The sequence below is a fragment of the Elgaria multicarinata genome, chromosome 8 (genome assembly GCF_023053635.1).
Source record: "Elgaria multicarinata webbii isolate HBS135686 ecotype San Diego chromosome 8, rElgMul1.1.pri, whole genome shotgun sequence".
NCBI lineage: Eukaryota > Metazoa > Chordata > Lepidosauria > Squamata > Anguidae > Elgaria > Elgaria multicarinata.
The window spans coordinates 5,797,720-5,869,471 of NC_086178.1; the positions used below are offsets into that span (position 1 = coordinate 5,797,720).

The 71,752-nt window shown below is 48.1% G+C and overlaps 1 protein-coding gene across 1 annotated transcript; it reads right to left on the minus strand.

Moving 5' to 3' along the window:
* Positions 1 to 4,244: 4,244 nt before the first annotated feature.
* On the minus strand, positions 4,245 to 56,081 carry NMUR1 (neuromedin U receptor 1). Its single transcript, XM_063131757.1, has 5 exons — positions 56,011 to 56,081; positions 53,191 to 53,444; positions 51,728 to 51,837; positions 21,305 to 22,220; positions 4,245 to 4,645 (listed from the first exon to the last, which is right to left on the minus strand). The coding sequence occupies exons 1-5, from the start codon at positions 56,079 to 56,081 to the stop codon at positions 4,245 to 4,247; spliced, it is 1,752 nt and encodes a 583-aa protein (XP_062987827.1).
* Between the last annotated feature and the right edge of the window lie 15,671 nt (positions 56,082 to 71,752).

Sequence of the window (71,752 nt, forward strand, 5' to 3'; positions counted from 1 at the left end):
GTGGGGGCAGGGGTATCAATAATAGGGCTGTGCTCCGCTCTGATTCGGATCGTGAATCCGGAGTGGAGCGACCCGATCCGCCTCCACCAAAGGCGGATCCGAATCAGGTCAGGGGAGCTGCGGATCAAGGCGAAGCGGTTCGTCTCCATCCAGAGCTCTGAATGCAGGTAAGTGGGTCGGGTCGGGGAGCTTACCTGGCTCCACCATGAGTCCGTGCGGTGATGGTGGCGGAGCCAGGTAAGGGAGCAGGGGGGTCTTATTCAGTCCCCATTTTGCCCCCCCTTCCCCACTTACCTCCCTCCACTGTCTGCCATGGAGGCAAGGAAGTAGGGAAGGGGGGGCAAAATCTCAATCCGCCCCTCTGGATCTCACTCCGTAGAGCAGAGTGGGGCAAGGTCGGATCGACCTGAAGTGGATCGGCCCAATCCAAAAGTTGTGGATCGGGCCACGAAGCGGTTCGGGGGGGTCCATGCACAGCCCAAATCAATAAACCATTGCTAGGGATGTATAAAAATATATATTTCAGTTTGTTTCTCATCAGGATTTATCCAGTTCGCCCATTCCAGACTGAAGACAGACTTGGATGTCATATGCAATGCGCTTTCAGTGTGTTTTGTGGAACCCCCCCCCCCAAATGTGTTTCACAGCACACATACATTTATTTGACCGCAGGTGGTGTCATAAACGTTGTTTATTCGTTCAGTCACTTCCGACTCTTCGAGACTTCATGGACCAGCCCACGCCAGAGCTTTCTGTCAGCCGTCGCCACCCCCAGCTCCCCCAAGGTTGAGTCCGTCACCTCCAGAATATCATCCATCCATCTTGCCCTTGGTCGGTCCCTCTTCCTTTTGCCTTCCACTTTCCCTAGCATATCATCAAGATATGGAGGAGTAATTGATATGGTTGAAAACCCATCCCAAACTCTCTGTTACCAACCAGCAAAGTTCCTGCTTCCCAGTCTATCATTCAGACACCAGCAGGGATTGTCACAGCCCCCACAAGGCTTGGGGATAACGTGCACCCAGAATCTGTCACTCAAAAGGTGTCCTGAGAGAGCCAGAAGATCACAGGGAGGACCTGAGCTCATACCCAACCTGTGCCCTGGTCTGGATTCATAACTCAGCTTTGAGTTGGTTTCATAACTCAGCCATGAAACAACAAGAAACAGCTTCTGTGAGCAACCGACTCCAGAGTGGGTTCCACTTGCCTGCCATCAAACTTCATGAGGTCTAGAGTACTGCACCAGCACCTGGGAGAATTCAGATTCTCATTTCAGCTCTGAACTAACCAGGTGGCAAAGTCAAAAAGTCTTTCTGCCTCAGTCTTGCAACTGCAAAACGGAGAAAGTGTAATACTAACCGACCTCATGGAGCTGTTGGAAGGGTTGCTGAGATCTCTCTCTCTCTCTGTGCGTATAGTTCAGAAATTCAAACCTTGGTAGGTGTGAGCAATGTCATTGGATCTGCATATTCACCACTTCCAAGACTGACTTGCAGGTGTGAAAAACATTACAGATACGAAAACACAGCTAGATCTTCAGTATCGCCGCAAATCGTGTGAAACGCAGCGCTTACAGGACACAACCAGCTATGATGCAAACAGCAGCCGATCCAGACCACAGCCGTGAAGGTTAACTCCTATTGTCACAACTACTTGGGAATCTGTTTGTATCGTTAGGTCTCAGCTAGACCTACCCGGTCTAGCGCAACGGAGGGGTGAAGATCTCGCAATATTTTTATCATAATATTTTATCTGTTTACATGCGGCACAACGACCTTGGAGGGAGAGGACGTCGCGGCCGCCATTTTATTTTTTATCTTAAAGGAGCAGAACGTACGAACGTTCGTGCACAAAAGGTAAGTTGTTGGGGTTTTTACAATTTTCCCCACTCCCCCCCCAGACCCACAATGGGCGGAGCTCTGAGCCCCGTGTGCGGGTCTCGGCTCCTCGTGAGTAACCACGAGGAGCTGGGACAAACCGCAATGCCCGCACACACGTTCCGTGTTCTCGGGATCAGCTCGAGACCGCAGAAAAAGCGGGCTGAAAGGCCGAGGGCTCTATCCCGGGGCGAGGGAGGGATTTCCCTCCCTGCTCCTGGGATCCCCTGTGCATCATGTGAACGCACAGGGACGATCCTGTCCATCTAGATACGGCCTAAGTCGTCAGTTTGCTTTTAAATCTGTGACAATCTCACTACCTGGCTGTTTGCTCCTGTGTTTTATTAGTCTTTGGGGTTTTTGTTTGTTTGTTTTTCAAAAAGAAAAAATCATTCTTCGATCTCTAATTGTTCATTGTTTTTAACTTTTGTAAGCCGGCTTGACCATCTGGATGGAATGAGCAAGGTATAAATGCCGCGCTAAAACAAACAAATGTGCGGTGACATAGAGAATCCAAGTTATGTACATTCAAATGCAAGGAGAACCAGGCAGTTTTCAAAGCTGTGCTTCAATAGCTGGTACAAATTAGGCACACAGCAGCCACTGACATACAGAGTAAGACATGAGTACAGTTGGAGAGCAGACAACGGTGAAGAACTTGAAATACAGAGTTGGCTTCCTAACCCTCCCCTGATCTCACGGTGGCTGTGTTCACACATAATGCTAAGCCATGGTTTATGTTAACCTTGGCTTGTTCCTTTAGCCATGAATTGTCTTGCAGATCAGCAAACAAACCGCACATTGTTTTTCCTTTTTTCTGTTTTCTCTCCTGCCCACTTTCAGGCTGCTCTTACTAGGGGCCTCTGTTTCAGGGCAGACAGCAGTTCAAACAAGCCAGGGCTAAGTCACGGTTCTGGTTTCAGACATCACAACAAGCCAGGTTTAAGCAAGCCAAACTGCATTCATTCATATATATATATATATATATATATATATATATATATATATACACACACACACACACACACACACACACACACACATATATAGTTTATGGCTGTTTAACAAATCATGGTTTGTTTGAAAGGATGGGTTCAGACACAATGACAAGCCAAATTTCAAGAAACCACACCATGGCTTAGTGTTAAGTGTGAACAAAAATTCAATCCCAAGTGGGAGATGGCGGTTGGGGAAGGCATGACATCCAGAAACTCCCACCATACACCTTGTCATCTTTGCCAGACTTCATGAGTTTCACGGCAACTAGGGTGACCATATGGAAAGGAGGACAAGGCTCCTGTATCTTTAACAGCTGCATTGAAAAGGGAATTTCAGCAGGTGTCGTTGGTAGGCATGCAGCACCTGGTGACATTCCCTCTTCATCACAACAGTTCAAGCTGCAGGAGCCCTGCCCTCTTTTGTATCTGGTCTCTCTAGTATAGCTCCTGCAGCTTGAACTGTTGTGATGAAGAGGGAATTTCACTATTTATTTATTTATTACATTTATATACCGCCCCATAGCCAAAGCTCTCTGGGCGGTTTACAAAGATTAAAAACAGTGAACATTAAAAACAAATATACAAAATTTTAAACCATAAAAAACATAAAAACAAACAATATCCATTTAAAAACAACTATTCTGGGGTCAGTTAAGAAAGAAATTCAGCACATGCTGTTAAACGGCTGGGTGAAAAGTCTTGTCCTGGCGCCGAAAAGATAACAATGTTGGCGCCAGGCAAGCCTTGTTGGGGAGATTGGTCCATAATTGAGGGGCCACCACTGAGAAGGCCCTCTCCCTTGTTGCCATCCTCTGAGCTTCCCTCAGAGCAGGCACCCAAAGAAGGACCTTAGACGTTGAGCATAGTGCTGCATGCATACAATGACTAGGTGCTGCATGTGTACCAAAGACACCTGCTGAAATTCCTTTTTCTATGCAACTGTTAGAGATACAGGAGCCCTGTCCTCCTTTCCATGTGGTCACCCTAAAGGCAACAACAAGCCCCACCCTTCTTACAGCAGCCATTTTGAAGGAGGTACCAAAACTAATCATTTGCAAAGTGCAAAAGATTATGCCTGCAGTTAGGGAGTCCAGGAATGAGACTTCCAGGTCCGCCCCCTCCCCTCCCCGCTTTTGCAACGGCAGACCAATGCAGACATTCAGTTGTACCCCTTAGTTCATAAGAGTGGCGAGTTCCTGAGGGTGAGGCTTCATCAGGTGTCAAAAGCAACTGGGAATGAAGGCAGGATAAGGCCATCTTCATCACTGTTTTTTTACAATGTTATTTTTTATTATTATTTAAACAGTGACATCCAGCATAAGCAAAAATGACCCGCTGCCCTGTGAGTCTGGCCAGTTGGGCACGGCCCTCAGAGGAACGGGGCCTTCCGCTGCTCTGCATTCTCCCCCTCCGGGTCCATCTCATACTCCTCCATGTCAGAAAGCGGTTGCCCGTTGCCCCCGGCGATGTGCTCCGAGACTGTGCTGCGCATGGTGGCGCGGGTGCTGCTGGGCGAGTGCTTGTGGGATCCCAGCTTCTGGAAGCGCCGGCGGCACATCACCTCCTTGAACATCTCCCGGAAGCGCGTGGACATCAGGTTGTAGAGGATGGGGTTAGCGGCAGAGCTCAGGTAGAAAAAGACGCCCGAGATGATGTGGACGTACTGGAACATGTGCAACATGGAGTCAGTCCAGTGGGTGATGAAGCTCCAGACCAGCCGGTCCGTGTGGAAGGGTGCCCAGCAGATCCCAAACACAACCACCAGCACAACTAGAAGGCAGGGACAGAAAACGGGGGTTACAAACCAAGCTTCTTCTGCAGCATTATGACGTTTACTTATTTATTTTTATTTATTAAAACATTTGTAACCCGCTGTCAGGATCGGTACGAGTGCGGAGTGCTTACAGGACCCAGGTCCGCGCTCAAAGGGCTGCTCCGCTGCAGAGTGCTGGCAGAACACGAGCCCTGGCCAGCAGCAGTTCATGGTGGGTTAAAATGAGAAGGATCCTGGAATTGTTGTAGATCGCAAGCGGAATATGAGACAACAGTGCGATACGGCTGCAAGAAAGGCAAATGCTATTTGGGGCTGCATTAATAGAAGTATAGCTTCCAAATCACGTGAGGTACTGGTTCCTCTCTATTCGGCCCTGGTTAGGTCTCATCTAGAGTATTGCGTCCAGTTCTGGGTGCCACAATTCAAGAAGGACGCAGACAAGCTGGAGCGGGTTCAGAGGAGGGCAACCAGGATGATCAAGCGTCTGGAAACAAAGCCCTATGAGGAGAGACTGAAAGAACTGGGCATGTTTAGCCTGGAGAAGAGAAGATTGAGGGCAGACATGAGAGCACTCTTCAAATACTTAAAAGGTTGCCACGCAGAGGAGGGCCAGGATCTCTTCTCGATCCTCCCAGAGTGCAGGACACGGAATAACGGGCTCAAGTTAAAGGAAGCCAGATTCCAGCTGGGCATCAGGAAAAACTTCCTGACTGTTAGAGCAGTATGACAATGGAATCAGTGACCTAGGGAGGTTGTGGGCTCTCCCACACTAGAGGCCTTCAAGAGGCAGCTGGTCAACCCTCTGTCAGGGATGCTTTAGGGTGGATTCCTGCATTGAGCAGGGGGTTGGACTCGATGGCCTTGTAGGCCCCTTCCAACTCTGCTATTCTATGATTCTATGATTCTATGAATTCAGTGCACCTGGGAGCAGCTAGAGTCAGGGCTATTTAAGACCAACATTGTAGCTCCAGCTTTTGCCACATCAACACCGTTTCTGTGGTGCTTGGCTCCTGTTCCCATGGGCCTTGTTTGTTCCTGACCTCGGACTGCTCTCTGGACTACGCTACTGCTCTTGCCTCTGCCCTGCCTTGTTTGTTCGGACCTTGGACTGCACCCTGGACCATGTCCTTGCTTCTGGCCCTGCCTGGACTCAGGTTGGACCTTGCTTTTGAAACCTTGTTTGACCCTGGACTTGCTACAACCGCTGGCCCTGTTGGACTCTGGTCTCCGCCACCGGGTTGCCCCCGGAACATTGCCCTTGCCTCTTGCTCTTGCCACGTCATGGTTGTACAAGTAAACCGGTCTATCCCAGACAGCTTGTGTGTGTTAGTCTCTGTACACCTTTGCTCTTTGCTCCCAGCTGCCCACGCCCCGGACTGTTACACCCGCCCTATATCAATAGGATCTCAGGGCGGCATACAAGTGATAAAAAAATAAAAATTAAAATAAAAACCAAAAAAACAAAAACAAACCAAAAATAAAATAATAAAAATAATAAAAATAAGAATAAAAATAATATATATATATATTTTTAAAAAAACTAAAATAAAAATATTAAAAATATTAATATATTAATAATATATTATTATTAATGCATTAATTTTTTATTAATAATAAATTAATATAATAAGATTAATATATTAATAATTTAATATATTAATAATAATATAACAATATATTAATAATATTAATATTAATAAATTTCTTACTCGCTCCTCCCTCTGGATCGAGGCGGGGAAGCAACAAGGGAGAGGGCCTTTTCAGTGGTGGCCCCCCAATTTTGGAATGATCTCCCCAATGAGGCTCGCCTGGCGCCAACATTGTCATCTTTTCGGCCCCAGGTCAAGACCTTTCTCTTCTCCCAGGCATTTAACAGCATTTCACAACATATGCAAAGTTTGTTTGTTTTTTAATGGACCCCAGAACTGTTGTTGTTTAAAATGGATACTGTTTTCTACTGTTGTTTTTATATATGTTTGATGGTTTTAAATTCTGTATATATTTTTAATGTTCACTGTTTTTAACTTTTGTAAACCGCCCAGAGAGCTTTGGCTATAGGGCGATATATGAATTTAATAAAGTAATAAAGAAATAAATAAACACTAAATGCAATATAATACATAAAGCTAGTTAAAAGAGCTTATAAAACCAATGCAATATTAAAATAACGATCGCAACATCTTAAAATTCTTAGGTTTAAAATTCATCAGGGTAGGCCTGCCAGAAGAGAGTAGTCTTTACAGTTGTCTTAAACTCGGAGAGAGAGTTGTTGACTTATCTCCTCCAGCAGGCCATTCCACAGTCTGGGAGCGGCAGAAGAGAAGGTCCTGGACCCAAACCATGTAGGGCTTTAAAGGTAATAACCAACACTTTATGCTTCACCCGGAAACTAATTGGCAGCCGGTGAAGTGATTTTAAAGTTGGTGTAATATGGTCACCCGTAGGTGTACCGGTGACCAGCCTGGTTGCCATATTTGAACTAGTTGAAGTTTCCGGACTAGGCACAAAGGTAGCCCTATATAGAGCGCATTGCAGAAGTCGAGCCTCGAAGTTACGAACGTGTGCACTACCATTTTAATGTCTAGAATTACACAATGTAAAACAATAAATGTACAGAGTAAAAAAGCAAATTAAACCATGAATCCCACTATCTGCCACCTGAGGCAACCAGCTCACTCTCTGCCTAATGGTAGGGCTGGACCTGCCCAGGGCCAGGCCAAGCTGGTAGTAGGCCCGGGCCAGATGGGAAATGTAGTCCCCATTTCAAACTGCTCATTAAGTATTTTTAATCAGTTCTAAATACCTATGAACTAGAAAGATTTATTTAAAAAAAGGTAACGGCAAGCACTTTTATTCAAGTTGTATATAAGACATCACTTCTTCACATTCACAAATGCTTTACGTAGGGTGACCATATGAAAAGGAGGACAGGGCTCCTGTATCTTTAGCAGTTGTGTTGAAAAGGAAGTTTCAGCAGATGTCATTTGTATATATGGAGAACCTGGTGAAATTCCCTCTTCATCACAACAGTTAAAGCTGCAGGAGCTATACTAGAGTGACCAGATTTAAAAGAGGGCATCCATCAATCAATTAAGTCAGTGAATATCTAAAGTCCTTTGACAGATGCTTGATCAGTCTTCTGGGTTAGTGTTGTCAGCGTCTTCACCCTGGCCTCAATCCAGCCACTAAAATAGGGTGACCCTATGAAAAGGAGGACAGGGCTCCTGTAGCTTTAACAGTTGCATTGAAAAGGGAATTTCAGCAGGTGTCATTTGTATATATGGGGAACCTGGTGAAATTTCTTCTTCATCACAACAGTTAAAGCTGCAGGTGCCCTGCCCTCTTTTAAATCTGGTCACTCTAGTATAGCTCCTGCAGCTTTAACTGTGGTGATGAAGAGGGCATTTCATCAGGTTCCCCGTATATACAAATGACACCTGCTGAAATTCCCTTTTCAATACAACTGTTAAAGAGACAGGAGCCCTGTCCTCCTTTTCATATGGTCACCCTACTTTATGTGCTTTTCTGTGGGCAAATTCATCATCAACAACAGAAAAATCAAGCAACTTTGCCCAAGGGGACTCAGAATAGGTCCCCTCAAAATCGTAGGCCCATGCCAACTGCCCACCCCTCTGCCCAGCCTTGACCCTGCCCTTCCAATTAGCTTGTTCTTCTCAGTATTCTGCTAGTCATGCAATGAATGAGCAGCAGATTCAGGACAGACAACACACCAAGAATGTATTTAATCTACTCCCATAAAATACAGCAATGGCCAGTAGCTTCAGCGGCTTTAAAAGAGGTTTAGAGAAATTCACAGAGGATAAATCTGTCAATGGTTGCTATTCATGTGGGCTAAATGTCACTGGCTGGCTGTAAACAGTGTAACAAAGTGAAAAGATTCAGCAATAGGACTGAACCACTCAACCCTCACTGCCGTGTACGCCATCAAACTACCCCCTCCAAATAAGCCGAGGAATCGCACGATGGCTATCTACGCCTGCAGAGTCCGTTATATGCCTTCCCCAAAAGGTCAGCGTTTATGAGCTCTCAAAAGAAACAGAACGAAGATGGGGAAATTGCAGGAGAACAATTTGATGATAACGCCATGTAGTGCCCCCTTTAAAAAGTGAGTGAATGAAGACTGGCAACCCCAGGGGAACAACTAGGGTGGGTTTACAATGCTGTTAGACCCTCCACTCTGCTCATAGGCATAACTGAAAGAGCAAAAGGGGAAACGCAAAAACCTCTTCTGCCTGTGAAGACAAAAAAGTGGTTGATATGTGTTAAAGGGACACTGTGACCTGGTTCACACATACTAACCCATGGTTTATTTAACCCATGGTTTGTTGCTCTTCCCAGGGTATGTCTGGCTGATGACTGAACAAAGCCTGGTTTGTTTTCTCAATTCCCGGGTTGTTTGTTTCCCTCCTGACTGTTGTCTGCTCACTCCCAGTACACCAAATACATTTGTGATGCTGTATTACTGGTATGTAGAGCAGGTGGTTGGTTTTTTTTTTACTACTCTTGCCTGCCGCCTCTGTAATCTAAACAACCCACGGTTCTGCGTTGACATCTAATGACAATCCATGGTTTAAACAATTCACAACATAACAATGCACCAAGGATTCTCTTTCTGGGTTGTTTGTGTTTAGCAAACCACGGTTTGTTAGGGAGGCTGGGTTCACGCAACACAACAATCCGACAATTCAACGACCCATGGGTTAATTAAACTGTGGATTAGTGCAACGTGCGGACCAGGAGGCTGACTTCACAGTACTGGGTTGCCACCGCTTTTGAGAAAACCCCGCAACTTTGCTGCTGTGGGGTGGCGGCAGCAGCTAATCCTGACACAGAAGGCAGTGCAGGCTTTCCAGCTTGTGGGGTCCGCCTCCTGCCCCCCTGCCTGGGCCTCTGGCGATCAATCGGGGGTCACCTTCCACTCGGAAATGCCTCCGCCTCAACGCGAGGTCAGACAGTGGAACGGCTGTGTTCACCTCGCTCCAGCATAAAAAGTTGGGGTACGTCCCCAACTTTTAAAATCCGCAGCTTCACGGGAAAGCCCCATGGTGGCTGTGAGGGGGCTGTTGCGTTGTATAACCAATGCAGCGCCACTGCGCAACTACAGCGGGTTTTTTAAAATGCCTAGACAGCCCCCCAGGTCTATATCTCTTTGTGCTTCCAGGTGAGGCTTTTACTGTGCCATTTCCCTGCCTCAAGCACCAAATTTTACAGGGGATCAAGACACAAGGTGATCCAAGACGGAGGGCTCCCGGCGCTAACAGCTATTCCATCTTTTCTTCCTAGTTATTTTTTCCTAGTAAGAACTGCAGAAGCCGCAGAGGGAAAACACGGGTGGGCTAAAAATGGAAGATGATATCATCTGGAACACACACACCCCCTGTAAAATTCCACAAACGGGGCAATGTTATTGCTCACGAAAAGTCTTGTCTGGAAGGTTCTTCTGCTGTCTTCCATTTATAACTCTCCCCCCCCCCCCCCCGGTGTTTTCCCTCCACTTTTTCTGTATTTTTCCACACAGTTGCAGGGAAAGATGATCTTCTGGCTTGAATCAAGGGCTAGCTGTCTTACAAGCTTTGCTACAGCTCATTCCTCACCAAGTGCCTGGCTGCCTGTATGTTTCCGAGCCCAATTCAAGGTGCTGGTTTTGACCTATAAAGCCTTACACGGCTTGGGACCACAATACCTGACGGAACGCCTCTCCCGACGTGAATATACCCGGTCACTACGCTCAACATCTAAGGTCCTCCTCCGAGTGCCTACTCCGAGAGAGGCTCGGAGTGTGGCAACGAGGGACAGGGCCTTTTCGGTGGTGGCCCCCAGACTATGGAACAATCTCCCAGACGAGGCTCGCCTGGCACCAACGCTGCTATCTTTCCGGCGCCAGGTTAAGACTTTCCTCTTTGCCCAGACATATGGCGGCACATCTTAATCACCCACATGTTTAGTTTTTTAACGGTTTTTAAATGCTTTATGTGTGTATGTTCTGTGTTTTAGAGTTTTAAATTTTGTATACTTGTTTTTACCTCAATTTTAGAATTTCTGTAAACCGCCCAGAGAGTCCTGGCTATGGGAGCGGTATATAAGTGCAATAAATAAATAAATAAATAAAGTGCCTGTTGGTTTCTTGGCTAATTCTTTTCATCAGATCCGTCAAGTAGCTGTCTTTCCTTCTAAGCACTTGAGAAGGCACCACAGCCTTTAAAATAAATAAATAGCAAAGTCCTCCTTTCTCTCCTCCCCCCAGACCACCTTTTAGCCCATGAAAACAAGTCATGGAGCACTCCTAGCACTCATTTCATGCTAAAAGTGGAACTCATGAGATGCTTGTGCCATCCGCTTTCTGGCTGAAAGGCAGAAATAAGCCTGCGTCCTTCTGCTTGACAGTAATCTCTCGTTTTACCTGGATTCCAACTAACCTGCTCATCTGTCTTTCAGAGATAAGGTTCCGCTACATTATTTGAGCAGTGGAATTGGTCTGGAAGCAAACTCACCATGGCTGGTGAAATCAACAATTTCCTTTCTCCGGTAAAACCGTAAGAAAAGCTTTGCTGGATCACAACAAAGGTCTATTGAGTTCAGCATACTGTTCCCAGAGTAGCCAACCAGATGCCTGTGGGAAACCCACAGGCAGGACATGAGTGTAATAATTAGGGTAGGGTGACCATATGAAAAGGAGGACCGGGCTCCTGTATCTTTAACAGTTGTATTGAAAAGGGAATTTCAGCAGGCGTCATTTGTATATATGGAGAACCTGGGGAAATTTCCTCTTCATCACAACAGTTAAAGCTACAGGAGCCCTGCCCTCTTTTGTATCTGGTCACTCTAGTTTAGCTCCTGCAGTCCTGCAACTTTAAACTGTTGTGATGAAAAGGGAATTTCACCAGGTGCTGCATGCATACAAATGACCCCTGCTGAAATTGAAGTTTCTATACGACTGTTAAAGATACAGGAACCACGTCCTTCATTTCATATCGTCACCCTATGCAATAGCACTTCACAACAGGTGCTGGCTGTGCACAATAATAATAATAATAATAATAATAATAATAATAATAATAATAAATAAATAAATAATTATTTGTTACCCGCTTTTCCCTCTGGATCAAAGCAGGGTACAACACAAATGCAAACACCATAAAATATAACTAATTAAAACATTTAAAACTAATACATTATTAAAAGCAGCACATTATTAAAAAGGCATCTTACTGATTGGTTGGCCTCTGTGACTTTGCAGTCAGACCTTCCCTCCCCTCCCCTCCCTGGATCACATTTCATTCCATTCAGAGTGAAACAGGACCTTCAGTAATGTGATGACATTGAGCAGTGAGTATTTGAACAGGTATGTTACAAGCTGATTGGTTGGCCCCTGTGATATACGTTCACAGCTTCCCACCTTGGATCAGTTTTGATCCATTTGGAGTGAAGCAGTGCCTTCAACAATGTGAGGGTAGAAAGAAAACTCCGGCAGCAAAATTTAGTATTTAAACAGGCAAGTTGCTTGCTGATTGGTTGGCCCCTGCAATGTCACAGTCATAGTATTTGAACAGGTATGTTACAAAGGGCTACTTATTTTCCCCTATGATATGTCAAGTTTAGCAAGCTCGGAGATTCCAAAGGTTAAGTAATCTTTTTTTTTTAAGGCTTCAATGATAGAAACGAGAACCCGCGAGAATGAAAGCAGGCACGGAGCTTTTTCATATTCCAAATATAGGTAGTGGGGGGGAGCACAGAATAGGCTTTGCCGTAAAACCAATGAGCAGTCTTTCAGATTGGCCAACTGGACAAGGCCGGCATTCATGCCTTTAGAACGAGGGTGCACCGGGGCGTGCATTAGCCCAGGCTTCGGGGTGGGGATGGGGAGATCTTTTCCCCGGGAATGCGTCCCACAAGAGATTAAATCTGTACAGAAGCGCAGCGCACACCTGGCAGCTGCTGTGTCTATGCCACACTGGTGAGCAAAATGAAATGTTCTTCCATTTATGAAGTAATCAGACCCACGACCCTTTTGCACCCGCGGGAGATTAACAAGCATCTGCTGCCAGGCGAAACGGATTTTTGCTTTTTGATTAGCTCGTGCCAGCTAGTTAGCCCTGCCCTAATATCCCCTTCCTCCCCTTTGCCATCTTCCTGGATCAATTAATGGTGCTCACAGCTCGTTAACGACCAGCTGCAGCAAGCCAGTCTCGGCACAATTACGGCCCAATCGGAACTTCATTATCTCTCTATCTGCATTTTTAATCCATCGGATCCTGGAGGCTCACAGTGGGAAATAAACAAGACAGCTGTACTGATTGAACTTTTTTTAAAATGTAATCTTCCCTGCCTACATGTTTGAGCCCCAATCCACGGAAGGAGATGCACGCGCTTAAACAGACTTCTGCACTTAGAATCATAGAATAGCAGAGTTGGAATGGCCCTACAAGGCCATCGAGTCCAACCCCCTGCTCAATGCAGGAATCCACCCTAAAGCATCCCTGACAAATGGTTGTCCAGCTGCCTCTTGAATGACTCTAGTGTGGGAGAGCCCACAACCTGCCTAGGTAACTGATTCCATTGTCGTACTGCTCGAACAGTCAGGAAGTTTTTCCTGATGTCCAGCTGGAATCTGGCTTCCTTTAACTTCAGCCCATTATTCCGTGTCCTGCACTCTGGGAGGATCGAGAAGAGATCCTGGCCCTCCTCTGTGTGACAACCTTTTAAGTATTTGAAGAGTGCTCTCATGTCTCCCCTCCATCTTCTCTTCTCCAGGCTAAACAGGCCCAGTTCTTTCAGTCTCTCTGCATAGGGCTTTGTTTCCAGACCCCTGATCATCCTGGTTGCCCTCCTCTGAACACGCTCCAGCTTGTCTGAGTCCTTCTTGAATTGTGGAGCCCAGAACTGGACGCAATACTTGTATCACTTCCTGGATGAGGACACTCGGATGGGGGTGGGGGGAACAGGGTTAACACCCGAATCTACATCAAAGTTACAATGCTGGTCATCTGAAATTTATTGCTTTCAGTGGGAGGTATATTTGAGTATCCCATTGAACTCTCTCCTCCCCACCCACCAATACACACACATTCTGGCACAGATAGTCACACAAAAATACTTTTTTAAAAGCAGGGCTGCATTTGAATTTGGGCCAGCAGGTCATAAATGCCTCTAAGGAGGGACAGAAAATATAAATCTCATAGAATCGTAGAATAGTAGAGTTCGAAGGGGCCTATAAGGCCATCAAGTCCAACTAGAGTTGCCATATGCTGAATCCACAAAACTGGGACAATTGGGGTTTTTTGGGGGGGGGGGGGGCACTAGGATTTTTTTTTTAAAAAAACCCTGAGCAATATGTAAAGGTCTAAGGGCTGGAACAGTAATCCGGGATTCTTGACTGACTGGCCGGGACATTTTGGAAATGTTTGGAAACCGTGACATTACTGGTTTTCCGGGATGTATGGCAATCCTAAGTCCAACCCTCTGCTCAATGCAGGAATCCACCTCAAAGCATCCCTGACAGGTGGCTGTCCAGCTGCCTCTTGAAGGCCTCTAGTGTGGGAGAGCCCACAACCTCCCTAGGTAACTGATTCCATTGTCGTACTGCTCTAACAGTCAGGAAGTTTTTCCTGATGCCCAGCTGGAGTCCTGATGTCATGCCCCACTCCACCCCACCCCACCCCAAATGTGTGCCATTTTACACTCTATATCCGCCCGGTCCAACCAGCTGGAATCTGGCTTCCTGTCACTTGAGCCCGTTATTCCGTGTCCTGCACTCTGGGAGGATCGAGAAGAGATCCTGGCCCTCCTCTATGTGACAACTTTTCAAGTATTTCAGAGAATCATAGAATAGCAGAGTTGGAAGGGGCCTACAAGGCCATCGAGTCCAACCCCCTGCTCAATGCAGGAATCCACCCTAAAACATCCCTGACAGATGGTTGTCCAGCTGCCTCTTGAAGGCCTCTAGGGTGGGAGAGCCCACAACCTCCCTAGGTAACTGGTTCCATTGTCGTACTGCTCTAACAGTCAGGAAGTTTTTCCTGATGCCCAGCTGGAGTCCTGATGTCATGCCCCACCCCACCCCACCCCACCCCACCCCAAATGTGTGCCATTTTACACTCTATATCCGCCCGGTCCAACCTGGTGCTCTACAAATGTGTTGGACTGAAACTCCCATCATCCCCTGATCCGCATGCCATTGGGGAAGATGGGAGTTGTAGCCCAACACAGTGAGAGGGCACCAGGCTGGGGAAGGCTGCTCCATGCATTCTCCTAGAATAAGAGGGTTGTTTGACAGTATTTCGGGCGTCTCAGCCATTGAATCTTTGTTCTAATTGGAGAGTTTCAAGAAAAAGGCATTGAGGTCTGGGAGCTGCAATCAGAGTCCAGGTGGGGCCATGGGAAGGAGGCGTGGCCATCAGGGGAACCCCAGAGGGCTGGACTGGGATTGCAGGTGGGTCACATTTGACCTCACTTTAACATAAGAAGTAGGGCTGTGCATGGACCCCCCGATCCTCTTCACTTCCAGATTAGCAAATTGCAAATCGGGCCCGCTCTGCCCCGCCTTGATCCTCCTAGGGTCCACTCCGCTCCGCTGCAGAGCTCCGGTTCCAAATCGGAGCTCCGCAGCGGTGGGGTGGTGGCGCCAGTTAAGGCCCCCTTCCTCCTCCCCCTTACCTGCGTCCAGCCCGGCCTGTCGCCAGCTTCACTAGAGCCCGCAGCTCAACCAGGAACTGTAGGCCCCGCTTGCGGCCTACACTTCCGGGTTGAGACGCGGGCTCTAGTGAAGCCAGCGACAGGCTGCGACAGATGCAGGTAACCCCCCCATCCCTCCTCCCCCTTACCTGTGTCTGTCCGCGGTCCCGCAGCTGCTTCAACTGAGCCCGAGGACTCAAACAGGAAGACCAGGCTGAGTCCTCAGGCTCAGTTGAAGGAGCCTGGGGACTGCGGATGGATGCAGGTAAGACTCTCCCCCTTGCCCTTTTACCTGGCTCTGCTGCCGTCACTGCACGGGCGGCGACAGCAGCGGCAGGGCCGAGTAACCCCCCCTTACCTTTTTTGCGGAGCTCCGGATTGAGGCGAAGGATCCACTCCGCAACGCTCCGCTGCTCCCCCGATCCTCTTCACCTAAGGGGAGGCGAAGCACCCCGATCCGCTTCTGCTTCTCCAGTCCGAGGAGAAGCGGAGCACAGCCCTAATAAGAAGTGCCCTGATGCTGGATCAGACCAAGGGTCCATCTAGTTCAGCACTCTGTTCACACAGCAGCCAACCAGCCATCGGCCAGGGATGAACAAGCAGGACATGGTGCACCATCCCCATCCCGCCCATGTTCCCCAGCAACTGGTGCACACAGGCTCACTGCCTCAAATACTGGAGATAGCACACAACCATCAGGGCTAGCAGCCATTGATATCCTTTGCCTCCAGGAATTTATCCAACCCCCTTTTGAAGCCATCTGCACCCCTGCCTTAGGTGGGAGGGCCTTGGAGTGCAGCCCAGTTAGCCGATGCCGTAATCTGGCCTTTACAATTCCACTAGCCTCTGCCACCTCATCCCCCAGGCCATTCACCAACATTTAATTTTGCAAAGTCCCACTGTAGTGAATGGGAGCCAAACAGGACAGCGTCCAGTGGATTCCGCCCCATGATCCTAGATCCTGAACAATGGAGTGCTTGGCTCCCCACCTCCACCGCAAAGACGTCTCCAGAGCTATGAGAGATAGAACCTTGTGGTTTTCTGTCAGTAGCCCATAATCCTAACTCCACCCCCAGAATTGAGGTGTTTCTCAAATCCTCAGCTTATACCAGATTCCACCCAGGATGAGAAAAATGGCTGCAGGTGAAGGATGGATATGGGACGGACACCCTGTGATCCATGTGATGGGATGTTTTGATAAATAATAAATTAAATAATAAACTTGTTACTTGAGTAGCTGCTCAGATTCCCTACCTGACCATCTACCTGGGTTGGATCATGTCACCTGCCTCTGGCCCATCTCATCTTTGTCCGTCAGGCTGGCCACGTGCCCATCACATGGGGAAAATCGCGTTTGTCCATCACTTCTCTGCCCACGCGTTTGTCCCTCATTACTTCCTCTTTTGAAAGAGAAAGTAAACAATGCGCCCGTGGCCCATTCAGGGGGCCATTTTGATCCCGCTGCTTCTCCTGCACACAGCAGGAGATAGTCGGAACTTCTGTCTTTAAAATTAATCAGACTTACTGGGGTGTTTCTTCGTGGTGTGAAGAAGGCTAGAAGGGGCAGGAGGAGTGCGGGAGGCAGACAACGTACTTCGCCGGGAAAATCCGTGAGTGCCCAGGAACGAGCTTGCAATAAAACGTTCATCTAAAGGAGATCGGAATGAGCTTTGAGATGGAATTTGGAGAAATTCGGCCAACTCAGTTTTTGCCAATTCGCACATCCTTCTATTTGAAGGGAAGTCAGAGGACCGTCCTGTACTTGGAAGCGTCCTCTTGTAGAATGGCTGTCCAGCTCTAGCCCAATTTAAAGATAAAGAACCAAACGAAGGGAGGGGAAGGAAAGGGTCTCGAAGTGTCCCATCAAGACCACTTGGGCAGCAGACTGAGCTGGTACGGAAGTCGCCAGGACACGGCCTTTATTCGGATGAGATGTGTTGCATTTCCATTGAAATTATAGTAATTTCCCCCTACATTTGCATCGATGCATATAAAATAACAAACATTTTACGCAAATCTGTGTTCCCAGGACTTTTTGTTTTGGGGATGCATTTCCTCCTTTTGTCTGTCTGCTCCGGAACCCGACCACCGGGCCATATTAGAACACTTTGCCGGCTTTGGCCCTTTGGAGTCTTGGCTGCTTCTTTTGCACTGGCCTGGGTGCCTGGCCTGGTTTGTATCAATAGGCAGAACTAAGTGAGACACACAGGAAGTTAGATGGAAGAGGAAGTCAGGGACACAGACTTTGATTGAAGGAATACTCGCCCAATCAGGAGGTGACACAGCAGTCAGTGACTCAGCACTCTCAGGAGTCAGTCAGGGCTGGAGAGAAGTTAGTTAGAAGCTATGTTTGTTTGAGGCAATAAAAGTTTTATTTTTATATAATACTGCATTCCTCATTTGCAACAAACCTATCTTTGAAACATGGTTGATGCCTTTTGCCGCCTGATCCCCCTGGGCTCTAGTCCTCTCGTGACCCCCTGGATTTCTCTTAGTGGCCTTAGATACCATCAACCGTGATATTCTCCTGCACCATCTGTCCAAACTGGGGACACTCCATTGTGTTTGTTTGTTTACTGATTGATTGCATTTCTATTAGGGCTGTGCATGGACCCCCCCCGCTCTGCTCCACTCCCGATCCGCAAATTGCGGATAGGGCCCGCTCCGCCCCACCTTGATCCGCCTAGGCTCCGCTCCACTGCGGGGCTCCGGCTCCGAATCGGAGCTCCGCAGCAGCGGGGGGCAGCGCCAGGTAAGCCCCCCCTCCCTCTTCCCCCTTAGCTGCGTCTGTCCCAGCCCGTCGTCAGCTTCACTAGAGCCCACGGCTCAACCAGGAACTGTAGGCCCCACTTGCGGCCTACACTTCCGGGTTGAGCCGTGGGCTCTAGTGAAGCTGGCGACGGGCTGCGACAGACCAGGTAAGGCCCCCCTCCCTCCTCCCCCTTACCTGTGTCCGTCCCGGCCCGTCGTCAGCTTCACTAGAGCCCGCGGCTCAACCAGGAACTGTAGGCCCCACTTGCGGCCTACACTTCCGGGTTGAGCCGTGGGCTCTAGTGAAGCCGGTGACGGGCTGCGACAGACCAGGTAAGACCCCCCTCCCTCCTTACCTGGCTCTGCCGCCGTCACCATATAGGCAGCGGCGGCAGCAGCAGGGCCAAGTAAACCCCCCTTACCTTTTTTGTGGAGCTCCGGATCGAGGCGAAGGATCCGCCTTCACCTCGATCCGCTCCACTACTCCCCCGATCCTCTTTGCCTACGCCTTAAGGGGAGGCAAAGCACCCCGATCCGCTTCTGCTTCTCCAGTCCGAGGAGAAGCGGAGCACAGCCCTAATTTCTATACGGCCCAATAACTGGAGCTATAGTTTATTCCACTATCATCTCATAGACAGGCAAGAAGTGGGGCTGAGAGACCCACCCCCACCCCCACCCCCACCGGGTATTATCCTGAGCAGTGCCCCAAAGTTATCTCTCATCAATCACGCCGTGGAACATCTACGGTCATGTCCACTTCTCCGGAAGACTCATTTATCATTCTTACCACTCTCATCCTTGTTAAAAATGAAATTGCAAGTCCGCAAAAATTCAAATGTCATATTCTGAATATAATGATTTTAAAAAAAGGGGGAATGCAGTTATGCAAGACGGAAAGATGAAGAGTGTGGTGAATCAAAGGATCGGTGAATGTTCTGAGAGTGGACAAAGGAGGCCAAAACAATAGCTCAGAGAACGGACGTTGCAAAATGCTCGTGTACAGAAGTACAAAGGGGCATTTGGGGGACGCCGGTACCCATTTATGAAGTTCTCTAGTGTTCATGCTAAGAAACTCAGCAGGGAATGGGCAATTGTTCAGTCCGGAACAAGTGATAGAAAAATTAGGCCAGGAGAGGGTACACTGGTTAAAAATCGCACAAGTAGCTATCAATGGCTTCTAGCTTTGATGGTTGTGTGCTATCTACAGTATTCAAGGCGGTAAGCCTGTGTGTACCAGTTGCTGGCGAACTTGGGTGGGAGGGTGCTATTGCACCATGTCCTGCCTTGTTGGTCCCTGGCCGATGGCTGGTTGGCCCCTGTGTGAACAGAGTGCTGGACTAGATGGAGCCTTGGTCTGATCCAGCATCAGGGCTCTTCTTATGTTCTTAAGTACGCCCCTTTCTCTCTCATCCAGCAATGCAGACTGCGGCTACCAAGAATTTCACTGCATTCGAACGGGAGGTAGCGAGAATGGGAGGAGGGCATTCGAACGGGAAGAGGGCAACCGGGATGATCAGGGGTCTGGAAACAAAGCCCTATGAAGATAGACTGAAAGAACTGGGCATGTTTAGCCTGGAGAAGAGAAGATTGAGGGGAGACATGAGAGCACTCTTCAAATACTTGAAAGGTTGTCACACAGAGGAGGGCCAGGATCTCTTCTCGATCCTCCCAGAGTGCAGGACACGGAATAACGGGCTCAAGTTACAGGAAGCCAGATTCCGGCTGGACATCAGGAAAAACTTCCTGACTGTTAGAGCAGTATGACAATGGACCCAGTTACCTAGGGAGGTGGTGGGCTCTCCCACGCTAGAGGCCTTCAAGAGGCAGCTGGACAACCATCTGTCTGGTATGCTTTAGGGTGGATTCCTGCATTGAGCAGGGGGTTGGACTCGATGGCCTTGTAGGCCCCTTCCAACTCTGCTATTCTATGATTCTATGATATATAGAAGCAACAAAGGGCTTGACATCTAATTTATATAAGTGAATAAGTAGCTCAGGAAGCAGGCATAAATGACCCACTCCGGACGGGGTGTGTTACGGATGCTCTCACAAAATGGCTGCCTTTGGGTGTGGCTCCGCCCACTCATAAAATGGCTGCCATAATGGTGAGCACGGACGATCACAAAGCACTCCTTTCCCAGAAGGCAAATTGGGGAGACTACTAGAAAAGTAACTTGCTCCCCCGCAAAAACTACCTTCAATGCAATGGTGGGGTTTGCTCTCCAAAACACAAAACCAGTATTGAACCCAAATGAAAACAGCATGGGAGGGCAGCACTGCACTTTGAAGCATGTCAGCTTTTCAGATTAAAAATAAATAAATCATTAATTATCAAAAGACTTAAATAAAAATCAGGTGGGACATGGAGCCTGGGGGGCACCAAGAGAGGTATCCACAGGTGCAATATTTCATCATCATCATCATCGTCATCATCATCATAATTTCTTACCCACCTCTCCATTTTGATCGAGGCGGGGAACAACAGCAAATATAAAATACATAAAACTGAATTAAGAACATAATATACATTACTAAAACATCCTAAAAACATTCTAAAATTCCAGAAGAGAGCAGTCTTTATAGCTTTCTTAAATGCTAAAAGACTGTTAATCTGACAAATCTCATCCGGCAGGCCATTCCACAGTCTGGGAGCAGTAGAAGAGAAGGTCCTCTGGGTAACAGTTGTCAGCCTAGTTTTGGCTGACTGAAGTAAGTTCTCCCCAGAGGACCTGAGTGTGCGGGGCGGATTGTACGGGAGAAGGCGATCCCGCAGGTAGAATCATAGAATAGTCGAGTTGGAAGGGGCCTACTACAAGGCCATCGAGTCCAACCTCCTGCTCAATGCAGGAATCCACCCTAAAGCATCCCTGACAGATGGTTGCCCGGACCCAAACCATGTAGGGCTTTAAAGGTGATAACCAGCACTTTATACTTCGCCCGGAAACTAATTGTCAGCCAGTGAAGAGATTTTAAAACTGGTGTAATGTGGTCCCCCCCTAGGTGTACTGGTGACCAGCCTTTAGAACAGAAAGTAGATCTTCAGAAGTTTTGGAAGATGCCTTCCAGCATTCCTGACCATTGTCCATGTGGAAGGGGATTGTGGAACTCCCAAACACCTACAGATCTATCTTCTGCCCTTCCGTACTTTAGGACACCCTCAAGTGCCCAGGTCTACGACCCCACCCTTCTTGGGGCCCTTGCCCTCCACTTACATAGCATATTAGTCACCTGCCTCCTACGGATCTTCTTCTGGTGCAGACGGTGGTTGTGGTAATCGCAGTTGCTCCCCGACTTGGCCTCCAGAACCTCCAGCATCTTCTCCTTCCGCAACTGCAGGCCGATGAGGAGGTACAAGATGCTGATGATGGCCATGGGCACGAAGAAGAAGACGATGGTCGTGACCTGAATGATGAGGTTGTACATCAAGCGGGACTTCACCAGGGTGCAGGTGGACGAGTCGGGGACCACGCCCCAACCCGGCACGTAGAGGTTCTGGATGCCGTGCAGGCTGGTGTTGGGAATGGAGCAGACCACCGACAGGAGCCAGACGGTGACAATGACCCTCTTGGCGTGGTTCTTGGTCACCACGTACTTCGCCTTGAGCGGGTGGACCACCGCAATATACCGCTCCATGCTGAGCGCCGTCACGTTGAGGATGGAGGCGAAGCAGACCGCCTCGAAGAGCAGGGTCTTAAAGCAGCAGCCGCCAGCGCCCAGGAGGAAAGGGTAGTTGCTCCACATCTCGTAGATCTCCAACGGCATCCCCAAGAGGAGCACCAGGAGGTCTGAGACGGCCAAGCTGAACAGATAGTAGTTGGTAGGAGTCCGCATGAAACGGTGCCGGACGATGACCAGGCAGGTCAGGGCGTTGCCAACGGCCCCAACCGCAAAGATCAGGAGGTACGTCGTGCAGATGGGGATGAAGAAGCTTGACCGGCGGGGGCCCAAATACTTAATGCGGAGCTGCTCTGCGGTCATGTTGAAGATCTCGGCGTCGAAGAAGTCCGACCTCCCGACCTGGCCGCTGCCGTTGCATAGATCCTCGGAGGCCAGCTTCTCGAGCAGCTCCAGTCTGGCCAGTTTTAATTCCCAGTTGGAACAGTTGGCCGAGGAATACATGGCCACCGGCTGGAATGAGAGGAGAGCAGTTAGCAAACTGTCTGAACTGCAGCACAACACAGGGTGGCTTGGGGAACCCTCTGGGGTCCCTGCTGCTGCTTGCCGTGGCCGTGCTCCTATGCCCCTCAGGATGCCAACGTAGATCCCAATCAGGACCCCTGCATGTGTTTTTTCTCTCTCTCTCCAATGCTTTGAATGTGCTTAGACTACTGCATGCACTGTATGTGGGGCTACCCTTGAAGAGCCATAGAATTGTAAAATAATTGAGTTGGAAGGAGCATTTAAGGCCATCGAGTCCAACCCTCTGCTCAATGCAGGAATCCACCCTAAGGCATCCCTGACAGGTGGTTGTCCAGCTGCCTCTTGAAGGCCACTAGTGTGGGAGAGCCCACTACCTCCCTAGGAAATTGTTTCCATTGACATACTGCTCTAACAGACAGGAAGTTTTTCCTGATGTCCAGCCGGAATCGGACTTCCTGTAACTTGAGCCCATTCTTCCATGTCCTGCACTCTGGGAGGATCGAGAAGAGATCCTGGCCCTCCTCTGTGTGACAACCTTTTAAGTATTTGAAGAGTGCTATCATGTCTCTCCTGAGCTTTCTCTTCCCCCAGCTAAACATGCCCAGTTAGAATCATCGAATAGCAGAGTTGGAAGGGGCCTACAAGGCCATCGAGTCCAACCCCCTGCTCAATGCAGGAATACCCTAAAGCATCCCTGACAGATGGTTGTGCAGCTGCCTTTTGAAGGATTCTAAGGTGGGAGAGACCACGACTTCCCTAGGTCATTGGTTCAATTGTTGTACTGCTCTAACAGTCAGGAAGTTTTTCCTGATGTCCAGCCGGAATCTGGCTTCCTGTAACTTGAGCCCATTATTCCGTGTCTTGCACTCTGGGAGGATCGAGAAGAGATCCTGGCCCTCCTCTGTGTGACAACTTTTTAAGTCTTTGAAGAGTGCTATCATGTCTCCCCTCAGCCTTCTCTTCTCCAGGCTAAACATGCCCAGTTCTTTCAGTCTCTTCTTATAGGGCTTTTCCCCCAGACCCCTCATCATCCTCATTGCCCTTCTCTGAACCCCCTCAAGCTTCTCTGCCTCCTTCTTGAAGTGTGGTGCCCAGAACTGGATGCAATACTCAAGATGAGGCCTAACCAGTGCTGAATACAGGGTAACCAGTACCTCACATGATTTGGAAGCTATACTTCTATGGATGCAGCCTAAAATAGCATTTGTTTTTTTTGCAGCCACATCACACTGTTGGCTCCTATTCAGCTTGTGATCTGCAACAATTCCAAGATCCTTCTCGCTTGTAGCGTTGCTGAGCCAAGTATCCCCCATCTTGTAACTGTGCATTTGGTTTCTATTTCCTAGATGTAGAACTTGGCATTTATCCCTATTAAATTTCATTCTGTTGTTTTCAGCCCAGCTCTCCAGCCGATCAAGATCACTTTGAAGTTTGCTCCTGTCTTCCAGGGTATTCGCTATCCCACCCAATTTTGTGTCATCTGCAAATTTTACAAATTTGCAAAATGTGGCAGATAGGCTGCTAACCGCTGCACGGTATGGGGACCATATTATTCCTGAAAGACCTATGTTGGATGTCAATTGCCTTTTGGGTTCAATTCAAGCTGGTGGTTTTAACCTATAAGGTCGTAAGCAGCTTAAGACCTTGCTATTTAAGGGGCTATCTGTCTTGCTATGAACCTGTCCAGTTTTTAAGATCTGCAGGAGAGACCCTCTTAAGCACTTGGCTTTTAGAAAAGGTGTGAAGACTCATCTTTTTAATGTACCCTTTCAAATTATGTAGTTGTTTTAATGTTTTACAGTTTTAATGTCACTTCTTTTAAAAAAAATGTGTTAAGGTTTAACTTTTTTATGTTTTTGCTCACCACCTTGATGGCTTTTTAACAAACACACCATTAATAAAAGAAATAAATAAACTTGGCTACCCCAGCTTCACAATACATCCGTCTTATCACCCCACCCCCACCCACTCTCTATGCTATAGGCAGGCTGTCTGCCTTTTTGTTTAAAAAATTAAAAAGCCGTATGTACATTGATTGATTGCAATGGATATTTTTTCCTCTTCTTTTCTTTTTTAAAAATCGATTGTGTTGGGTTAGTGACGTCATTGGTCCCCTGCCAATCGGAACTGTGCGGAGCAGACTTCTGCTGTAAACACACTGTGCTAGTTTTGGCTTAGGTCAGTCTGGGAGAGAAGATTTATGATGAGGCTCAGAGACAAGTAACTTGGCCAACAAACTGAGTACAAAGCAAAGGTGGGGGCTGAGCCCGAGACGCCAAATCATATATTTACCCCATAAAGCACAACAAAATACCCTTTTCATAGAAGGCAAAAAAAGGTGATGCTCAGAGAAACGCACATGGAAACACATATCATGCCAACCGAGTCTTCACCAAACTGGCAGAATGCATACATACATACCACCCAAAAAGAAACAACAGCAACACACCACAGTGTAGGGTGATCATATGAGAAAGGAGGACAGGGCTCCTGCAGCTTCAACAGTTGTGTAGGAAAGGGAGTTTCAGCAGGTGTCATTTGTAGGCATGCAGCACCTGGTGAAATTCCCTCTTCCTCACAGTTCAAGCTGCAGGAGCCTTCTTATGAGGAGAGACTGAAAGAACTGGGCATGTTTAGCCTGGAGAAGAGAAGATTGAGGGGAGACATGATAGCACTCTTCAAATATTTGTAAGGTTGTCATGCAGAGGAGGGCCAGGATCTCTTCTTGGTCCTCCCAGAGTGCAGGACATGGAATAACAGGCTCAAGTGACAGGAAGCCAGATTCCAGCTGAACATCAGGAAAAACTTCCTGACTGTTAGAGCAGTTTGACAATGGAACCGATTACCTAGGGAGGTTGTGGGCTCTCCCACACTAGAGGCCTTCCAGAGGCAGCTGGACAACCATCTGTCAGGGATGCTTTGAAGTGGATTCCTGCATTGAACTGGGGGTTGGACTGGATTTACGCCCAACCTTTTACGTCCCTTCCAACTCTACCGTTCTATGATTCTCTGAAATACTTGAAAGGTTGTCATAGAGGCGGCCCAGGATCTCTTCTCGATCATCCCAGAGTACAGGACATGGAATGACAGGCTCAAGTGACAGGAAGCCAGATTCCAGCTGGACATCAGGAAAAACTTCCTGATTGTTAGAGCGGTACGACAATTGAACCAATGACCTTGGGAAGTGGTGGGCTCTCCCACCCTAGAGTCCTTCAAGAGGCAGCTGGACAGCCATCTGTCAGGGATGCTTTAAGGGGGTTGGACTCGATGGCCTTAGAGGCCCCTTCCAACTCTGCTATTCTATGATTCTATGAGAGAAATGTTTGTCTTGCACCTTACTCTGCACTCCCAAAGTTAGCTTGCTGCCTTCAGTGAAGAACATTAGTCCCAACAGTCAGTTTTTGTACTGTTATGGAATTTTATTAAGAGTCTTCGTAAGTGATGGACGTTTACTGGAAGGTCAGTGTGCAAGTTGGAATGTAACTGAAAAGGACGGTGTTGTGAGGAAACTGTGCCTATGGGAAACACTCAAAATGCCGAATAAATATTTGGCAGAGATAGGTAGCGAGCAGCTAGGGGACACGTAGTACTAACCTAGTTTTATCAAAATAAGCTGTAACCAGATTTGTTAAATTCATAAAACGATCAATGATGACATTAACCTATATATGTCACTAACAGCGGCTGGGTGGGGAGTCTCCTCTTCTGGCGTGCTGAAGGCCTCTGCAGCAGCGTGTAGTCTGTCTTACTGATCGGAAATAAAAGCCGTTTAGGCAAGAAAGCAACCTGAGTCATGTGGCAACAAAGAGTCTTGTGCCGGCCTTCACAGACCGTTCATTGCGCTGAAATGAAAGGCGTGTAGAACTCGGCCCTGCGCTTAAATTTAGAGGTAGCAAAAGCTAGCTGTAGATGCAGTTGATATGGGCCCGTCAGTTTTTTCAGCCCAGTCCGAAGCTCAAACGCCTCAGCCCAATTTCTGAAATTCGGCTTTAGAAAGAAAAGTTATCACGCAAGGCCAAAATTGCCATGTGAAACTGTAACGGTGGGGATGGGAGATTGCGCTTTCCAATTTTGCCGTCAATTCGAGCAGAATTTGCAGCTCATCTTCTGACTCTGGATGATTAACAGCAAAAGTCCCAAGTGAGTGACCAGATACAAAAGAGGGCAGAGCTCCTGCAGCTTGAACTGTTGTGATGAAGAGGGAATTTCACCCGGTGCTGTATGCATACAACTGGCACCGGCTGAGATTCCCTTTTCCAAACAAGGGTTAGATACAGAAGCCCTGTCCTCCTTTCCATATGGTCACCCTACCCAAATCAGAGGAAGAAAGGAGGGTGCAACTGTCCCGTCCCCCCCACCACCTTATTTTTCATTTCTAACTTTGGGAGACCAAAAACATCATATCTGGTCTCTGTCAGCTTTCTCTTTGGGAGGACGGCCTCTCCCCGCTCCCCAACCAAAGCCTCCACATCTACTCACAAGTAAGCTTCCTTGAGATCAACGGGACTTGCTCACAGATTATGTGAGTATAGGATTGCAGCCAAAACCTCCAATCCAAAACGTACTTACCTGGGAATAAGCCTCACTGAACACTGAGACAATGGCCCTGTTCAGAAGACACCTTAAACCGTGGTTTTAACCACAATGGTTAAGCCAGAAAGCAGGGCTGTGTTCAGAAGACACCGTAAACCACTGCTTTAACCATGGCGAATAACTCTAAAAGCCTTATTTGCCGTGGTTAAAACCATGGTTTAAGGTGTCTTCTGAACACAGCCCTGCTTTCTGGCTTAACCATTGTGGTTAAAGCCATGGTTTAAGGTGTCTTCTGAATGGGGCCAATGAGTAAGAACTGCCCAGACAGCTTTGGCTATTGGGCGGTATAAAAATGTAATAAATAAATAAATAAAATAAAGATGCCCTCTCCCATTCCATATACCGCCTGGACACGCAGTTGAATTTTTCTTCAACGCAACAGCCTCCACCACAAGCTGTGTGGCACACACCTTTCTCCACCAAGATCTGGCTGCCACCTGCCAGCATCTGCTGCCTGCGGTGACTGCATCGCTCTGCCTCATGGCAGGGCTGGCCCAGCAGGCTGGGCTGCACAGCAAGGGTGTCCATTTACAAAACATCCCAAAACAGGGCAAAAGAAGGCAGGGATTTACATAAACTTTGCTGATGTTCAGGTGTATAGATGAAAATTTAGGAATGATTATTATAATTTAAATATTAAATGATTGTACTTTAAACTTCCTGACTGTTACAGCAGTACGACAATGGAATCAGTTACCTAGGGAGGGTGTGGGCTCTCCCACACTAGAGGCCTTCAAGAGGCAGCTGGACAACCATCTGTCAGGGATGCTTTAGGGTGGATTCCTGCATTGAGCAGGGGGTTGGACTCGATGGCCTTGTAGGCTCTTCAAACTCTGCTATTCTGGACATTAGGAAAAACTTCCTGACTGTTAGAGCAGTATGACAATGGAATCAGTTACCTAGGGAGGTCCTGGGCTCTCCCACACTTGTGGCCTTCAAGAGGCAGCTGGTCAACCATCTGTCAGGGATGCTTTAGGGTGGATTCCTGCATTGAGCAGGGGGTTGGACTAGATGGCCTTGTAGGACCCTTCCAACTCTGCTATTCTATGATTCTATGATTCTATGAAATAGAAATACAGTACAGCTGTCTGTCCTGTGGAAGGCTGTGACTAGGTGATTTGTGGGCCTAGTTTGCTCAGGCTGCCATCCAGGTGCTGTTGATGAGCAACTTCAAGGCCCAGCTCTTCCGTCTGATCTTTAAACTGGTCTTGGGCTGGGCAGCCCTCCAAAATAGAGGACGCCTTCCAAACAGAGGCCTGTCCTCTGTAAAAGAAGCCCCTTGGTCCCCTATGCTGTACATCACTACCAACAGGAGTTATCAGTTCCCACAATTAGCGAAAGAGGAGATGGTTTGCTTCACCGTGATGCAAATTTGCAGTTTCCAGTTTACAGATGGGTAGTTCTGCAGCGCCAGCGTTAGATGGTGCTATTCAAAGGTAGTTCCCAGGACCAGGGATCTTCTGGCTACTGATCATGAAAACCAAGGCAGTGATAGAATCAGAGATCTGGAAAGTTCCAAAAGGATGTTGCACATGACCCCTTGTTTGTTCCCACACAAAAAGTAGTAAATCTGTCACAAAAGTACAAAGATATCTCTTGATTTGGACATTCCATTTCTAGAGATATTAAATTTCCAGAAATGTTAAGGAGGAGGAGGAGAAGGAGGAGAAGGAGGAGGAGGAGAAGGAGAAGAAGGAGGAGGAGGAGGAGAAGGAGAAGGAGGAGGAGGAGGAGGAGGAGGAGGAGGAGGAGGAGGAGGAGAAGGAGGAGAAGAAGAAGGAGGAGGAGGAGGAGAAGGAGAAGGAGGAGGAGGAGGAGGAGAAGGAGAAGGAGCAGGAGAAGAAGGAGGAGGAGAAGAAGGAGAAGGAGGAGTAGGAGGAGGAGGAGAAGGAGAAGAAGAAAAAACACCTCTTTCCTATCTTTTGCAGGGGCAGGGGATATTGACATTTGGAAAGGGTGACCATATGAAAAGGAGGACAGGGTTCCTGTATCTTTAATAGTTGCATAAAAAAGGGAATTTCAGCAGCTGTCATTGTTATGCATGCAGCACCTCGGGAAATTCCCTCTTCATCACAACAGTTAAAGCTGCAGGAGCCCTGCCCTCTTTAGCTAGAGTGACCAGATACAAAAGAGGGCAGGGCTCCTGCAGCTTTAGCTGTTGTGATGAAGAGGGAATTTCACTAGGTGCTGTATGTATACAAATGACCCCCGCTGAAATCCCCTCTTCATCACAACAGTTAAAGCTGCAGGAGCCCAGTCCTCCTTTCCATATGGTCACCCTAAATCTGGGTGAAAATTGCAAAACTGTACGTACTTCCTTGCTCCTCAAACCTAAACCGAGTTTAATACTTTAAGAGCATGAAATGTGTTGTGCATAACTTCGTTAATGCATAAAATGGTACTGTTTCCTATTTGTATGAAATTTAAGAATGTAAATGCTTTTGTTTATTAAAACAACCGTTACAAAATGTACCAATTGAGATGAAGTGGCAAAGTGGTACACTTTAAGATACCTAATGCATATTGTTTGCCAGTTGGGAAATTAGGCAGAAAATAATAAAAAAAATAGAAACCATTAACATTGCCACAAACAAGGTTTTATTATATGGACTAAAGAGGGTTTAGCAGCACTACAAATATCAGTTTAAAATGACAATTTAAGAACATTGCACACTTTAGCATTTTACATTGTTTTTAGAAGAGATAACTAAAGCTTAGCATTATCATGGAAAATAAGGGGAAATTCATAATTTTAGAGGAAAAGCACAGGAAACATCCGTTGTGTAACCCGATAGCCATAAATTTGAATGTTTCTCTTAGATTTTATAACAGCATAAACACTCAATAATTAATCAAAAACAAAATAAATGTCACAGTAACTGAAGACAACATTCACTCTCCAAAATCCAATTTCTTTATGACCTTGGTAGCACTGGCATAACCCAAGTCTCTTTCTGTAATTGGAATCAGGTTCTAGAAAGAACATCCATAGCTTCTGATTCTAAAGTCTCATCTGAGTTTTGTGAACCACCCAGAGAGCTTCGGCTATTGGGCAGTATAAAAATGTAATAAATAAATAAAATAAAATTGTGCTCTTCAAAAACGGGAGGATTTAAGAATGTAAGAACATAAGGCGTGCCATGCTGGATCAGACCAAGGGTCCATCTTGTCCACCACTCTGTTTACACAGTGGCCAACCAGCCATCGGCCAGGGATGAACAAGCAGGACATGGTGCAACAGCACCCTCCCGCCCATGTTCCCCAGCAACTGGTGCACACAGGCTTGCTGCCTCGAACACTGGAGATACCACACAACCATCAGGGCTGGTAGCCATTGATAGCCTTCACGTCCAGGAATTTATCCAACCCCCTTTTGAAGCCATCCAAATGGGTGGCCATCACTACATCTTGTGGTAGTGAGTTCCGTAATTTAACTCTGTGCAGTGTGAAGAAGTCCTTCCTTTTATTTGTCCTGAATCTCCCACCAATCAGCTTCATGGGATGACGCCGTTGGGTTCTAGTATTATGGGAGGGGGGGAATGTCTCCCTGTCCACATTCTCCATACCATGCATCATTTTATACACCTTTATCATGTATCCTCATAGCCTCCTTTTTCCCCAGCTAAACAATCCCAGTTGATGTAACCTTTCCTCCTAGGGGAGATGCTCCAGCCCCTTTATCATTTCCCTTGCTCTTTTCTGCACCTTTTCCAGCTCCATAATATCCTTTTTTAGGTGTGGCGACCAAAACTCTACACAGTATTCTAAGTGCTGTCACACCATCGATTTGTATAAGGGCTTTTCATAAACTGGAACGAGTCCCTGAATTCTTTCACGAGTTACCGTATTTCTTTGATTGTAAGATGCCATCGATTATTATTATTATTATTATTTATTTATATAGCACCATCAATGTATATGGTGCTGTACAGAGTAGAACAGTAAATAGCAAGACTCTGCTGCATAGGCTTACAATCTAATAAAATCATAGTAAAAATAAGGAGGGGAAGAGAATGCAAACAGGCACAGGGTAGGGTAAGCAGGCACAGGGTAGGGTAAAGCTAACAGTATAAAGTCTGCACAACATCAAGTTTGAAAAGCTTTAGGAAAAAGAAAAGTTTTTAGTTGAGCTTTAAAAGCTGCGATTGAACTTGTAGTTCTCAAATGTTCTGGAAGAGCGTTCCAGGCGTAAGGGGCAGCAGAAGAGAATGGACGAAGCCGAGCAAGGGAAGTAGAGGCCCTTGGGCAGGCGAGAAACATGGCATCAGAGGAGCGAAGAGCACGAGCGGGGCAATAGTGTGAGATGAGAGAGGAGAGATAGGAAGGAGCTAGACCGTGAAAAGCTTTGAAGGTTAACAGGAGAAGTTTATATTGGATTCTGAAGTGAATTGGAAGCCAATGAAGAGATTTCAGAAGCGGAGTTACATGGTCAGAGCGGCGAGCCAAGAAGATGATCTTTGCGGCAGAGTGGTGAACAGAAACCAACGGACTGATGTGAGAGGAAGGAAGGCCAGAGAGAAGAAGGTTGCAGTAGTCCAACCGAGAAATAACCAGTGCATGAACAAGCGTCTTGGCGGAAGACGCGGATTGTAAGACGCACACTAATTTCAGTACCACCAACAGGGGGAAAAAACCCTAAGACACACTCGCGATTCTAAGACGCACCCCATTTTTAGAGATGTTTACATGGGAAAAAAGTGTGTCTTAGAATCGAAGAAATAGGGTAGAAGCGGACTAGAGGAGGCATTACACCAGTGCCCACCTATCCCATTGCTTTCAATGGGTGGTATCTGACACAACACAGGCTCTGAACACCAGGCCCGGCCGCGGCTACTCCCTGCTCAAGCCAAGCACCACCGCTTGATATGCCTGAGGCGAGGGACAAAAACCACCTTCCTCCAAACTATGTGGAGAAAGGGGTTAAATGGAGAAGGATTTTAATATATAAAATAAAACACTGTGAGTTATATGTGCTGAGGGGAATGATTGTCAGAGTGGGTGCTAAATGTGTAAACTTCAGAGGATAAATGCCAAACAGACACGTGGGATTTTTGTGGTAGTTTAAAAACAAAACTATCAAAATTTATTTTTAAAAGTTCACAAGCTTTGTTTCAAATAAAACATTTAAAAACCTTTTTTGAAACCTTTCATCCAATCCTTTCACTCATTCACATACGCGCTTTCCTTTTTCTCACACAATCACTCTTGAGCTTTCTTTATTATCTGTATTGATTAATATACGTCAACTACGTGCACACTACACTATAAACACACCACTCTTTACACTGACCCTCAAATTCCCCAGAACGTAGGTACCCTAAACACAGAGATCACTAAAGACCCTAAGAGTACCTAACAAGTCTCTCACAATCCCCCCAGTCCTTCCCTTATATATCACTCCCCCCCCTCCCCAGACATTCTAACTCCGCCCACTCAGGCCAACATTCTAAAAACCACAGACTTACAAACTGCATTTGGGAACTGACTTGTGGGGTGTAACGCCACAGTATCCAATGTTCATCCCATGCAGTCCCATTGAAATGAATGGGACTTGTTAGTCCCTGCATTTGCATGGGCTCCAGCCGCCTCCCCCCTTCTAAAAGGTTTATCTGCCTCTCCCTAAGGGGGCATCTTTATGGTGCGGCTTCAGCCCTGTGCTCCCTTAAAACCCTGCAGCATCGCAGCTGCGGAATAGGGACAGTTTATACCCTCAGTAAGAGGGAGTGCGTGCTTCGTGCAGCCCTTCGATTTGTTGAGCCCACCCCCAGCCCTCTGCTCAGCCTTCTCACTCTTCCAGCGACCTACAGAAAATAGAATCATAGAATAGTAGAGTTGGAAGGGGCCTCTAAGGCCATCGAGTCCAACCCCTTGATTGATGCAGGAATCCACCCTAAAGCATCCCTGACAGATGGCTGTCCAGCTGCCTCTTGAAGGCCTCTAGTGTGGGAGAGCCCATCACCTCTCTTGGTCATGGGTTTCATTGTCGTACTGCTCTAAGAGTCAGGAAGTTTTTCCTGATGTCCTGCCGCAATCTGGCTTCCTGTAACTTGAGCCCGTTATTCCGTGTCCTGCATTCTGAGAGGATCAAGAAGAGGGTGTATACTATAGACACCCCCTAAGGCTTCATTACTGGCAGTTAAGAACTTTGTGCTTAAAATCTGATGGTATGTTTGGTATTTTGGCCCCACCGTGTTTTGATTTTGGCCTGGCCCACTGCTGGAATTCAGCCCTACAGCTGAAAGACATTTAACACTCCTGCGTTGGGGGAAAACGTTATCCATAATGGGGCAAAGAGCAATTTGGGGAGCTGATTTATGTTAAGGAAAACAGCACGAGGGGGAAAAGTTAAACAGACACACACACACATTCAGAGCCTTCCATGGCTATTTTTAAGTTTGTTGGAAGATCTAGATTTTCTGTGGAACATGCAAACAGTTTAGTCCTCAGAAGGCTGCTTGCTTAGCAATCTAGTCAAAGGCTCCAGCCACGATGTAACTCCTGTGGATGCAATCCTGTGAATGTTTAGGCAGAGAAGAGGGAATTTCACCAGGTTCCCCATATATACAGATGACACCGGCAGAAATTCCCTTTTCATCACAACTGTTAAAGATACAGGAGCCCGGTCCTCCTTTTCATAGGGTCACCCTAATTTATTTCTGTCTAAACATGCACAGCATGGCGCCCTAAGAATGCAAGCTTCGAATCTTACTTCTAACGTGAGATTTGCAGCAGTGTGAATTGGCTGCAGTAACATTGTTTTAAAACACTGCTTTTCAAAGTATTTCACCACTGAAAAAGGAAGGCAGGAAAAATTGCACAAGAGATCCTTTTCCATCTCCTCCCCCCAATTCCAAATATCCAATTAATGCCTTGGAAAATAGAAAAAACATGTCCCTCCATCTTCCATGCTCACATGTCCCTCCATCTTCCATGCTCACCTCCCCACACACGAAGTTCAACCGCAGCTTTTAAAGCTCAACTAAAAACTTTTCTTTTTCCTAAAGCTTTTAAAACTTGATGTTGTGCAGACTTCTACTGTTACTTTCTACTGTTAGTTTTACCCTACCCTGTGCCTGCTTACCCTACCCTGTACCTGTTGGCATTCTCTTCCCCTCCTTATTGTTTTACTATGATTTTATTAGATTGTAAGCCTATGCGGCAGGGTCTTGCTATTTACTGTTTTACTCTGTACAGCACCATGTACATTGATGGTGCTATATAAATAAATAATAATAATAATAATAATAATAATAATAATAATAATAATAATATGTCAGGCTTTCACTTCTGTCTCCATTTCTGAGCGCAACAAGAAATTGTTCAGACAGAGGAAAGAGCAACAAGCCATGGCGGTTGCAGCCCATCCTTCCCTAAACTGGACCCCTCCAGATGTATTGGGACTACAAACCCCATTATTCCCAGCCAGCATGGCCAATGGTTGTGGGTGATGGGAGTTATAGTCCAAGATATCTGGACCTCCTAGGTTGGGGGAGGCTGCTATGGTTCACTGCCATGGGCCGGAATAGCGATTTAGGCTGCCATCGTACATATCGAGCGTCTACCTGGGAGTAAGCAAAAAAAGCAAATGCTATTTTGGCTGCAAAAAATGCTATGTGGCTGCAAAAAAAAGCAAATGCTATTTGGGGCTGCATTAATACAAGTATAGCTTCCAAATCGCGCGAGGTACTGGTTCCTCTCTATTCGGCCCTGGACAGGCCTCACCTTGAGGATTGCGTCCAGTTCTGGGCTCCACCCTTCAAGAAGGATGCAGACAAGCTGGAGGGGGTTCAGAGGAGGGCAACGAGGATGATCAGGGGTCTGGAAACAAAGCCCTATGAGGAGAGACTGAAAGAACTGGGCAGGTTTAGCTTGGAGAAGAGGGGAGACATGAGAGCCGTCTTCAAGGACTTGAAAGGTTGTCACACAGAGGAGGGTCAGGATTAGGGTGACCATATGAAAATGAGGACAGGGCTCCTGTATCTTTAACAGTTGTATTGAAGAGGGAATTTCACCAGGTTCTCCATATATACAAATGAAACCTGTTGAAATTCCCTTTTCTATGCAACTGTTAAAGATACAGGAGCCCTGTCCTCTTTTTCATATGGTCACCCTAGCCAGGATCTCTTCTCGATCCTCCTAGAGTACAGGACACAGAAGAATGGTCTCAAGTTACAGGAAGCCCGATTCCAGCTGGACATCAGAAAAAAATCCTGTCTGTTAGAGCGGTACGACAATGGAACCAGTTACCTAGGGAGGTTGTGGGCTCTCCCACCCTAGAGGCATTGAAGAGGCAGCTGGACAACCACCTGTCAGAGATGCTTAAAGGTGGATTCCTGCATTAAGCAGGGGGTTGGACTCAATGGCCTTAGAGACCCCTTCCAATTCTACTATTCTATGATAAGCCCCATTGATTACAGTTAGACCTCTTTTCAAGCAACAATGCAAAGGATTGCATCATAATGATTGGTTCTCATGACTGGAGAAAGCATAGGGGTCAGCGAGGGAGGAATGGGATTTATTTTAGTTAGGGTCACCATATAAAAAGGAGGACTGGGCTCCTGTATCTTTAACAGTTGCAATAAAAAGGGAATTTCAACAGGTGTCATTTGTATATGTGGAGAACCTGGTGAAATCCCATCTTCATCGCATCAGTTAAAGCTGCAGGGGCTATACTAGAGTGACCAGATTTAAAAGAGGGCAGGGCTCCTGCAGCTTTAACTGTGGTGATGAAGAGGAAATTTCACCAGGTTCTCCATATATACAAATGACACCTGCTGAAATTCCCTTTTCAATACAACTGTTAAAGATGCAGGAGCCCTGTCCTTCCTGTCCATAGGGTCACCCTACATTTAACCTTATGTCTAGTTTGTCCCCTCGTTTTTTACTTAGAGGGTTTTACTCAAAAATGTGTTTTCCCCTCCACCTGTGGTGTAGTAGTTAGAGTGTTGGACTGGGAGTCGGGAGATCTGGGTTCTAGTTCTCACTCGGCTATGGAAACCCACTGGGTGACTTTGGGCTAGTCACAGACGCTCAGCCAAACCTACCTCACAGGGTTGTTGTTGTGAGGATAAAATGGAGAGGATTATGTACCTCGCCTGAAGTTCCTTCGGGGTAAAAAGGTGGGATATAAATGCAATCAATCAATCAATCCACCTGCCAGGACCCAACCACTTCATTCTGCTGTATAGATCCAGCTTCAAACATGCTTTTGAAAAGTCAGGTTTAGATTGTCTTGAGGTTAGGTTTGTTGGTTTGTAGGTTTGTATACCCTATTTTAGTGGCAGGATTGAGGCCAGGGTGAAGACGCTGACAACACTAACCCAGAAAACTGATCAAGCATCTGTCAAAGGACTTTAGATGTACACTGACTTAATTAATTGATGGATGGATGTGTGCTTAAGCAATTACTGGGTTAAAGGAAAATGCAAAACGGAGTTCTGATTGATCGCAGCCGGCTGCTCAGAATTGCTCCTTTTGCTCTCAGCAAACCTGGGTCTGCTGTCCCTTTGCCTGGTAGTCCCAAGGCTTCCATTATGGCACCATTGTCTGCTTCAAAGTTGAATTTTAGCCAGAACTGAGTCATGATACTGACTGCAATGCCAGGCTCAACACTATGAGATATGTGAACAGGAGAACTTAAGAAGAGCCCTGATGCTGGATCAGACCAAGGGTCCATCTGGCCCAGCATTCTCTTCACACAGTGACCAATGGGGAACACACAAGCAAGTCATGAGTGCAATCCTCCCACTAATATTCCCCACTAAGACGTGTATATAGGCATACAGACTTTGATACAAGAAGTAGCATTTGGCCATCAGGACTAGTTGATAGCCTTCACCCTGAGGAATTTGTCCAGTCTTCTTTTAAAGCCATCTAAGGTGGTGGCCATCACTAGCTCTTGTGAAAGAGAAAGAGGACTTCATAGAATCATAGAATAGCAGAGTTGGAAGGGACCCACAAGGCCATCGAGTCCAACCCCCTGCTCAATGCAGGAATCCACCCTAAAGCATCCCTGACAGATGGCTGTCCAGCTGCCTCTTGAATGCCTCTAGTGTGCCTCTTGAATGCCCACAACCTCTCCAGCTGCCTCTTGAATGCCCACAACCTCTCTAGGTAACTGATTCCACCGTCGCACTGCTCTAACAGTTAGGAAGTTTTTCCTGATGTCCAGCCGGAATCTGGCTTCCTTTAACTTGAGCCCGTTATTCCCTGTCCTGCACTCTGGGAGGATCGAGAAGAGATCCTGGCCCTCCTCTGTGTGACAACCTTTCAAGTATCTGAAGAGTGCTCTCATGTCTCCCCTCAATCTTCTCTTCTCCAGGCTAAACGTGCCCAGTTCTTTCAGTCTCTCTTCATAGGGCTTTGTTTCCAGACCCCTGATCCTCCTGGTTGCCTTCCTCTGAACACGCTCCAGCTTGTCTGCGTCCTTCTTGAAGTGTGGATCCCAGAACTGGACTTCCTTTCATCTGTCCTGAATCTCCCATCAATCAACTTCATGCAATAACCTTACTAGGTTCTGGTATTATGGGAGAGGGAGAAAAATGTCTCCCTGTCCACATTCTCCACACCAGGCATAATTTTGTACACCTCTATCCTGTCTCCCCTCAGCCTCTTTTTTTCCCAAACTGAACAATCCCGGCTGATGTAACCTTCCCTCATAGGGGAGATTCTCCAGCCTCCCCTAATCATTTTAATTGCCCCTTTTCTGGACTTTTTCCAGCTGTATATCTTGTTTTAAGTGCAATACAACAGGGGAAGTAATAAAGCAAGGTGTTTTTGAGGAAATGAAGAGTGCCTTTCCCAGATGCGTGAATCAGCACCGCTAGATGCCAGATATCTGAGGAGGAGCTTAGAGGAGGAGCAATTCTCTCTTGTGAGAAGTATTAACTTCCCTGGGTGCCATTTGCTAACTGTCCATCTAGTCTGTTTAGACCTAATAGTCCTAATAGTCCATCTAGCCTGTTCAAGGGGGAAACATAGTGAATGTTGTGGGCTCTCCCACACTAGAGGCCTTCAAGAGGCAGCTGGACAACCATCTGTCAGGGATGCTTTAGGGTGGATTCCTGCCTTGAGCAGGGGGTTGGACTCGATGGCCTTGTAGGCCCCTTCCAACTCTGCTATTCTATGATTCTATGATTCTATGAATGGAAATGCCTTGTGGCCAGAGAGAGACCTATAATTAGGGTGACCCTATGAAAAGGAGGACAGGGCTCCTGTATCTTCAACAGTTGTATTGAAAAGGGAATTTCATTTGTATAGAGGGGGAACCGGGTGAAATTCCCTCTTCATCACCACAGTTAAAGCTGCAGGAGCTCTACTAGAGAGACCAGATTTAAAAGAGGGCAGGGCACCTGCAGCTTTAACTGGTGTGATGAAGAGGGAATTTCACCCGGTTCCCCCTATATACAAATGAAATTCCCTTTTAAATACAACTGTTAAAGATACAGGAGCCCTGTCCTCCTTTTCATAGGGTCACCCTACCTATAATTTAAAAATAATTTTGAAAGAAACATACTGTGAGGCCAATAACAACAATAATAATAATAATAATAATAATAATAATAATGCGAAGCAGACCAACATGTTCCATCTTTTTCACTGTTAGGCAGTTGCTGCAAACACAGGAAGGAGTCTCTTGGCACTTTAAAGACTCACAGATTTATGACGTCCTCAGCTTTAGTGGGTTAGAGCCCACTCTGACAGAGGCATAATTTTCCCTTGGACTGATGAAGTAGGCTCCACTCTGCCAAAGCTTCTGCCACCATAAATCTGTTGGTCTTTAGGGTGCCACAAGACTCTTTGTTGTTATTCTCCAGGGAGAGGAGACAGCCGGAGGAAACGTAGCGTGGGAGAGGCCAGGAGGGAGGTCGCAATTCCTACTGGGGCTAAAGCGAGTCCCCTGGGATGTGAGGAAGCACCCGGGGGTGGGGTGGGGGTATTACTGTGCTGGGTACCACTTCCCTGAAAAGACTGGAGACATGGGCCAAGATATAGGGCTGCCCCCAAGTTCACTGCTCTGCCCAATTGGGGTCGATCCAGGATTGACACCTGCTGCAGAATGAAGGGTGACCCTATGGAAAGGAGGACAGGCCTCGTGTATCTTTAACAGTTGCATAGAAAAAGGAATTTCAGCAGGTGTCCTTTGTATGAATGCAGCACCTGGTGAAATTCCCTCTTCATCACCACAGTTAAAGCTGCAGGAGCCCTGCTTGGCGTGAACAGCTGCAAAAGAGGGCAGGGCTCCTGCAGCTTTTACTCTTGTGATGAAGAGGGAATTTCACCAGGTGCTGCATGCCTACAAATGACACCTGCTGAAATTCCCTTTTCTATGCAACTGTTAAAGATACAGAGCTTCATCCCACGTACCTGCTTCCCTCGGATTATCCCTGTAGCACTAAGTTTTCGCGGTGGTGGTGGTTTTTGCTACCGGGCGACAGCGATCCTTTGCATACTAGGAAGTGAGTTTAAGGGGGGAAATGTAAAAAAATCATAAAAAATCAATGGATGACCCAATTCAATTCAAATTTGGTATGCTTAAAGCTCTCCCTAATATCTATTACTGTGCCAATTTTCGTGTCTTTATCTTTAAAGCTTACGCAGATGTAAGCATTTGTTTAAAATCCTGCTCCTGCGCCCCAGCGGCGGCTCAGGAGATACGCTTAAAAAGTAGGGGCTAAATATGGCGAATCTTTTGGCTTTATTGCACAATTAAGGCAGGATGCATGGGAGTACTTCACAATCAAAGAGGATTATAAGGTGGAAAACTTCTGAGTCCTTTGCATGCAATTCGCAGTGATTGCACAGTATAACTCTGGTGTGATAAAGCTAACAGAAGCCCTGTCCTCCTTTCTCTATGGTCACCCTAGCAGAATGAGATTTTAGTCTTGATCTGGGAAAGGACTGTACCACTTCAGACTGCAGGTGGGGGTCACTTTCTAATAATGGGCTCAAGTTAAAGGAAGCCAGATTCCAGCTGGACATCAGGAAAAACTTCCTGACTGTTAGAGCAGTATGACAATGGAACCAGTTACCTAGGGAGGTTGTGGGCTCTCCTACACTGGAGGCCTTCAAGAGGCAGCTGGACAGCCATCTGTCAGGGATGCTTTAGGGTGGATTCCTGCATTGAGCAGGGGGTTGGACTCGATGGCCTTGTAGGCCCCTTCCAACTCTGCTATTCTATGATTCTATGATTCTCTTCCAACATCATAGCTTAAAACAACCTGTTTAAGCGGACCGATAAGCTCATTCATCAAAGTCCAGTAAACGTGTACCTGTTTCTCCATTGCGGCAAAAGAGCCAGCTTTTCCATCGACAACTTAGTATTAATATTAATCACAGATATCACTTTTCCAATCTGCAATGTGATGTCTTTTGATCTCAATACAAAAAAAAAAATCACTTCTCCGTCTCGTGGTCTCCGAGCTGACGGGTTGTCTTTTGGTAGGAAATCACTTTGATTTTTCTGCCTGCAGGCATTCGGCAGCCTGGCCATCTTTTGTGTGTCGTGAACTGCATGTGTGCGAACAGACAAACTCGTGCAATATCCTAGCTGGATGTGATGGATGGAACCAGGGTATGTATGTGTGTGTGTGTGTGTGTGTGAAGAGAACATCTTTGCTGTGGGGAAAATGCCCCTATTTGATCATCTCCTCCTGCACTTGGTTTCATCAGCTGGCGCTGCCCTGCAAATCAGGGGCCAGGTATACCACTGGGGTGGAGACAGATATACAATCCTTAAAATATTGGCTCCATTCAGAAGATACCTTAAACCATGGCTTTAACCACAGTAACTAGCCTTATTCACCATGGTTAAAGCCATGGTTTAAGGTGTCTTCTGAACACGGCCCGGTTTTCTGGCTTAACCACCATGGTTTAAGCCGTGGTTTAACGTGTCTTCTGAATGGGCCCACTGTAAAGCTGCCTTGGGAAGACTGCATTCTTGAAAGGTGGTTAAGAAACCTCCAACATGGATTACTGCAATGCACTCTACCTGGGGATACTTTGGAAGACTGTTCGGAAGCTGCAGCTCATGCAAAATGCAGCAGGCAAATTGATAACAGGTTCTGAACATGTAACACCAATTCTGGCCCACTTGCACTGCATGCCTGTATTTTTCCGAGCCCAATTCAAGGTGCCGGTCTTAAACCTGAATTGGGACCACATTACCTGACGGAACACCCCACCTGGCATGAACCTATCAATATGCTACGCTCATAGATTGTAAGCCTATGCGGCAGGGTCTTGCTATTTACTGTTTTACTCTGTACAGCACCATGTACATTGATGGTGCTATATAAATAAATAAATAAATAATAATAATAATAATTATTATTATTTAAGGTCCTCCTCCAAGGTCTTCTCAATGGTGGCCCCACTTATGGAACTATCTCTCCGACAAAGGCTGCCTGGTGCCAACGTGGTTATTATTTTTATTTTTTGGTACCAAGTTAACTCCTACCTCTTCTCTCAGGCATTTTGCAGCGTATGATGAGGTTTTAATTAGGCAGTGGATTCTTTATTGTTGATTGTTTAAAATTGTTTAGATAGATGTGTCTGCCAGTTTATTAGGGTGACCCTATGAAAAGGAGGACAGGGCTCCTGTATCTTTAACAGTTGCATAGAAAAGGGAATTTCAGCAGGTGTCATTTGTATATATGGAGAACCTGGTGAAATTCCCTCTTCATCACAACAGTTAAAGTGCAGAGCTATACTAGAGTGACCAGATTTAGAGGAGGGCAGGGCTCCTGCAGCTTTATCTGGTGTGATGAAGAGGGAATTTCACCAGGTTCTCCATATATACAAATGACACCTGCTGAAATTCCCTTTTCTATGCAACTGTTAAAGATACAGGAGCCCTGTCCTCCTTTTCATAGGGTCACCCTATGTTTATACTTTTGCTTATAAATGGGTTTGTTTTTTCTATACTAGGTGTATTGTATTTTTAATGGTTTTTAATCTCTGTAAACCGCACAGAGAGCTTCCACTCTTGGGCAGTATAGAAATATAAGAAATGAAACGAAATGAAAATCAAATGCATCTAATACCTAAAGAAAAATGCAAGCTTTATGTATCTCCATCTCTGCTGAGCACACCTTGAACAAAGACCAGCTTTCCCCAACCTGGCGCCCTCCAGATAAGTTGGACCAGAACTACCAGCATCCCCAGACAGTTGGGGTTGATAGAATTGTAATCCAGGAAATCTTGGAGAAGGGTGGCTCGCAATCTTCCTACCTGGAGGTGCCAGGAATAAGGACTCTCTTGTGTACACAGCATGTACACAGAGCTATATCTCCTCCAGTAAGAGCGGCCAGCGAAGGCTTAAGCCCCCTCAGACATTTATAACTCCCCCCCTACACACACACACACACACACATCCCCTGAATGTTCTCTCCCCCCACCTTGCCCTTTGGGCCAGTTGCCCACATCAGTATGTAAAAGCCACCCTTTGGGGCCTGTTAGCAAAACCTTTTGCACAGACGTGAGCAGTGGCATCACCACTCCGGGCAGAAGTATTTGAAAAGGATAGACAGATAATTACATTCTGCAAAAAAATAAATTATCTCAAGCTCCGTAGCCTATCTTCCCCTAACCTAATATGTGTCAATCAGGCTACAACTCCTATCAGCCCCAGACAGCTTGATGGAGGAAGATTCTAGCCCAGGAATGTTGCCACCCTTTCTTCCTGACGGCCAGAATTACAGTTGGAAGCAGCTGAGGGGGAGGAAGGGGGGAAAAGATGGGTGGGGGCTCATGGGAGAAATGCCCCCCCCCAAATACCAGCATATCTCAAAACTAACAGTAACTCAGCAGTTAGGGGAGGCATTTCCACCTTTTAGAAAGGAGGGGGGACTGTCGTAGGGTGACCCTATGAAAAGGAGGACAGGGCTCCTGTATCTTTAACAGTTGCACAGAAAAGGGAATTTCAGCAGGTGTCATTTGTATATATGGAGAACCTGGTGAAATTCCCTCTTCATCACAACAGTTAAAGCTGCAGGAGCTATACCAGAGGGACCAGATTTAAAAGAGGGCTGGGCACCTGCAGCTTTAACTGGTGTGATGAAGAGGAAATTTCCCCAGATTCCCCATATATACAAATGACATCTGCTGAAATTTCCTTTTCAATACAACTGTTAAAGATACAGGAGCCCTGTCCTCCTTTTCATAGGGTCACCCTAGACTGTCAGAATCCACGAAATGATTGGCGGTAAGGTGAAAAGGGTGGAGCCGGGATGTGTGGCCAAATGGCAAATCCCAGAGGGCCAAATTTGGCCCCCGGGCCTGAGATTCAACACCCCTGCTATATTCCCCGCCATGCACACATGAAGGAGTTGGGCTGTTTCCCCCAGTCTACATTGACTATTTATTTATTTATAACATTTATGTCCTGCCCTATATCATCAAGATCTCAGAGACAAAAGCATACAGCACAAAACAACAAATATGCACAGTTAAAAACAAATTAAACCACGAACAAGTTAAAACAATATATAATTTAAAAGCAGTACAAGCAATTAAAAGTTAAAACAATGTGCCAGTGAGTTTAACCATCAAAGGCTTTGTTAAAAAGCCATGTTTTTATTTGGTGTCGAAATGAAATCAATGTTGGCACCAATCGGGCCTCCAAGGGGAGGGCATTCCACAGTCAGGGTGCCACAGCAGAGAAGGCCCTCTCCCTTGTCCCATCATAACGTATATGTTGCATTGGTGGGATGCGGAGAAGGGCTCCTCCAACAGATCTAAGGTCTCGGGCAGGCATTTATAAGGAGAGGCGCTCTCTCAAGTATCGCGGTCCCAAGCCGTTTAGGGCTTTAAACATTATTACCAACACCTTGAATTCCGACTGGAAGCGTATGGGCAGCCAGTGCAGTTCCTTCCGTTATGTGGTCTCTGTAAGATGTACCCGCCAGCAGTCTAGTTGCTGCATTTTGCACTAGCTGCAACTTCCGCATCGTCTTCAAGGGCAGCCCCACGTAGAGTGCATTGCAGTAGTCTAATCGGAAAGTTACCAGTGCAATACACTACTGTGGCTAGGTTGTCCCTGTCCAGGAAAGGCCGTAGCTGGCGGATCAGCCGAAGCTGACCCCAAGTACTCCGTGCCACAGAGTCCACCTGGGCCTCCAGTGACTCCCACTCTGGGGTCTCAGAAGGGTGTCTCACCTATGGTGGTGGCTGGTGGCTCCAACGTCAGCGGGGCTGTGAATCCGCTCCGGGTGTCAAGTCAGAACCAGTCAGAGCTCTAAAGGACCTATCTGAAGCGAGGACCTATCCGTTTGCAAAGCGCGTGCCCCTCGCACCAAGCGATGGCGCTTCTTCGGCGTCCTGCCCTATGGCAGATCCCGACTGTTAGAGCAATACGACAATGGAACCAGTGACCTAGGGAGGTTGTGGGCTCTCCCACACTAGAGGCCTTCAAGAGGCAGCTGGACAACCATCTGTCAGGGATGCTTTAGGGTGGATTCCTGCACTGAGCAGGGGGTGGGACTCGATGGCCTTGTAGGCCCCTTCCAACTCTGCTATTCTATGATTCTATGAAATACTTGAAAGGTTGTCACACAGAGGAGGGCCAGGATCTCTTCTCGATCCTCCCAGAGTGCAGGACACAGAATAACGGGCTCAAGTTAAAGGAAGCCAGATTCCGGCCAGACATCAGGAAAAACTTCCTGACTGTTAGAGCAGTACGACAATGGAATCAGTTACCTAGGGAGGTGGTGGGCTCTTCCACATTAGAGGCATTCAAGAAGCAGCTGGACAACCCTCTGTCAGGGATGCTTTAGGGTGGATTCCTGCATTGAGCAGGGGGTTGGACTCAATGGCCTTGTAGGCCCCTTCCAACTCTACTATTCCATGATTCTATGAAGCCAGATTCTGGCTGGACATCAGGAAAAACTTCCTGACTGTTAGAGCAGTACGACAATGGAACCAGTGACCTAGGGAGGTCGTGGGCTCTTCCACATTAGAGGCATTCAAGAAGCAGCTGGACAAGCATCTGTCAGGGATGCTTTAGGGTGGATTCCTGCACTGAGCAAGGGGTTGGACTCGATGGCCTTGTAGGCCCCTTCCAACTCTAGTATTCCATGATTCTATGATTCTATCTGATCTTTGAAAATCAGGAATAGGCAGCCTTGGTCGGCCCTGTAATCATGCCTCCCCCCCCCCCACGTCCTCACCATTTTGCAGCGATTCCCGCGTGATGCTTGCTGGCGAAAGTGCCCACCGTCCCTCACAGGCACCACAAAATATTAGTAAGCAGAAAGCAAGTGTTTCCTTTGCTCCCCGCAATCCATCTTTCTCCATTACTGCTGGAGGCAGAGAAATTCCATTGATGAAATTGCTGTAAGCCCGTGGGATGCGGTGAGTGGGGTACAAATATACTAAAGAAATAAATACACTTTAAAAAAAAATCACCAAAAGCCCAGTGCTGAAGGGGGTGGAGAGAATACATAGCTTTTGAAGATTTATTAAAAAAAAAAAGGGGGGGGACGAAGGTAGGTAGGACATTATTGCTGAGGAGGAGGCCAGCAGAAATAGCTGGTTGGCTCATTTATTCATTTATTTATTTTATTGCATTTTTATTCTGTCCATCAGCCGAAGCACTCTGGGCAGTGCACAATTAAAAAAACAAACATATAATACAAGTATAAATTTAAAACATTAGAAGTTTAAAAGGCAATGTAAAAACAGCTACATTAAAGACCAGGGTAAGCCTGCGTAAAAAAGTACTGTATGTCTTCAGGAGATGTTTAAAAGATACTAGCTGTATCCGGCGTAACATACGCCGTTGTAGCACATCTTAAAATTTATTAATTAAATATCATCGCGGGGGCAGGGGCTGCTTGGAGGCCGCCGATACAGCGCCGTCTGGCAGACCTGGGGGGCAGGAAGGTCGGGGGGAGGGGGAGCGGGTGCCAACCTCTCCCCGGGGTTCCTGTCAGCCTTGGGCTGCCCGCCCAGCTCGCATGAGATTAGGCCGGGGCCTGGGATTGCAGGAGGCGAGCGGCCTCCCACGCAGCTGCCAAGGGCCCCGGCCATGCCTCGCTCATGCTCCGGACCGTGGCGCTGCCCCCTTCGTGGGTGGGGGGGAGAGCGAAGAGGCAGAAAGGGGGGTAGGATTGCCTTGGAAAGCCCGGAGGAGTCGAGCGAGGGGCTTAGCAACCTGTATCAGCTGACGTTACACGTTGTTACTGTTGCTTAGCAACCTGTATCAGCTGATGTTACACGTTGTTACTGTTGCTAAGCAACCTGTATCAGCTGAAGCCTTTACGGAAACATACCTAAGAGTTTTATATAGAGAGATTATGCTTTCTGCCTCCTGAACCACACCAGGGAGGGTCCTCCGGAGGGTGGGGGCCGCCACAGAGAAGGGCCGCCGCCAAGGTTCTTCATGGCAGCGTTCCGTTCATCTTGGAATAGCCAGTAGGACCACCTCTGAGGAGTCCTTGGGCTTTAGGAGTCCTTGGCTTGGGGACTGTCCGAATGACCTTTTAGGGACCCATTACAGCTTATGACATCAAAGGGATTCGGGATCCCGTCTGACTAGCTGATGCTGGACTGGAAGATTTCTGTAAGTAGGGTGGTGGATGCCTTGAGGCAACGTTTGGCCTGAAAAGGATAAGCAGTAACACACGCTGCGGATGTGTTTTTGGGTGCTATAGCCCAAAAAGGCACAGGGGATGGGCAGAGAGGACTCATCTTCCTTCCTTCCACTAGACAAGCGGGGAGGTGAGCAAGTGAGCTCTCTCTGTGTGTGTGTGTGTCTTAATGCTGTGAATCTTATGTTCAGCCTCTATTTACGTGTAAAAAAACCACCCTGTATCACTGAAATGCTGTAAGTCTCCAGTGGCGCCCATCTAGGGGAAATGAACGCTGGGTAATTGTTGGGGTCCCTGAAACCTGTTCCCGTTCAGAAGTGGGGTGCACACACACAGCAAGGACGCCTTCAGTTTAAGGGGCGCGTGAGTGCTCCCAAGGGAGCTTCCAAAGAAGGAAAAGGATTGCAAAGTCTTACAAGCCTTTTTACTCATGGACAAAGCCTGCCGCAATCCAATACAAGGATCGGCATTTTATATAATCAGGTCATAAAGATGTGCAACCCGGTATCGAATGCTGGGGGTGAAAAACGTACAAGGGAGGGCTGATGCAATCCACGCCCTGTTTGTGGGCTTCCCCTGAAACCCAGGCGGGTTGGAGGGGCCGTGGCTCCATGGCAGAGGACCTGCGTTGCAGGCGGAAGGTCCCAGGTTCGATTCCTGACAGCATCTACAAATTTCTGCCTGAAACTGCTGCTGCCAATCAGTGCTGACAATATTGGGCTAAATGGATATGACTCAGTGTTGCTTCCGATGTCCCACTGTTGGTGGACCATTGATCTGGGCTAGTTTTCTCCAAGCTGGTGCTTCCAGATGTGTTGGATTGCAACGCCCATCATCCCCATGACAGGGCTGATGAGAGCTGCAGTCCAATACAGGCTAGTTCAGTTCCATTAAACATCTTTGTCCTTTTTCTCCCACCCCTCCCTACTCCTGGCAGGCGCCCCACCCCCACCCTTCCCAAATATTTCAACCCCTCCAAACTTCCCAAATATTTCAACCCCTCTCGCGACCGGCAGTTTCCCTTCTTGCATCGCTGGCAGTTCAGCAGACCTACACACGTCTAAGCCTGCTCCCAGGAAATCAAGAAATGCAGGGCAGGGTGCCGCGGGAAATGCAGGGCAGGGTGTCCGGGTGCCGCGGCCGTCTATCCACACCGCACTGCTTTCAGTGGGCTGGGGATTTGGACGCACATTCCATGATCCCCGTCCCCATTTGGGCCCGAGACATCCATTGTAAATACATCTTTAAAGCAGGACTAGAGCTGAGTCAGGGCATCAATCCTAACCCCCCCCCACCGCCCCTTTTCCGTCAACGTCTTGAGTTTTAGAGCTTAGCAAATGAGAACTGCAACAAAATGTTATAGCCTGAAGTGTACAGTATTCCGGCCTGTCAAGCCCTCCCGCAGAATACTCCATTCCAGCCCCCTCCATCTGGTTTTCCGTTCCCCTCCCACTGGGCACACTCTGTCATGAAAAGGGGGGGGGGTTGAGATTGGGAGAGGATCCCAAAGATTTATTTTGGGGGGTGGTTTACTTTTGCAAACCTTGCCTGCCTGCCCCCCTCTGTCCGTAGCCTGCCGCCGCCACGACCCTCTTGTGCGAGGAAGGTGCCGTTTGGGTTAGAGAAGAATCGGCACTCACAGCGTGAACGTCGGAAATAGAGAGATTAGACGGACATATTAGGCAAACCTCACAGTGCCAAGTTTGAGTAGCCCCTTCTTTGCGCAATCTTGCTTCCTGCTTCTGCCTTTTCCTGCCTGCTTTCTCTCTCTCTCTCTCTCTCTCTCTCTCTCTCTCTCTCTCTCTCTCTTATTTATTTATTTATTTATTGTGTGTGACGCACAGGACTTTAAGAAAGTAAAATCCCTGCTGGATAAGATCTCAGGCCCATCTAGTTTCTGTTCCTTTAAAAAATAATAATACTTTAACAGGGTTGTTTTTATTTTGCTGTTCACCGCCCCGAAAACTTTGCATGTAGAGCCAAATACAAATATTGTAAATAAATAAAAATAGTGCAGCATCCTATTTCTCACAGCGGGCAACCAGATGTTCCTAGGAAGACCACCAGGACATGAAGGCAGTAGCCCTCCCGTCTTTGCCACCACTACCACCACCGTCAACCCAGAAAGTGGAATTGCCTCTGAACACAAAGGTTCCATGCCACACTTAGAATACTGTGTACAGTTCTGGTCACCACACCTAAAAGAGGATATTATAGAGCTGGAAAAAGTGCAGAAAAGGGCAACTGAAATGCTCAAGGGCCTGGGGCATCTCCCCTACAAGGGAAGGTTACATCAACTGGGATTGTTTAGCTTGGGAAAAAAGGAGGCTAATGGGAGACATGATAGAGGCGTACAAAATTATACATGGTGTAGAGAATGTGGCTAGGGAGACATTTTTCTCCCTCTCCCATAATACTAGAACCCAACGGGATCACCCCACAAAGCTGGTTTGTGGGAGATTCAGGACAGAGAAAAGGAAGGGCTTCTTCACACAGCACATAGTGGAGTTCACTACTACAAGATATAGTGGTGGCCACTAATTCGGATGGCTTTAATAGGAGATTGGATAAATTCCTGGGAGGAGAAGGCTATCAATGGCTACTAGCCCTGATGGCTATGTGCTATCTGGAGTATCAGTATGCCTACGTACATCAGTTGCTGGGGAACATGGGTGGGAGGGTGCTGTTGCACCATGTCCTGCTCGTTCAACCATCTGACAACCTGACAACCATCTGTCAGGGATGCTTTAGGGTGGATTCCTGCATTGAGCAGGGGGTTGGACTCGATGGCCTTGTAGGCCCCTTCCAACTCTGCTATTCTATGATTCTATCCCTGGTCAACGGCTGCTTGGCCACTGTGTGAACAGAGTGCTGGACTAGATGGACCCTCGGTCTGATCCAGCAGGGCTCTTCTGATGTTCTTACAGCTGTCCTTCCTTATACATTGATAGACTTTTTCTCCTCCCTGAGTTTGCTTAATCCCCTTTCTAAACCACTGCTTTAAACCCTGGTAAACCTGTCGCACTTTGCAGAGTGCTTAGCATTGGTATTATTGATCATTATTAGTAACGGGGACCGGCTGTCTGTGTTCCACCCTGCTGTTCCGTGGGCAGTGCTGCAGCCAGACCCAACTCCCAGGTTGCGCCCTGAGCTTAACTGCTAGGAAAAGAGGTGCTGGTGACGCCATATCTGGGGGTCCCCATGTTCTTCTTTGCAGCAAACACGGCAAAGGGTCTTGGGGCCCTTTGAGATGAATCAAGTTGTGAAGTTCATCTGAGGAATACGGCGAACCACTCTCCGATTTGGAAGCCCTTTCCCCCAGGAGTTGATTTGTGGGAGCGCCCTATACTTGGCATTCATGGACTCTGAACATGCTCAGGGGCACTGCATCCTTTCTTCACCTATTCCCCGGTTACACTGAATGTCGGTTCCAATGGCGCAATAGCAAAACTTAAGAACGTAAAAAGAGCCCTGATGCTGGATCAGATCAAGGGTCCATCTAGTGGAGCGTGTTGTTCACACGGTGGCCGGCCAGCTGCCGACTGGGATAGGGTGACCCTATGAAAAGGAGGACAGGGCTCCTGTATCTTTAACAGTTGTATTGAAAAGGAAGTTTCAGCAGGGATCATTTGTATATATGGGGAAATTCCCTCTTCATCACAATAGTTAAAGCTGCAGGTGCCCTGCCCTCTTTTAAATCTGGTCACTCTAGTATAGCTCCTGCACCTTTTACTGTTGTGATGAAGATAGAATTTCACCAGGTTCTCCATATATACAAATAACACCTGCAGAAATTCCCTTTTCTATGCAACTGTTAAAGATACAGGAGCCCTGTCCTCCTTTCCATATGGCCACCCTAGACTGGGAACCCACCAGGAGACACAAATGCATCAGCACTCTCCTGCCCATGTTCCCCAGTAACTGGTGTATATAAGCTTCCTGCCTCTGATACTGAAGGTAGTACGTGGCCATCAAGACTAATAGCCATTGATAGCCTTCTCCTCCAGGAATTTATGGCCATCCAAACTGGTGACCATCACCACATCTTGTGGAAGGAAATTCCACCGTTTAACCCTGCACTGTGTGCAGAAGGATTTCCTCTTATCTTCCCTGCTGCATTTTACTGCACCCGGCCAGGAGATTAGGAGGTATCCTAGGAAAACAAGGGTCCTTTTTCCACGGGAAGGGGGGGGATCACCCATTGGGAGCAAGCAGAGAGCTGTTCAGGTGGTACAATCCACACCACGTCCCCCCGGCTCTGCGCAGGCTGGCCTGAAGATTTGTCAGGACCGAAGCCTGATACTACGCAGAAATCAATCCCACTCCGTCTGCACTCACACATTGGTCAGTGGATGATGGATGCACAGGCCACCCCAAAGCAACGATTGAAAATACTGTTTTGTTCTTGTATCATTTATGCAGTTGGGCTTCAATTAGGGTGACCATATGAGAAGAAGGACAGGGCTCCTGCATCTTTAACAGTTGTATTGAAAAAGGAATTTCAGCAGGGATCATTGGTATATATGGAGAACCTGGTGAAATCCCCTCTTCATCACAACAGTTAAAGCTGCTTTCTTTTGCATCTGGTCACTCTAGTATAGCCGCTGCAGCTTTAACTGTTGTGATGAAGAGGGAATTTCACCAGGTTCTCTATATATACCAATGACACCTGCTGTACTTCCCTTTTCTATGCAACTGTTAAAGATACAGGAGCCCTGTCCTCCTTTTCATATGGCCACCCTACTTCACAACCGCCCCCCACCACATCAACCGGAGATCTGTGGATGGATGCGTTGTGTTTGCAGCATCGATACCCAAGCGAAGCAGGTTCCACAGAACCAAGCCAGAATGGAGAGAGTGACAGCGCTAGTGTGGTGTAGCAACTACTACGCTAGATGACTGAGAGAACCGAGTTCAAATCCCCACTCAGTCATGAAGCTCCTGTCTCAACTTAACCTGCCTCATACGTTCCTTGTGAGGAAAAAACAGGGGGAAACCATGTACACCACCTTGAAATTCTTAGAGGAAAAGTGGGGTATAAGTAATAAACTCACCCACACAGCTGCATCTAAGGGGTCATCTCAGTCCGTGATAAGCTCATTTCAATCTTGTGTAGTCTAAATTTTAATTCATTTATTTATTAAAAAGCAGAGCTTCTCTGGTCGGTCGGTGCATTTTAAATTCCTGTATTCAGGATCCCAGAACAATGAAGGCGGAACAAACCACATTATAATATTGATCCCAACAATACGAGTTTCAGTTAGGATTCAGAACATCCGATGTGTTATGCTGAGGAGAAGACAGAGGTCCAACCGGTCCAATATTCTCTGCAAAAATCCAAGAGGCCAGTAGGCAGTGGAAATTGGCCAGTGGCCCACTGACGGCCGGCAGTCTTTTCAACTGCCAACTGCCTTTGATCTGACCTACGAGATGGTTGAGGGATGAGCACCGAATCTGATTGGTGGGAGATTAAGGACAGAGAAAAGGAAGGTCTTCTTCACAAAGCGCATAGTTAAACTATGGAACTCACTACCACAAGATGTAGTGATAGCTACCCATTTGGATGGCTTTAAAAGGGGGTGGATAAATTCCTGGAGGAGAAGGCTATCAAGGGCTACTGGTCATGATGGCTATGTGCTACGTTCAGTATCAGAGGCAGTAAGCCTGTGTACACCAGTTGCTGGGGAACATGGGTGGGAAGGTGCTGTTGCACTCACGTCCTGCTTGTAAGTTTCCCACCGACAACTGATTGGCCACAGTGTGAACAGAACGCCGGATTAGAAGGAGCCTTGGTCCGATCCGATATAGATCTTCTTATGTTCTTAGTGTTCTATAGAAATTCACAGCATGCGTATTTGATTTGTCAACTCTACTCTGAACCATGTATTTGAACAAAGGGCTATAACGCATTAGTGAGTGATTTTCCATCTGAATATTTAATTACTGGAATACTTAAAGCAAAGCCACTGTGGGAACAGAGTCCCACAGTGGACCCTAGATGGACCCTCGGTCTGATCCATCAGGACTTTGCTCATATTTTTCTGACCTGAAACCCCAGTGCTCAGAACCATGCAAATGGCATCCATACTTTCCCCTGTTCTCCCCAGTCATCTGCCTCCGCCTTTCCGTAACACAGGCACATTTCCTGCACATCTTTGATCAGACTGACAACCCGTCTGCTAGGTATGTAAGAACGATCCCTCCATTCGCCCCCCCACCCCACCCCCGGCCACCCATCTATCTAGCAACAGCTTGCCTGCTGCTCATCTCTTTGGTACCGAACAGTGGCTCACAACTGCTCTGTCCAACCACCTTCTCTATCCGGCCGCCTTTCATCTGCCCGACTATCCAAGCCCCGCAGCACTGCTTAATCATCCGTGCAGAGCTCCAAAAACCTCATTTTCAGGTGCTGTGGGCCGGCGGAGTGCCGTGCCGGGGGGGGGGGGGAATAACCAAAGGAAGGTGCCTCTGAGCACGTACAGAGCGTTACCTCCCTTGAAGCCAGCCTTTCCCAACCTCCAAGGACTCCGACTCCCACCATCCCCAGTGGCAGAGGATGGTGGGACTCGGAGTCCAGCACATGGAGGGGGCAGTTGGGAAAGGCTGCACTAATTAATCTCAGACAGACAGACAGGCAGACCCTCCCTTCCCCCACAAATTTAGGATGAAGGAGGCAGAGCGTCCGAGGCAGATGGCATGGCTCCGGAGATTTAAGCCCCGATACCTCTTTTTTTTTAAAGGACCCCACCCCCCTCCCTTGAAGCCTGCCTACTCACCTCGCGCTTTTTCCAGCCCGTCTGCCGGCTCCGTCCATGCAACCATGAGATCCCCTTTTGGATGAGTGGGCGCCGGCTGCAGCCCCGACGGCTCACGGCCGGGGACTTCGCCTCCAAGACTCGCCCTCGGGGGCGCGGGGAGGCGGCAGGCGGAGAGGGGATCGCGCTCACCTGGCTGAGCTCCGTCGATCACTCGCGCCGGCTCATGCCCCGCCGCGATCCTTCGAGGAACTGGCCGGGGGCGGCGGCAGCGGCTGGGAGAAGAAGGAGAAGGAGAGGAGGAGGAGGAGGAGGAGGAGGAGGAGGAGGAAGAGGCGGCGGCGGCGGCGGCGGCGGCGCTTTAAACTCTCCGCCGCATCTCCTGCGCTCGCCCAGCCGTCGAAGGCGCAGGGAATGAGTTTGCGCCGCTTGTAGGGTTTTTAAGGCGCCACCAGAGGGCGTGTCTGCGCAGCGCCGCCTCCGCCTCGCCAGACGGAGCGGCAGCGCGGCCAGGCGAGACCAGACCGAGAGGGCTTCTCCCACTCCTCTCCCCTCCCCTCCCTTCCAGAGAAGGCTGGTGCCTCCAATTCCGGTGGGGCTGTGAATCCATTCTGCAATTCAGCCCGAACTCTATTGCAGCTCCCCAAGGCGTTGAACCCTATCCCCCAAAAATAGATCCTGCACTTTGGATAGCACCTTTCGAGTTCTGACTGAAACCCGGAATGCATTCACAGCCCCACCAAATTCGGAGCCACCCGCCTCCACTGGGAGGTGGTGGGGAGACGGAGAAGCCCAGCCAGCTATTTAGGATTGCGCCCTAAATCACTTCCCCGCCCACACACACACACAAGGGATATTGCTAAAACTGTTACCCCCACTTTCCGGGCGGCCAATAGCGGGACAGTATTTCTGGCTCAGTTTTATTTCGAATGACAGACGCTTCTCCACGTTGGGGTGTGGTGGAGGGGGGGGGGGGAAGCAACTTTTTTTTAAGCCAACACCCCTTTGAAAAACGAACTAATCCAGTCATTCCAGCCGAATTGGAGGGGCGCCGGGCCACCCCACCAGCCCAGCCGGGGCTGAAGCCTTCGTTTTTCTTTCCTTCCGTTGTCCTTGTCTGAGTCGCGTCTTTTTACGTGGCAAGCCTGCATCGAAGTCACTCCAGGACCCTTTTTTTTTAGCTGAGAAGTAGGTTCAAAACACTTCAAACAAACAATCCACTAGAGCAGAGAGAAAAGTTCTCAGCCAGCCTTCCCCCTGAAGTGCTGGTTTTCTACATGCAGGGAGCTATTTCTATAAGGGGCGAGGTAGAAATATGATCCTCCCCCTGCAGTGTCGCAGCGGCACAGTCCGGCCTTCCCCAACTTGGGGCTGTCCTGACCTGTTGGACTACAACTCCCATGATCCCCACCCACCGTACTCCCAGACTCATATCATCCTGCAACACATCTAGAAGGTTTCAGGTGCGTGTAGGTGATTCTGCCACCTCATTTGGCAGCCAGGTATAGACGAGGCCTCAGTCCAGCCATAGAATGTGGTGGCCCACCACGCATTTCAAAAATGCTTTTTATGCAAATGTATGCAGATTTAATGAACAGATTGAAGATTCCTGAATTGTGTGTGTGTGTGTGTGTGTGTGTGTGTAGGCAGGCATTGTTTGTTTTTAGACTGATATATCCTTCAATCTGGGCGTCGTGGCAAACACTCCCACGGTGCAGACTGTGAAACATCAGGACAAGAGTTGAACCTGCATCTCTCATCTTAATACCAAATGCCTGGACCCAGTCAGTGCTAGGCAACTAGGAGCCACTATTTACATTTCCCAGGATGCCTCTGCTGTTGTGTCATCGGCAAGGATGTCAGAGAATTCCCCAATGGATCCAGACAAATTTGGATTTCTATGAATCCTGAAGATTTTGCTTTAGCGCGAATATGCTTTAACTGACGCAGATCCATGCATTTGTACAAGTACTCATTACCACTCATGCAAATTAGTGCAAGCAAAATGTAATCCTGGTAATAATAATAATAATAATAGCTGGAGCGTGTTTAGAGGAGGGAAACCAGGATGATTTGGGGTCTGGAAACAAAGCCCTATGAAGAGAGACTGAAAGAACTGGGCCTGTTTAGCCTGGAGAAGAGAAGATTGAGGGGAGACACGAGAGCACTCTTCAAATACTTGAAAGGTTGTCACACAAAGGAGGGCCAGGATCTCTTCTTGATCCTCCCAGAGTGCAGGACACAAAATAATGGGCTCAAGTTACAGGAAGACAGATTCCGGCTGGACATCAGGAAAAACGTCTTGACTGTTAGAGCAGTAAGACAATGGAATCAGTTACCTAAGGAGGTTGTGGGCTCTCCCACACTAGAGGCATTCAAGAGGCAGCTGGACAACCATCTGTCAGGGATGCCTTAGGGTGGATTCCTGCATTGAGCAGGGGGTTGGACTCCATGGCCTTGTAGGCCCCTTCCAACTCTGCTATTCTATGATTCTATGATTCTAATCCAATTCTGTCAATGCAAAATGCAAGGCAGAACGGATTTAACAAAACCCATAAATCCCCGGTCATCATAAATTGCCATATACCGAGTCAGACCCTTGATCTATCTAACCCAGTATTGTTGACTCTAACTGGCAGCAACAGCTTTCCAGGCTTTCAGGCAGGAGTGTTTTTTTCCTGCCCTAACTGGAGATGTCAGAAATCGAACCTGAGGCCTTTTGCGCGCAAAGCAGGGTCACTCCCAGCACAAGACATTTTACTACCTGAGGGGGAGGGACAAAATGGCGCCCTCCACCCACCTACTTCCATCCACCTACCTGGCCTGGCAGTTGAATCTTACTTCCTCACTGGTGATGGGGCGGCATCGTCCACCTCACCTGAGGGCAAGTCGCCTGGAATGCACAGCTCCATCCTCCAACTGAAGGGGACGTCCAGGGGGCAGGTGCTGCTATGGCAGCCGCCACGGCCTTCTCCACCCCACCCCGCATCTGCCGCCTGAGGCTACTGCTTCACTCTACCTCATGGGAGGGCCAGCCCTGGCTCTCTCACTGGGAGAAAATGAAATGGCGGGGCCCAGTCCCGAGGGGGGGCACTGGATTTGTAGTATTTTTGTTTTTAATATGATGGCCGGAGGCAGGCATCGGTTTGGGGCCCTGCATTGGGGGGTCCCCGCGACTGCCTGAATTCGCTGAACGCTGACACCAGAATTTCCAAGCAGTGTCTCCCCATAACCACCCATAACTGCCCTCTCAGCTTCTTTCCCAAATAGGGAAACCTGTTTTTCCATACACCCCCCCCCCAGCTGTTCCAGCAGCTCAGATCTCATTTTCTGTTTGGAACCTTTCTTGCTTCGCTGATTAGCCTGAGCAGCTGCTTTGAAGAAACACATCACAGGCGAGAGGCTGGCCTGGCAGGTGGTCCCACCAGGGTGAACGTGGTCTCATGACGTCGGCTGACCGGGTACCTGACAAGCCCCCCCCGCCCCCTTCCCGTTCCATCGGCAGTCCCAAGCAGAGCAGCAAATAAAAAGGGAGCCGGGTTATTATCAAGGCCCCGGAGGGCTTCTGTACCTGGCTGATGTGCTGCGTGGTTTAGCTGGATGTCCTGCTAGTTGCACAGGCCTGTCCCCTTCCTCGCCTGCACACGTGCTGCAAATCCGGGCAGTGTGTGTGTGTGGGGGGGTGGAAACTCCCCATTTCTCATGTCGTCAATGAAGGATCCGGCATGTCCGGAGCTCTCGGGCTACTGCCCATGTGGACAAATGTACGTTGTAGCAAGGGAAAGAAAAGGAGGCCGGGGCCTTTGCGTGCAACAATTCAAAGCAAATATTTGTGGTGCCACTTGGAGCCGTGTCTGCGTGTGCGTGTGTGTACGAGGGGTGGGGGAGGGTCCAGCCCTCGTCTCCTTCAGCCTCCTTGGATGGCCGCTGGTTTGGGATCTGAGAAAGGGAATCCAACAGGTCTCCGTTCAGTTTTCCAAAAGACTGCCAAGGCTCCCTTTGGGAGAGCTCGTGGGCACCATCTGCTCCCCAGGGCGGGGAACGCACCTCAGGCCTGGGGTCACAGTCCCGCCCTCTAGCCACACCCCCCCCCAGGCCCCCTCCTCCCCCAACCAAGGATTATGTGGTGGGTTTTTCGGCGTCTGCACAATGTTCCCCCTAAAAGGCATCGTTACTGGCAGTAAGAGCTTTAAGCTATAATATGACGGCATTTCTTTCAATTTCTTGGTATGGGGGCGGCCCCGCTCACCATTGGAATGTGGCCCCCTGAGAATTTGAATTTGGCCTCCAGGCTGGGAGAGGTTGATCATCCCTGTTTTAAAGGCACAGCAGCCCTGCTAGGGAGGCGGGGAGTTGTGTGGCTCTCTTGGGGCTGCAGATACAGACAAACAGCCCCACTGAGTCACCCCAAGATGTTATTTCTTATACTAGGCTGGGAGGTGGTGGAGCTCTTTCTGGACTGCCAAAGGGCTGGGAGGTGAGGGAGCTCCTTCCAGATTGCCAAAGTATTAGCATGTGAGGGAGCTCTTTCTGGCCTACCAAAGGGCTGGGAGGTGATGGAGCTCCTTCCAGATTGCCAAAGTGTTAGGAGGTGATGGAGCTCTTTCTGGCCTGCCAAAGGGCTGGGAGGTGATGGAGCTCCTTCCAGATTGCCAAAGTGTTAGGAGGTGATGGAGCTCTTTCTGGCCTGCCAAAGGGCTGGGAGGTGATGGAACACTTTCTGGCCTCCCAAAGGGCTGGGAGGTGATGGAGCTCCTTCCAGATTGCAAAACTGTTAGGAGGTGATGGAGCTCTTTCTGGCCTGCCTAAGGGCTGGGAGGTGGTGGAGCTCCTTCCAGATTGCCAAAGTATTAGGATGTGAGGGAGCTCTTTCTGGCCTGCCTAAGGGCTGGGAGGTGATGGAGCTCCTTCCGGATTCCCAAAGTGTTAGGAGGTGATGGAGCTCTTTCTGGCCTGCCAAAGGGCTGGGAGGTGATGGAGCTCCTTCCAGATTGCCAAAGTGTTAGGAGGTGAGGGAGCTCTTTCTGGCCTGCCAAAGGGCTGGGAGGTGATGGAGCTCCTTCCAGATTGCCAAAGTTTTAGGAGGTGATGGAGCTCTTTCTGGCCTGCCAAAGGGCTGGGAGGTGATGGAACACTTTCTGGCCTCCCAAAGGGCTGGGAGTTGATGGAGCTCCTTCCAGATTGCAAAACTGTTAGGAGGTGATGGAGCTCTTTCTGGCCTGCCTAAGGGCTGGGAGGTGGTGGAGCTCCTTCCAGATTGCCCAAGTATTAGGATGTGAGGGAGCTCTTTCTTGCCTGCCAAAGGGCTGGGAGGTGATGGAGCTCCTTCCGGATTCCCAAAGTATTAGGATGTGAGGGAGCTCTTTCTGGCCTGCCAAAGGGCTGGGAGGTGATGGAGCTCCTTCCGGATTCCCAAAGTGTTAGGAGGTGATGGAGCTCTTTCTGGCCTGCCAAAGGGCTGGGAGGTGATGGAGCTCCTTTCAGATTGCCAAAGTCTTAGGAGGTGATGGAGCTCTTTCTGGCCTGCCAAAGGCCTGGGAGGTGATGGAGCTCCTTCGGATTCCCAAAGTTTTAGGAGGTGATGGAGCTCTTTCTGGCCTGCCTAAGGGCTGGGAGGTGATGGAGCTCCTTCCAGATTCCCAAAGTGTTAGGAGGTGATGGAGCTCTTTCTGGCCTGCCTAAGGGCTGGGAGGTGGTGGAGCTCCTTCCAGATTGCCCAAGTATTAGGATGTGAGGGAGCTCTTTCTTGCCTGCCAAAGGGCTGGGAGGTGATGGAGCTCCTTTCAGATTGCCAAAGTGTTAGGAAGTGATGGAGTTCTTTCTGGCCTGCCAAAGGGCTGGGAGGTGATGGAGCTCCTTCCACATTCCCAAAGTGTTAGGAGGTGATAGAGCTCTTTCTGGCCTGCCTAAGGGCTGGGAGGTGATGGAGCTCCTTCCAGATTGCCAAAGTATTAGGATGTGAGGGAGCTCTTTCTGGCCTGCCTAAGGGCTGGGAGGTGATGGAGCTCCTTCCGGATTCCCAAAGTGTTAGGAGGTGATGGAGCTCTTTCTGGCCTGCCAAAGGCCTGGGAGGTGATGGAGCTCCTTCGGATTGCCAAAGTTTTAGGAGGTGATGGAGCTCTTTCTGGCCTGCCTAAGGGCTGGGAGGTGATGGAGCTCCTTCCGGATTCCCAAAGTGTTAGGAGGTGATAGAGCTCTTTCTGGCCTGCCTAAGGGCTGGGAGGTGGTGGAGCTCCTTCCAGATTGCAAAACTGTTAGGAGGTGATGGAGCTCTTTCTGGCCTGCCAAAGGGCTGGGAGGTGATGGAGCTCCTTTCAGATTGCCAAAGTCTTATGAGGTGATGGAGCTCTTTCTGGCCTGTCAAAGGGCTGGGAGGTGATGGAGCTCCTTCCAGATTCCCAAAGTGTTAGGAGGTGATGGAGCTCTTTCTGGCCTGCCTAAGGGCTGGGAGGTGGTGGAGCTCCTTCCAGATTGCCAAAGTATTAGGATGTGAGGGAGCTCTTTCTTGCCTGCCAAAGGGCTGGGAGGTGATGGAGCTCCTTTCAGATTGCCAAAGTGTTAGGAAGTGATGGAGCTCTTTCTGGCCTGCCAAAGGCCTGGGAGGTGATGGAGCTCCTTCCAGATTGCCAAAGTGTTAGGAGGTGATGGAGCTCTTTCTGGCCTGCCAAAAGGCTGGGAGGTGATGGAGCTCCTTCCATATTCCCAAAGTGTTAGGAAGTGATGGGGCTCTTTCTGGCCTGCCAAAGGCCTGGGAGGTGATGGAGCTCCTTCCAGATTGCCAAAGGGCCAGTGAAGGGTTGAATCCCTTCTTTTTTCACCTTGGGCTGTTACTCATCCTTGGGACATTATCCACAACTATGGCGAAGGAGGAAAGTGTACAGACCTCATTTCAGAAATGGTTGTGGGGAGAGCGCATTTAGCCCATGGGGCCAAAATGCTGCTGCAAGAGAACGCATGTGCATAAAAAGCGGGACAGTATACAAACTTTTAAAAATACACCTCCCAATTTTTTGCAAACCTCTGCTAGAAGGAAACACTCTGAGGAGGGCCTTAGATGATGAGCGTAGGGTTATGCCAGGAGAGGCACTCCATCAACTGACCACAGAATAGTTGTTTTAAATGGATATTGTTGTTTTTATGCCTTTGATGGTTTTACATTTTTGCATATTTGTTTTTAATGTCCACTGTTTTTAACCTTTAAAAACTGCCCAGAGAGCTTCAGCTATGGGGCGATCAACAAATGTAATAAATAAATAATAAATAAATATAATCAGCCCAAGTTGTTCTAAGCTGTGCTCCCAACAAGGCCCTATTGTTGTGTTTCTCAGATCCTCCCGCCTTCTTGGGAGACAATAACGAAGCTTGCTAAGTAATCTACAAAGCTTATTCAGGCAATAAACATCTCTTCCCACCTGAAGAGAGTCTAATTTCTAGGAACTTTCCTCTAGGCAAATCTATGCAAACTAAGCGAGACAATTGTCTTTTCAAGAAGAATGGAGATGCATTAACTTCATATAGACTAGTTGTGAGGCAGCTTCTGACGGGACGCCAGCCGGGCTGACTTTCTCTCACCATCTTTTAGCTCCGCCTGTAGTTTGTGGTGTAGTCTAGGATCGGCTAACCTCTCTGTGCTCTCCCCTTCGGAAGAATATTGGCTTCCCACTGACTGTGTATTGTTTACCCTTGAGGAGATAAGCTCTGGAGAAGGTTCAGTCCCAGCTGGTGAAGAGCCCATGAGAGCTTTCTCCCCCACTGGTACAGGCTGCCCTGTTTCTGGTGCCAACTCCTCTACTTCAGAGTCTGATTCTTATTCTGAACCTGAAACACCTTCTTCCAACCCAGGGGAAGCAGGGCTAGACATGACACCTATATGGCATGGGACCAAGCTACGTTCTCCCATAAAAATAGCCCTGGGTTTTAAGACCTTCTGGAGAGGCGCTTCTCTGGGTACTGCTACCACCAGTGATGTCGGGAGAGCAGTTTCTTTTAAAAGTAGGGATTTGCAGGCCTTTTAAAGACAACATTTTAAACTGTTTCGTTTTAAATTCTTTGTTGGTAAAAGAAATTAGGACGAGCAGAGAAAATTTAGGGGGGCTACAGGCCTGAGCTCATGTGTGGCTACAGGCCTGGAGACAAGGTCTTCTCAGTGGTGGCTCCCAGGCTGTGGAATCCCTGCCGAGGCTGGGTTGGCTCTTTCTGTGTTCTCCTTTTGTCAGCAGGCAGAGTTTTTCCTTCCGGAAGGCCTTGGGCATCGAGGGTGATTTGTGGCTGCTTGAAATGGATTGGTATTGCTTATTACTTTCACTGTTGTATTTTTAATTTATTGGTTTTCATGTTGGGTTTTAATTAAGATTTTGCTTTTAATCTGGATCTTGTTAGCTGCCTTGAGTGCTATTTTCTCCCCCTTTTTTCCCTTTGGCAGAAAGGCAGGATATAAAACAAACAAACTAATCCTAGGGAAGCCAGGTTTTGGCTGGTGGGCTCTCCCACACGAGAGGCCTTCAAGAGGCAGCTGGACAGCCCTCTGCCAGGGATGCTTTAAGGTGGATTCCTGCATTGAGTGGAGAGTTGGACTTAATGGCCTTAGAGGCCCCTTCCAACTCTACGATTCTATGATTCTATTAAATACTTGAAAGGTTGTCACACACAGGAGGGCCAGGATCTTTTCTCGATCATCCCAGAGTGCAGGACACAGAATAATGGGCTCAAGCTACGGGAAGCCAGATTCCAGCTGAACATCAGGAAAAACTTCCTGATTGTTAGAGCAGTACGGCAATGGAACCAGTTACCTAGGGAGGTTGTGGGCTCTCCCACACGAGAGGCCTTCAAGATGCAGCTGGGCAGCCTTCTGTCAGGGATGCTTTCAGGTTTATTCCTGCATTGAGCAGGGGGTTGAGTTTGATTAGGGTGACCATATGAAAAGGAGGACCGGGCTCCTGTACCTTTAACAGTTGTATTGAAAAAGAAATTTCAGTAGGTGTCATTTATATATATGGGGAACCTAGGGAAATTTCCTCTTCACCACAACAGTTAAAACTGCAGGTGCCCTGCCCTCTTTTAAATCTAGTCACTCTAGTATAGCTCCTTATTTATTTATTTATTTATTTATTTATTATTAATTACATTTCTATACCGCCCAATAGCTGGAGCTCTCTGGGCGGTTCACAAAAATTAAAAACATTCAAAGTATAAAACAACAGTATAAAACTTTTAAATACAATATAAAAGCTCAACCAGATAAAATACAATACAGTAAAATACAATATAAAATACAATATAAAAGCTCTACCAGATTAAAAACAGCTGCAATGCAAAATTACAAATTTAAAACACCAAGTTAAAATTTATAGACTGTTAAAATGCTGGGAGAATAAAAAGGTCTTCACCTGGTGTCTAAAATCATATAATGTAGGTGCCAAGCGAACCTCCTTAGGGAGCTCATGCCACAGCCGGGGTGCCACAGCAGAGAAGGCCCTCCTCCTGGTAGCCTCCTTCACTTTAACTGTTGTGATGAAGAGGGCATTTCACCAGGTTCTCCATATATACAAATGACACCTGCTGAAATTTCCTTTTCTACGCAACTGTAAAAGATACAGGAGCCCTGTCCTCCTTTTCATAGGGTCACCCTAGGTTTGATGGCCTTAGAGGCTCCTTCCAACTCTACGATGCTATGATTCTATGAATGCACAACCAGCAGCCATAGACTGAAATTAGCCCGCGGGCTGCTGGTTGTGAACCCCTGCTGTACAGTAACATTCCAGGAGACTCAATGGCCCTTTCCTAGACTCTCGCAGGACTTCAGAGCCCACATGGAAGGGTCTCGATCCCTCCATGGACCTGTCCTCCGCTAGCCCAGCCTTTCTTGCTCCAACCTCAGTGACGGCTCCTCTAAAGCGTTTAAAAGTCTCACTGCATCGCCTTTTACCCAGCAATCTTCCAATGTCTTAGGAGCCAAGAACCATCCGGTAATGATTAACGAGCCCAGCGCCCACAATCAGTTTAGCTGTTAGAATAATGTCGACACTCTGCAGCTGTCTCAGCATGCTAATTTCTTTGGCCGGGGCAGCTGGGCCCTCTTTTCAAATTAGCGCCGGTTGCCGGGTTCGAACTGCAAAGGACTCATACCCTGATCTGCAAGGGCCACTCAAGGCTCCCGGTTCAGCTAATTTCAGCGGTGACAAGGGCCCATTGAAACCAATGGAAGATGATACTCACTTCCCTGAGAGTCCCATTGAACTTAAAGCGTTGGGTCTAAAGGGCTCAGGGCCAGGTTACCTGAGGGATCTATTCCCCACATGTACCTGCCCAGGAGCTTTTCTATATGCTCTATATACCTCATCGTGGCTGCGCAGTTGTGTCCCGTTGTTTATATGACGCAGCTGTCAACTCTCAGCCCCATTGCAGGACACGGAATAACGGGCTCAAGTTAAAGGAAGCCAGATTCCAGCTGGACATCAGGAAAAACTTCCTGACTGTTAGAGCATTAGCACAATGGAACCAGTTACCTAGGGAGGTGGTGGGCTCTCCCACCCTAGAGGCCTTCAAGAGGCACCTGGACAACCATCTGTCAGGGATGCTTTAGGGTGGATTCCTGCATTGAGCAGGGGGTTGGACTCAATGGCCTTGTAGGCCCCTTCCAACTCTGCTATTCTATGGTTCTATGATTCTATGAAAGCATTGGGCATGAATCTTCAAAGCTCTAAAGGTCTCAGGGCCAGGTTACCTGAGGGATCTATTTCCCCACATGTACCTGCCCAGGAGCTTTTCTATATGCTCTATATACCCCATCGTGGCTGTGCAGTTGTGTCCCGTTGTTTATATGACGCAGCTGTCAACTCGCAGCCCCATTGTACTATTCCCCGCGAAGCCGCACTTTTTGGATGTGTTGTTTTACCACGACTTTTTACATTGCTCTGATGTCACCACGGCTGTTTGCTTATCTGTTAGTGGCAGCTTCAGTTCTGATTAAGAGAGCGGACGTGGTTAGGGGCTTATGATCCCAGTGCAGGTCGGGGCTTGACAAGCCTAGAAATGGCCCCCATGAGATATTAATGTCTGGGGAATGAAAGTAAGGACAATTATGATGTACAACACATACATTGAATGAACTGTAGCAGCGCAGACGCGCAGCTACAGGCTTTCAAAGCTACAATGTGTACAGAGCTGCCAGAAAACATCAACAACGTTTCTGTGGCTTTTGGTCCCCCAATATTTGGTGCCCATTACTGCCCTGAACAACATAATGGCACTGAACAACCCTCTGTCAGGGATGCTTTAGGGCGGATTCCTGCATTGAGCAGGGGGTTGGACTCGATGGCCTTAGAGGCCCCTTCCAACTCTGCTATCCTATGATTCTATGATTCTATGATTCTAAATTTTCCTGGCTGGATAGTCCAAGCTCACTCCTGCCATGTAGCCCCATTGATGCAGGAGCCCCCTGCCCTCTTTTGTATCTGGTCACTCTAGGGCAGGGCTCCTGCAGCTATAACTGTTGGGATGAAGAGGGAATTTCGCCAGGTGCTGCATGTGTACAAATGACACCTGCTGGAATTCCTAGGGTGACCCTATGAAAAGGAGGACAGGGCTCCTGTATCTTTAACAGTTGCGTGGAAAAGGAAATTTCAGCAGGTGTCATTTGTATATATTGAGAACCTGGTGAAATTTCCTCTTCATCACACCAGTTAAAGCTGCAGGTGCCCTGCCCTCTTTTAAATCTGGTCACTCTAGTATAGCTCCTTTTTCTATGCAATTGTTAAAGATACAGGAGCACTGTCCTCCTTTCCATATGGTCCCCCTAGTTAAATGCATTACTTCATTACGGTTGTGATGAAGAGGGAATTTCACCAGGTTCTCCATATATACAAATGACACCTACTGAAATTCCCTTTTCTATGCAATTGTTAAAGATACAGGAGCCCTGTCCTCGTTTCCATAGGGTCACCCTAGTTCTGGTATTATGACAGAGGGAGAAAAATGTCTCCCTGTCCACATTCTCCACACCTTGCATCATTTTGTACACCTCTGTCATGTCTCCCTTCAGCCTCCTTTTTTCCATAGGGGAGATGCTCCAGGTCCTGGATCATTTGAGCTGCCCTTTTCTGCAACGTCATACTTGCAGGAGGCTCACTGAAATCAATGGAACTTAAGTTAGTCATACTTAAGTTCCCTTGATTTCTTTGGGTCTTCCTTAAGTATGACTATGGGCCTTGCTAGATGGTGGTTTAGCCCGGTGCTCACCCCGGGCTCGCCCCTGTGCATCCAGATGACGCACAGGGGATCCTGGGGTCAGGCAGGGGTGAAACCTCTCTGGGCATGGGGTAAGTGAAACCCCATTTAGCCCAGTTTTTCCCACGGTCCCGGCCTCAGCCTGAGGTCAGGCTGAGGCCGGGACCACGGATGTGTGGACTGTTCCGCTTCTTTTCCTGGCTACCGCACTTACGCACGAGTAGCCGGGAAAAGCGGCGGACGGGCCAGAGCGCACTGTGCCCATTCGGCCAGGGGGGGAAATTGGGGGGGGGGATGGGGGCCAGGGGGGGAAATAGCGGACCTGGCAGGAGAGATGGGAGGGAAGCAGAACCAGGGTGGGGAGATCGTGGCGGGGGGGGGGGCGGAGGACATGGCGCACGGACGAGCAAGCAGACAAGCGAGTGGGCAAGCCAATGTGGCAAGCAGGGGGGCGGACGGGCAAGCGGATGGGCGAGTGGGGGGGCGGACATGGCGAGCGGGGGGCAGGCGGGGGGCGAGCGGGCAGGGGGCATCAGACATTGGGGGGAAATCGGGGCAGAGGGAGCGGGGAACCCCCCCTTTTTTTTTAAAGACTCATCTTATTGTTGGTGCGCTCCTGCGCACATGGCCCCTTTAAGTTGAAAAGAAAACGGCCGATGTGACAGGGTTTTCCCTTAACACCGTCACGTGTCACGTGTAGACTGGGGCGACGGCCCGCGCTACCTGCAGCGTGTCCTCGCCCCTACTCCCCACCAGATTAACAGGTAGGTCTAGCAAGGCCCTATGTCTGGATCCAAGCATTTGCACCTGTGATTGTGTTGTTTTAATTGTGTGCCTAAAAATGTAACGCATCTAACGACACCCTAAACTTTAATTTTTTTGATCTTAACGCTTTAAGGATTAACAGGTTTGTTGTGGCTTAAGGATTTTTGGAGTAAAGCACATTTCATCCAACGCATGTTGCCCTCTCTGTTAATCCATGAAAAATATTGTAAACCGTGGGGGCGGCCATAGAATGAGTAGTCATAGGTCTGTGTGATGCAAAGCCCAAATTTATACAAGGCGACAACAGAGAAGGTGAGCTTCTTTATTTTGTTGCTGCGAGAGCAGCAAAAGATCTTCTGACACCGTAAAGAATTTTCTGAAAGGTCGCTCAAACTGGGCACTTTCATCTTGAAGGATGAAAAGCGAGGGCCCTGATTGCAGCAAACGTTCTACTCGTGTTTCATTCAACTCCATGCCAGTGCACACAGATATGTCGGAAGTAGGGCCAGCGTGCACAACCACATCCCAATATAGACTTTGAGCCTTTGTGTGTTCTCTCTAGTGCCTCAATTGGGCTGGTTTGATCTTAACAAATGTATTATGTTGGATGCTCTGGTGGACTGGAGCCCACTGTCTTGAGTAGACCATTCCTCTGGTGGCACTGATGGCCTGCATGTTCGTTCTGGATTGGGATCTGAAAGCTCTGGCTTAAAAGCCTTTAGTTCCAGGCACTGAGTGCTGGAACAACAGCCATAGCTAGACGGGGCGGGATCGTCCCCGGGATCGTCCCTGTGTGTCTACATGATGCACAGGGGATCCCGGAAGCTGGGAGGGATGATCCCTCCTTTTCCCCAGGATCTCGCCCTACCCTTTGAGCCTGCTTTTCCCACCACCTTGGGCTGATCCCGAGACCGTGGAACGTGTGTGCGGGCGTTGTAGTTTGTCCTGGCTCCTCACGGTTACTCGCGAGGAGCCGGGACCTGCAAACGGGGCGCAGAGCTCCTCAGGAGCTCTGTGCCCGTCGGGGGTGGGGTGGGGGGAGTGGGGAAATTAGTTAAAATTTAAAAAAACGTACCTTTTGTGCTCGTGCGCTTGTCTCCTTTAAGGAAAAAACAAAAACAAAATGGCGGGCACAGCGTCCTCTCCCTCCGAGGTCGTCACGTGCCGCGTGTAAATGCCCTTCCGTCGCGCTAGACCCGGTAGGTCTAGCTGATGCCAACGTCTCTGCACCAGCTGCTAGACTCCTGCTTCGTACTTCCCTGAGAACTGACCTCTTCTCTGGACCTCCCTGTGCCTGGACCTTGGACTGCCTACTGACCTTGTCTTTGGAATTGACCCTGGTGAAAGCCCTGGAGCTCCATCCCTGTGCCATCGTAAGCAGGACACCCACTTCATCAGAGGCCTGTTGTGTTTTCTTCAGTTGGCAGATACACAGAGATTTGCACACGCAGGTATAGAGAACAGATAAATGATCAGCAATGGGCCCAGATGGCCATGAAATGCAAGATAAATAGTATTATCTTTCTAGCGGTGCAATGCTAATTTAACACCTGGAAACCCATGGTTTCAATTAAGTCTGGATTTCATAGAATCCCATTTGATGATGAATCCTCATTCAGCAATTTCACGCTGGAGCTTCCTTTTGATCTCCTTTGGTTGGAGGAGGATGAATTTCGGGTCCTCACCAGCGCATCCTCAGAGGCTGAAGTTTCCTCTCGCTGGTTTTAGTTTGTTGCATTTTTTGATGTCGGATTTGCGTCCATTTTCCTGCCGTGAACTGAAGAAAGAACATAAGAAGAGCTGGATCAGACCAAGGTCTACCTAGTCTAGTTTTCTATTCCCACAGTGGACAACCAGCTGTCAACAGGAGGCCTACAAGCAGGACGTGAGTGCAACAGCATTGAGCAGGGGGTTGGATTTGATGGCCTCCTAGGCCCCTTTCAACTCTACTATTCTGTGATTCTATGATTCTCCCACCCATGTCCTCCAACAACTAGTAATGAGAGACACACTGCCTGTGATACTGGAGGCAATATATAGCCATCATGACTAGGAGCTCTTGTCCTCCATGAATTTGTCTAATTCATGGTTGTCCCCAAGTTGGCTTCAGAGACTGAAACAACTGGGCATGTTTAGCCTGGAGAAGAGAAGATTGAGGGGAGACATGAGAGCACTCTTCAAATACTTGAAAGGTTGTCACACAGAGGAGAGACAGGATCTCTTCTCGATCCTCCCAGAGTGCAGGACACGGAAGAACGGGCTCAAGTTACAGGAAGCCAGATTCCAGCTGGACATCAGGAAAAACTTCCTGACTGTTAGAGCAGTACGACAATGGAATCAGTTACCTAGAGAGGTTGTAGGCTCTCCCACACTAGAGGCATTCAAGAGGCAGCTGGACAACCATCTGTCAGGTATGCTGTAGGGTGGATTCCTGAATTGAGCAGGGGGTTGGACTCGATGGCCTTGTAGGCCCCTTCCAAGTCTGCTATTCTATGAATTGCATGCAAAGGATTCAGAAGTTTTCCACCTTATAATCTGCTTTGATTGTGAAGTACTCCCATGCATCCTGCCTTAATTGTGCTATAAAGTCAAAAGATTCGCCGTATTTAGCCCCTACTTTTTGAGTGTATCTTCCGAGCCGCCGCTGGGGCGCAGGAGCAGGATTTTAAAGAAATGCTTACATCTGTGTAAGCTTTAAAGATAAAGACACCAAAATTGGCACAGTAATAGATATTAGAGAGAGATTTAAGCACACCAAATTTGAATTGGATTGGGCCATCCGTTGATTTTTTATGATTTTTTTTTTTTACATTTCCCCCCTTAAACTCACTTCCTGGTATGCAAAGGATCGCTGTCGCCCGGTAGCAAAAACAACAACTGTGAAAGCTTAGCACTACGGGGATAATCTGAGGGAAGCAGGTATGTGGGATGAAGTTCAACGTCTCAAGCAAGTAAGATAGCCAAAGTGGAGGGTCCAGCCACAGCTGGAGGTGTCAACCTGGAACAGAAAAATATAACTGAGGGCCAAAGAAGAACCAGGGAGAGACACCGCGCTGCTGCAGCCCAAAGCGACTTGCTAGTGCACATAGAATTGCTTCTCTCGTCTCCAAAACAGGCATGCTTTGGAATCGGCCTGTATGGTCTAGCCGAAGGTTAGAGAATGGGGATTGCTTTTTCAGCTTTTTGCAAAATTCCTTCCATAAACGTTTCATGCATCATGCTAACTGAAATACACACCAGGGGCATGTCTAGATGGGGCGATATCCCGGGATTGCCCCGGGATCATCCCTGTGCGTCCACATGACGCATAGGGGATCCCGGGGGCAGGGAGAGATGATAACTGGAACGGCTTTAATCCCGACTTTTCTTGCGGTCTCAAGATTGTCCCGAGACCGTGAGACGTGTGGGCAGCTGTCCTGGTTTCTTCCTGGCTCCTCGCAAGTAAACGCGAGGATCCGGGAACCGGCTTCAGGAGTTCTAGGCTCATCAGGGGTGGGAGGGGGGAACAGGGTCTTTCTTAAAAACAACAACACCCATCTACCTTTAGTGCTTGAGCGCTCATTTTCGATTTAAAAAAAACCCCAAATGGCGGGCACAATCTCCTCCTCCTCCCGGGACATCACGCGCCGCGTGTAGACTGAGGGGAAGGATCTCGCAATCACCATATCGCGAGATTCTCCCCCTCCGATCCTTAGGTCTAGACATGCCCGTTGACACCTCATTCTCCCTAATAAGCTCTGTGCAAATGGGTAACATTGAAGTCAGCTAAAAAGAGTGCGTAACACTGTTTTAAATTTGTATTTTAAATTGGTATTTTTGCATTGCTGCTGTTTTTTTTATCTTGGTTGTGCTTTTATATTGTATTTTATATTATGATTTTATGCTATTGCTTTATACTTGAATTGTCTTAATTTTGTAAACCGCCCAGAGAGCTTCGGCTATTGGGCAGTATAGAAATGCAATAAGTAAATAAATAAATAAATAAATAAATATCATGGGGAAAATAGGTCACCCTGACCTGAGAGCTGGAGGCCAGGAGCTCAGTGGACTTCAGGTGAATGGAGAAAGGAGGGCAGAAATTGATAGGGAGATGTTTTCCATTTATTGCTGCCTCTCCCAAGTCCTTTGAATGAGTTGGGCTGTAAACTCCCCAACCAACACATAAACAAATCGATAAACCATTGGACTAAGATGTAGTAATTCGCCACAAACTGCATCCAGCTATTCTCGGGCTGATGGCAGCGAATGGCGCTCGGTGGGAACAATTCTGCTCTGAGAATTACGCGTTCATTTCAGCCTGCCGCCTATGAATCAACTTGATCCACGCCGCAGTGGTGGCATGGGTCAAGTTGGGGACAAGACACCCTCCCCAGAACGGGAGAGCTGAGATGAGGAGCCCAGTTATCAGCCAGGAGAGATGAAGCTCAGTGCTGCGCATGATGCGCTGAAGTGACCTGATATACCATGAAACGAATGTAGAGTTCAGACAGAGCCACGTGGGGGGGTCGTTGGAATAAGAGGAGCGCTGTGAACCTTCCTCCTAACAGGGTACCATAAAGCAACTGTGGTTCATAAGGACGTGGCCCCGGGGTGGAACATAAGTATTGATTGATTGATTGATTGATTGCATTTTTATACGGCCCAATAGCCAAAGCTCTCTGGGCGGTTCACAAAAATTAAAACCATTCGAAGTAAAAAACAAAAGTATGAAACATGATATAAAATACAATATAAAAGCACAACCAGGATAAAATCAGGAGCGGTGCAGAAATGCAAATCTAAAATACAAATTTAAAACAGCAAAGTTAAAATTAATTTACAGACTGTTAAAATGCGGAGAGAATAAACACGTCTTCACCTGGGCTCCACAGTTCAAGAAAGATGCAGACAAGCTGCAGCGTGTTCAGAGGAGGGTAACCAGAATGATCAGGGGTCTGGAAACAAAGCCCTCTGAAGAGAGACTGAAAGAACTGGGGATGTTTAGCCTGGAGAAGAGAAGATGGAGGGGAGACATGAGAGCACTCTTCAAATACTTGAAAGGTTTTCACACAGAGGAGGGCCAGGATCTCTTCTCGATCCTCCCACACGGAATAACGGGCTCAAGTGACAGGAAGCCAGATTCCAGCTGTACATCAGGAAAAACTTCCTGACTGTTAGAGCAGTACGACAATAGAACCAGTTACCTAGGGAGGTTGTGGGCTCTCCCACCCTAGAGGCATTCAAGAGGCACCTGGACAACCATCTGTCAGGGATGCTTTAGGGTGGATTCCTGCATTGAGCAGGGGGTTGGACTCGATGGCCTTGTAGGCCCCTTCCAACTCTGCTATTCTATGATTCTATGATTCTAATATAGTGTAGGTGCCAGGTGAACCTCCTTAGGGAGCTCATTCCACATCCGGGGTACCACAGCAGAAAAGGCCCTCCTCTTGGTAGCCACCTGCCTCACTTCCTTTGGCAGGGGCTCATGGAGAAGGACCCCTGAGGGTGACCTTAGGGTCCGGGCAGGTACATATGGGAGGAGGCGTTCCTTCAGTAGCCTGGCCCCAAGCCATTTAGGGCTTTAAATGTTAATACCAGCACTTTGAATCGGGCC

Coding starts and splice junctions, on each gene's coding strand:
- NMUR1 (XM_063131757.1), bottom strand. CDS start 56,081: ATGGAGCTGTGCATTCCAGGCGACTTGCCCTCAGGTGAGGTGGACGAT. Junction 51,838..53,190: donor CGGGCTGGAAAAAGCGCGAG/GTGAGTAGGCAG, acceptor ACCATCTCGTAG/GTCAGATCAAAGGCAGTTGG. Junction 22,221..51,727: donor TTGCAGAGAATATTGGACCG/GTTGGACCTCTG, acceptor CTCTCATTCCAG/CCGGTGGCCATGTATTCCTC.